Source organism: Schistocerca nitens, chromosome 7, assembly GCF_023898315.1.
Source record: "Schistocerca nitens isolate TAMUIC-IGC-003100 chromosome 7, iqSchNite1.1, whole genome shotgun sequence".
In the NCBI taxonomy this organism is placed as follows: domain Eukaryota; kingdom Metazoa; phylum Arthropoda; class Insecta; order Orthoptera; family Acrididae; genus Schistocerca; species Schistocerca nitens.
In genome coordinates, this window is record NC_064620.1 from 141,177,033 (window position 1) to 141,249,121 (window position 72,089).

General features: G+C 38.8%; 1 protein-coding gene across 1 annotated transcript; it reads right to left on the minus strand.

Annotated features, from left to right (window-relative positions):
• Positions 1-30,900: 30,900 nt before the first annotated feature.
• LOC126195093 (protein abrupt-like) lies at positions 30,901-38,419 on the minus strand. The gene is made up of 4 exons (XM_049933555.1): positions 38,409-38,419; positions 37,433-38,266; positions 35,833-35,928; positions 30,901-31,950 (listed from the first exon to the last, which is right to left on the minus strand). Exons 2-4 carry the CDS (start codon positions 38,249-38,251, stop codon positions 31,294-31,296), a joined length of 1,572 nt encoding a protein of 523 aa, XP_049789512.1. The 5' UTR covers positions 38,252-38,266; positions 38,409-38,419; the 3' UTR covers positions 30,901-31,293.
• Between the last annotated feature and the right edge of the window lie 33,670 nt (positions 38,420-72,089).

Genomic DNA, 72,089 nt, shown 5'->3' on the forward strand with positions numbered 1-72,089 from the left:
AGGTGAATATGGATTGGGGCTAAGAAACGAAAGAGGAAGCCGCCTGGTAGAATTTTGCACAGAGCACAACTTAATCATAGCTAACACTTGGTTCAATAATCGTGATAGAAGGTTGTATACATGGAAGAACCCTGGAGATACTAAAAGGTATCAGATAGATTATATAATGGTAAGACAGAGATTTAGGAACCAGGTTTTAAATTGTAAGACATTTCCAGGGGCAGATGTGGACTCTGACCACAATCTATTGGTTATGACCTGTAAATTAAAACTGAAGAAACTGCATGCAAAAAGGTGGGAATTTAAGGAGATGGGACCTGGATAAACTGAAAGAACCAGAGGTTGTACAGAGTTTCAGGGAGAGCATAAGGGAACAATTGACAGGAATGGGGGAAAGAAATACAGTAGAAGAAGAATGGGTAGCTTTGAGGGATGAAGTAGTGAAGGCAGCAGAGGATCAAGTAGGTAAAAATACGAAGGCTAGTAGAAATCCTTGGGTAACAGAAGAAATATTGAATTTAATTGATAAAAGGAGAAAATATAAAAATGCAGTAAATGAAGCAGGCAAAAAGGAATACAAACGTCTCAAAAATGAGATCGACAGGAAGTGCAAAATGGCTAAGCAGGGATGGCTAGAGGACAAATGTAAGGATGTAGAGGCTTATCTCACTAGGGGTAAGATAGATACTGCCTACAGGAAAATTAAAGAGACTTTTGGAGATAAGAGAACCACTTGTATGAACATCAAGAGCTCAGATGGAAACCCAGTTCTAAGCAAAGAAGGGAAAGCAGAAAGGTGGAAGGAGTATATAGAGGGTCTATACAAGGGCGATGTACTTGAGGACAATATTACGGAAATGGAAGAGGAGGTAGATGAAGATGAAATGGGAGATAAGATACTGCGTGAAGAGTTTGACAGAGCACTGAAAGACCTGAGTCGAAACAAGGCCCCCGGAGTAGACAACATTCCATTGGAACTACTGATGGCTTTGGGAGAGCCAGTCCTGACAAAACTCTACCATCTGGTGAGTAAGATGTATGAAACAGGCGAAATACCCTCAGACTTCAAGAAGAATATAATAATTCCAATCCCAAAGAAAGCAGGTGTTGACAGATGTGAGAATTACCGAACAATCAGTTTAATAAGCCACAGCTGCAAAATACTAACACGAATTCTTTACAGACGAATGGAAAAACTAGTAGAAGCCGACCTCGGGGAAGATCAGTTTGGATTCCGTAGAAATACTGGAACACGTGAGGCAATACTGAGCTTACGACTTATCTTAGAAGAAAGATTAAGGAAAGGCAAACCTACGTTTCTAGCATTTGTAGACTTAGAGAAAGCTTTTGACAATGTTGACTGGAATACTCTCTTTCAAATTCTAAAGGTGGCAGGGGTAAAATACAGGGACCGAAAGGATATTTACAATTTGTACAGAAACCAGATGTCAGTTATAAGAGTCGAGGGACATGAAAGGGAAGCAGTGGTTGGGAAGGGTGTAAGACAGGGTTGTAGCCTCTCCCCAATGTTATTCAATCTGTATATTGAGCAAGCAGTAAAGGAAACAAAAGAAAAATTCGGAGTAGGTATTAAAATCCATGGAGAAGAAATAAAAACGTTGAGGTTCGCCGATGACACTGTAATTCTGTCAGAGACAGCAAAGGACTTGGAAGAGCAGTTGAACGGAATGGATGATGTCTTGAAGGGAGGATATAAGATGAACATCAACAAAAGCAAAACGAGGATAATGGAATGTAGTCGAATTAAGTCGGGTGATGTTGAGGGTATTAGATTAGGAAATGAGACACTTAAAGTAGTAAAGGAGTTTTGCTATTTGGGGAGCAAAATAACTGATGATGGTCGAAGTAGAGAGGATATAAAATGTAGACTGGCAATGGCAACGAAAGCATTTCTGAAGAAGAGAAATTTGTTAACATCGAGTATAGATTTAAGTGTCAGGAAGTCATTTCTGAAAGTATTTGTATGGAGTGTAGCCATGTATGGAAGTGAAACATGGACGGTAAACAGTTTGGACAAGAAGAGAATAGAAGCTTTCGAAATGTGGTGCTACAGAAGAATGCTGAAGATTAGATGGGTAGATCACATAACTAATGAGGTGGTACTTAATAGGATTGGGGAGAAGAGGAGTTTGTGGCACAACTTGACCAGAAGAAGGGATCGTTGGTAGGACATGTTCTGAGGCATCAAGGGATCACCAATTTAGTATTGGAGGGCAGCATGGAGGGTAAAAATCGTAGGGGGAGACCAAGAGATGAATACACTCAGCAGATTCAGAAGGATGTAGGTTGCAGTAGGTACTGGGAGATGAAGAAGCTTGCACAGGATAGAGTAGCATGGAGAGCTGCATCAAACCAGTCTCAGGACTGAAGACCACAACAACAACAACACTTAATATCCCTTCAGTTTGATACACTGAGGTGTTTGTATGTATTAACTATTCTAATTGTGACTTTTATATAGTGGTCACAGGATAATAAGTTTTTTTCCATTTTTGAAGTGCATCATTGTTCATTTCTGAACATTTAAAATTGATTGTCAGTCTTTGCATGACTTTGGATTCTTATCAAGATCTGACTGATTTGTGCAGCCTTTTCAGTGAGTACTTCACTATAGGCAACTTCATCGTCTGCAAAATGTCTGAGGTAACTATTAACACTGTCTGCCAGATTATTAATAGCAAATATCTCAACAAGCTTCCCTACAGCATGACACTCCATCCAAGATAACACAGTGCATCCAACCTACCAAGAAGCCCTCAATCTCGTGACAAATTTTTTTTGATGCCCCATACAGTTGTACTTTCTTTATTAAGCAATGGGGTGGTGTTAAATCACATGCTTTTGGAGCTCAAGGCATACAGGAAGATTCACTATATCTATTGGTTTCACATGCACAATGTTTGCAGAATCCATGTTGGAAGAGGTCATTCCATTTGAGATATCACATTATGTTTGAGCTCATAATATGCTTTAAGTTTATACAATAAATGAACGTCAAAAATATTGGTCTATAGTTTTGTGGATAACCTCTGCTACCCTTCTTGTAGATGGGTGTAACTTGTGCTTTCTTCCAACCACTAGGCCCTGTTTATTGTCAGAAGGATCTAGGGGATACTGCAGTAACAGGAGGGGCTTACTCAGCCACAAATTCTGTACAAACTCTGACAAATTCCAATGGACACTAGGACCTTGTTCAGCTTTAATGATTTCAGCTGTTTCTCTGAGCCACAGACATTAATATTTACAGGATGATCAGGAGCCATATCACATAATTTGTATGTGGTTCTACATGTGAAAATAAATTGAAAAAGTCCTACGAACATGTGCCCGATTTTTTATCGTTATGAAACAGGAACGGATTGAAGATTCTGAACATCCACAAATGAATATGGAGGCAAGTATGAATATTGCTTACTGAAACGCTGGGTAGGCACTGTGGTGTACAGAATAATGGTGTGACAAATGACTGATCCAGCCTACAAGAAGTGTTCAAAAAGTCCCCCACCCCTCTCAATGCATTTGTCAATGCAGTGGAGGGTGTGTTGTGTCACCTCGGTACGTTTTAATGCAAGCAACAGCATTGGTAATGCAAGGAATGAGTTCTTCATGTGTATGCACCTTTGTAGCATACACATACTCCTTTAACCAGCCCTATAAATAGAATTCTAATTGGGTTAGGTTGGGTGATCCGGCAGGCCAGTAAATGAGTCCAACATAGTCAATCCACCATTGAGGAAACATGTTATTCAGGTACAGAGATACTTGTGTGGTACAGTAAATCGATGATCCATCATGTTGGAGGTACATTTGCCACCGTTGCTCTAATCTCGTGTCTTCCAGAAGTGCAGGGAGGACTTCTATCAGGAAATTTGTGTATGCTGTGGCCATCATGCAATTTGGCAAGAACACAGACCCTGTCACCAGGTCATCAATCATACCACACTACAAGTTCACTGAGAACCTCACTGGGAATCTTATTTCCCTAGTGTCATGTGGGTTCTTTGTCACCCGTGTATGGGGACTGTGGGTGTCCATGATACCATAGTGAGTAAAAGTAGCCTCATCTGTAAATAAAGTGTGTTTCATGTCGTCTCTGTGTACAGCCAACTATTCACAAAATTGTTGTCTGCTTAGTGAGTCACCTGAATGCACAGGTTGCACATGGAATGGATATAATACCTTGGAATGTAATGTAAGCCACACTCGTGTTTCTGGAATATGATCTGATGGGTAATGCACCATGTACTGGTGGTGGGACTGTGTTGTGCAACCGCAACAATGTCTTCCCTTTCTCCAACTGAGTAGACAGCCTCACGTTCTGATGTTACTTGTACACTGGGTAGTGTTCTGGATTCAAGTGTTGTTTGAAAAACCCTGGGAAATATCCTGACACAGGGTGTTCATCGATCATGGAAACATCTACGGTATTCAGTTACAGCCACACGTGCATTGCTATTACAGCACCCATACACAAACAACATGTCTGTGTATTCTGCATGGATGAACATATGCAACATGTTGGTATTCACAGACCGATGGACTCACTCACTTAAATAAAACTCAAGTATGACACACACATGGTCTCACGAATGATCACTGATCCAACACAATTGCACACTGGGTAGGCTTGCAGTTGCCTTGATGCAACATCACAGTGCTGCCATCTGTTGGAGAATCCCAACTCTTGTAGGACGGATCAGTCATCTGTTTCCACCATTATTCTGTCCACCACAGCGTCTGCACAGCATTTTGGTAAATAATATTCACACTTGTCTTCAAATTCATTCACGGATGCAACCCACTCCAGTTTCGTAATGATCAAAAATTGGACACATGTTCATAGGACATTTTTGATTTATGTTCACTTGTAGAATCACATCTCAAATTATGCGACACTCCTCCTGAATCATCCTGATACCACTCATCTGTGCAGTTGTGTAAGAATTGAATCATGCAAGTACTCCCTGGTCCTTCACAGTAAAGAAACTTAGAAGGAACTCCAGGTGTGTGCAAAGATTGAGAATTCTTGTTGTTCATGTTGTACATTAAAGCGCAGGCTGACAGTATTAGTAATAACTTCAGAATTTTCAAAGACATTGTAGTTATCTGTAATGGAGTACCAACTGAAAAAAAGTTGCACAAATATCCAGTGACCCTATTCAGTTGCTATGTTAACCCCAACAACCAACATGTTAGTTACATATGTTTGCCACATGTGAATTTAGTGAGTAGTTACTCCAATGTTATGTTACTGCACTCTAACAATATTGCAGTGTGTGGCTGTCTGGTTATCTTTATGGTAACTACAATAGGTTAGATTCGATCTGGCCATAAACAGTAATTCAATCGACATCTAAGAGCATTTAGAGTATCTGAAATGCAAATCCAGTGCAGACCACATTATTAGTGGTATACGGTCCCCACCACCAAATTTTCTGCCAGATTCAATGGAGGTGCAGCTACCAAGGGCATGCTTGTGCAGGTAATGGTTATGCTACACAGTCAGATATTGATAAGATTTTTAAGTGGTTCGAAATCTGACAACTGACACTAAATGTTCATAGATGCAAAACTGAGCATTTCGCCAAATTAAAAAAAAAATAAAAAAAAAAATAGTGTTCATGACTACAATATAAATGAAACACAGTTGAAATCACTCAACTCATACAAATACCTGGGTGTAATAATATGTGTGGATATTTAATGAAATGATCACATAGGCTCAGAGGTAGGTAAAGGAAGTGACAGACTTCATTTCATTGGTAGAATACAAGGAAAATGAAATCTATCTACAAACGAGATTGCTTACAAAACACTCATGCGACCCACACTAGAATATTCCTTATGTGTGTGGGACCTGTGCCAGACAGGGGTAACGGGGAATACTGAATGTGTACAAAGGATAGCATGAATAGTCGCAGGAGAGCATTGTGGAAAAGACAAAAAATCAGAACTGGCAGGTGCGCAAGGGCAGATGTTGACCATCCTGCAAATGCCTGGTCACAAAATTTCAGGAATCAGTATCAAGTGATGAAGCCAGGACTAGTCCATGGCCCCTGTGTATTACTTCCATGGGACCAGATTAGACTAATTACAGTGCCCACAGATGCCTTCAGGCAGTCATTCTTCCACACTTCATACATGAACAGAACTGGAAGAAACCTTAATACAGAATATTCTACTGTGGGAAGTATGCTCCACCATGCAATTCACTCTGGTTTGCAGAGTATGAATATAAATGTAGGAGGAGGCCTTAGAGATGGAATCTCAGCAGAGTTATAGAAGGGGGAGTCTGGGAATTGGTTATGGTCTTAGCTAAGCACCCAAATGAAATGTGGTGCTCTAGAACACAAATGAAAAAGTCTGGGGTAAAACAATACTTTAAAAGTGGACAAAAATAAGAGTTTTGTAACATATAGCTCACATTTAACCAATAAAGGCTCTGAATCTGATAAAACATAAAAGGACACTTCAGAACAAAATAGTGTAACAGTAGTAGATATGGAACAATGCCCTAAACATATACAAAAGGTAGCCAGTGAAAAGCATACATCTGAAAATGTAAAAAACAGCACTGCTGTCTTAAAAATCATGTGTAAAAGTGGACTGTCAAAAACAGACACAAAATCTGCAAAGAACAGTTCTCGAGGGATGCAAAAATGAATACAACTTGGGAGTCAAACCCAAAAATTTGGAGACAGCTACGACACAATATTTCCAACCTTGTGTCAAACTCTGCCAAAGAGCTCAATATTGTGAAGGCTGTCATTAAGCCTTGGGTGAAGCTCAGAAAGGTGCCCAGCAATAATAAATAACAATGTGCCAATTCTACTAAAAGGGACTCCAGTGTTCTTGTATCAGGATTACATGACATTTACTGCAATGAGGTCAGTGCACTTATAAACAAATTGTTTGTTAGCCTGTATTTGCTATCAACCACAACTGTGATACTGATGAATCTACTGGTGAGATTCTGAGATTTGATCCGGCAGACTGGTCTGCCATGAATAGTGAAATTTGGCAAAGAATCAAAAATTAAAACACTTCTGTTCAAAGTTCAAAAATGTAAGACTTTTTGCCGTCAACAGTTGTGACAAAGCTAACATATGAAGAACACTTAACCATTCTGGTAAGATATACTTTTATGGATATGACATGTCCGAAAGAATGGACACCACTGATGACCTGCAGCCATCTAGAACGAAATTAGAATTACATTAGTACCTTCAGCTGCTGATGGGCATTGATATATATCAATGGGGACAGGTGAAAATGTGTTCCCCGACCGGGACTCGAACCCGGGATCTCCTGCTTACATGGCAGACGCTCTGTCCATCTGAGCCACCGGGGGCACAGAGGATAGTGCGACTGCAGGGACTATCTCATGCACGCCTCCCATGAGACCCACATTCTCACCTTGTATGTCCACACACTACATTCGTAGTGTCCCACCACAACACGCTCATTACTCATGGAAGACATTCTTACCAAGTCCCGTAAGAGTTTGGGGAATATGTATGCACCTGCACAGAAGAAGGAGGTAATGGGCGGCATTGCCAGAACTATATATTTATATGGATATAGTGTCTGTTCTTTCGAACATGTCCGAACAAGAGACTTGCATAAGATATAAAAAAAGCTGTGGACAAAATAATGCAAAAAGCAGCTGAAACGTCAGACAAGCCATCACCCTAAATTCTCAGTACAGGAAAACTACAGAAAGTCATTAATTCTAAGGCAAATTCAGCCTAACATTAACAATCCAGAACAAGTATTCAATACATAGGTGGAAGTTCCTTTGCCTTATAATTAAATTAGTTTTAAAGATGTTTTGCCTGATGATATACAAAGTGGTAACTTTGTTATTCATTTAAACATTGGAGGTCCCTCTGAAGGAATGATCAGGAAGCTTTACAATATACATATTCTGTTAAGAAGTATGAAACAATCAGTAGAAGTTATATGTCTAAATGAACAGTGTCTTAAAACTAAAAACATTAATCTCATCAATAATCTTACAAGCCACAAACTGATTGCCAGTTTTTGTTACAGCTAATGGGTATGGAGGCTCTTCCATACTAGTTCCATAATCGGTAATCTATGAAACCAGAGAGAATTTTAGCCACCTAAATGACGCACTTACATTCAAAAGTCATTGTATAGAACTTGAATTGTATCAGTATATATTGCACCCTTTGGGACTGTATCATATAATCTCTCTAATCCCAGGTAAATTTGAAACTGCTACGAAAAGTTAAAAAATTAAAAACTGTATAAGAAACTAATTATATGTGCTGACTTCAATACAGATGAGAAATTTGCTTCACATTTAAAGAATCTAACATCCTTAAATAGGCTAAATCTAAATTTTGATCAATGTACAAGAGTTACAACAACAACTACTTCAATATGTATTTATAGTATTGTAAGTAGTTATAATTATAGTGTAAAAAATAATTCTAGATTTAGGAGTATCAGACCAAGCTGCACACACTGTATCATTACGAAAATTAAATGCAGCCTGCACAAGCAAAATACACGCATCAAAAAAAGGTTTTGCATCACCTAGGTTCTGAGAGTTCCAGAACCGGTACAGAAAACTGGAATAGAGATCAACATAAACATCATTTCCACCCTTTTTATTGTTCATGAAAACCACACATGGCATGTTACACCACCATTCAGCGAGACCTTCAGAGGTGGTGGTACAGACTGCTGTACACACTGGTACTTCTGATACCCAGTAGCATGTCCTCTTGCATCGATGCACGCCTGTATTCATCGTGGCATACTATCCAGAAGTTCATCAAGGCACTTTTGGTCCAGATTGTTCCACTCAATGGCGACGCGGCATAGATCCCTCAGAGTGGTTGGTGGGTCATGTCATCCATAAACAGCCCTTTTCAATCTATCCCAGGCATGTTAAGAAAGGGTTCATGCCTGAAGAACATGCTGGCCACTCTAGTCGAGCAATGTCATTATCCTGAAGGAAGTTATTTACAAGATATGCACAACGGGGGCACGAATTGTCATCCACAAAGATGAATGCCTTGCCAATACGCTTCCGATATGGTTGCACTATCAGTCTGAGGATGGCATTCACATATTGTACAGCCATTACGGCCCTTCCCATGACCACCAGTGGTGTACATCGGCCCCACATAATGCCACCCCAAAACAGCAGGGAACCTCCATCTTGATGCACTCACTGGACAGTGTGTCTAAGGCGTTCAGCCTGATCAGGTTGCCTCCAAACACGTCTCCGATGATTGGTTGAAGGCATATGCGACACTCATTGGTGCAGAGAACATGATGCCCATCCTGAGCGGTCCATTCGGCATGTTGTTGAGCCCATCTGTATCATGTTACATGGTGTCATGGTTGCAAATATGGGCCTCGCCATGCATGTCATGAGTGAATTTGTGCATCATGCAGCCTATTGCACACAGTTGGAGTCGTAACACAATGTCCTGTGGCTGCACGAAAAGCGTTATTAAACATGGTGGCGTTGCTGCCAGGGTTCTTCCAAGCCATAATCCGTAGGTAGTGGTCATCCACTGCAGTAGTAGCCCTTGGGCGGCCTGAGCAAGGCATGTCATTGACAGTTCCTGTCTCTCTGTATCTCCTCCATGTCCGAACAATATCACTTTGGCTCACTCCGAGACGCCTAGACACTTCCCTTGTTGAGAGCCCTTTCTGGCACAAAGTAATAATGCAGACGTCTAGGCATGGTTGAACTACAGACAACATGAACTGTGTACCTCCTTCCTGGTGGAATGTCTGGAACTGATCGGCTGTCGGACCCCTTCCATCTAACAGGTGCTGCTCATGCATGGTTGTTTACATCTTTGGGCAGGTTTAGTCACATCTCTGAGCAGTCAAAGGGACTGCGATATAATATCCACAGTCAATGTCTATCTTCAGGAGTTCTGGGGTGATGCAAAACTTTTTTTGATGTGTGTATGTAGGAACTTCAGTCAAGAAAATGTGAAAATATTAATAAAAACACAAGCTTCACCATGTGGCCAGTCAGGAAACATACTTCAACAAATGACAACTACAAGCACTTTTCAATTGAATTCATGAGTATATTCAATGAATGCTTCCATTTTGTACCGGTAACAGAACAAATTGAGTCCCATAAAAGTAAATAACAAGCAGGAATTAGTGTCTATTTCTATAGAGAGTAAACTACAAATGGAGGTAAAAGCTAACTCATACCCCAAAACTGCCTTTTTTTTTATTAAGCTGTTTGGTTTAAGAAGGAAAGTTGGCAATGAATTGGAGAGAAAAAACTCTCTACGCTAATGATAAATGGTAGAGATGTTACAGATCCCAGTGTCATATGTGAATACTTCAATGACTTCTTCATAAATTGTAATAAAATCACCAAGTACAAATCCTAGTATGACAGAGAGAAATTGCTCAGATTTTAAGTTTTCCCATGTTTCGAGCGCAGATATGAAAATCACAATGGCCCTAAAAGATTTAATCTCTGTGGGTTGGGATAAGGTCAGCATTAGAATAATAAAAATCCTACAATAGCACTGCATATTCATTCTTCCTCATAATAATAAAAATAGTGTACGATAGCACTGCATATTCAATCTTTCTCATATTCAGTCAGTCTTTTGATGAGGTATGTCTCCTAGATCAAGTAAAATATGCTAAAATTCAGCCAGTTCATAAAAGGGGTGAACAATATGAAATAGGGACTATAGACTCATCTCATTGTTACCAATTTTCTCAAAAATATTTGAAAGAGCTGCAGCTGATCAGATATAACTGTTCTTACACAGTCTATTTGGTTTCAGGAAAGGCTGCAGCACAACCCAAACAGTAAGTAAGTCACATAAGTTAGCAGACGTTTTGATAATAGAATGTATGTATCTGGTCTCTTTTGAGAACTGACAAAAGCTTTTAATACTGTAAATTAAGACCTGCTTCTCAAGGTATGGTTTTCAAGAAAAGCATTTAGTTGGATGTCATTGTACTTCGCAAACAGAAAATAAAGAGTACTTGTTCATAACAGCAGCAGGAAATTTCGCTCTGGCTGGAAACACAAACAATTAGGCATTCCGAAAGGTTCCGTATTGGAGCTACTACCAATTATGTATTAGATCAATGATACACCATTCCAGGCTCAGACCAGTACCATGTTCTATGTAGATGATTCAACAGTGACTGTCTACAGTAAAACAGATGAAGAGTTAATCTGCATATTGAGCAGACACTTGGGAAAGCAGAGACATGGGCCAGACATAATAATATGAAATTAAATTTTGCGGAAACAGAAATGGTTAATTTCACAACAAAACAATCTGCACAATGTATAAGCGAAATACGCTATGAGGGCAAAAATCTGAACATTGCAAACTGTGTCAAATGTCTTGATGTAATAGTAAATAAAAGTATGCTGTGGAGTAATCATGTGGACAGCATACTAAGTCAATTGAAAAGTCTCGTTTATGTCATGAATGTCATTATATAATATCACTGATGTAGCTGTTAAAAAGACTGTATACAATGCATATTTTGTTCCAGTCATAGGTGTAGTATAATTTTTGAGGTTCTAAAAAAACTAATCTACTCAAAGCTTTTATACTACAGGTTATCAGAGCTACTGCAGGAGCTAAGCAGACCATCACAAATCTTCATTTGAAAGTTAAATCTAATGTCTACTCCAAGCATTTACACCTAGATATGACTCATTTTAACAGAGAGAGAAACTCTCAATTTTTTGAGGCAATTGCTTCTTGCATCAGCAGGAGACTAGACATAGAGCAAGTTACATGTCACCTACCCACAGATTACAACTACATAAAAAAAACTATACATTCTATGGGCATGAAATAAAAAAAAAAAAATACTGAAGGAGACCTGAAAACTATCTGAAAAGTAAATGCTATCACAATGCGGAATATTTCTTGAATGATAACCATGTGAAACAGTACATGCATAAAGAAGTAACAACATGTGTATTTTACTTACAACCTTAGATTAATTTTATTTGTCCACATATAGTGTCACAATTGACATGTTACAATCTCCGAGTGTATGAGGCATCTTACATAATAATAAAAATATGATTTTATTTGATTTGATCCAAAATTCACATGAGGAATAACACCCAAATAAGGAAGTCTTATGGAGGATTAGATCAGGATTAGCCATAGACAATCTTCTTCACTGCTATTATTATGGACATTTTAGGGCTTGAAGCCTCTAGAATGAAACTTTTATTCTGAGCAGAAGGTACATTGTACCAAACTTCCTGATCAATTAAAACTGTGTATCAGGGCTCTAATCTAGATCCTTGTCTTCAGTAAAAGAGACGATGCTGACAGATTAAAGCTTTGACTTGCACCTTGAAATGCATCTGCAAAGGTCATTCAGTAAGAAATCTGTGCATGAAAGATAATGGTCTGTGTTTGAGTCTCGGTACACAGATGACATTAACTGCCTGATAGGTGTAAGGTACCCTTGCCTTACTGTCCTATCTTTGTCTTACTGTAATCTCTGAAGAGTAGGGTTGAGTGGTGGCCAGAGTACCAAGTGGTTGTTAAGGCTGCACGCATAGTAAAGTGATCCATTTAAGAGAATGATCAAAGTAGGCAGAGTGCTAAGTAGATAGAGTATTAAGCAGAATAACAGAAAGCATACGTATAGGTAAAAAGACAAGGCATAATCCTGAGATATCACAGAAGATGTCGAATTTAACTGATGAAAGGAGAGAATATAAAAAATAAAGCAGGCAAAAGGGAATAAAAATCTAAAAAATGAGATTAACAGTAAGTACAAAATGGCTATGCAGGCGTGGCTAGAGGTTACATGTGAGGATTTCGAAGCACATTTTACTAGGGGAAAGATAGATACCATCTACAGGAATTAAAGAGGTCTTTGGAGAAAGGAGAAGCAGATATTCAAATATTGAGAGCTCAGATGGAAAACAAGTTTTAAGCAAAGAAGAGAAAGCTGGAAGGAATATATAGAGGGTCCACACAATGGAGATGAACTAGAAGGAAATATAATAGAAAAGGAAGAGGATGTAGATAGGTGAGATGGGAGATATGATACTGTGATATAAATTTACCAGAGCACTGAAAGACTTAAGGCAAAACAAAGCTCCAGAAGAAGAGACATCCTGTCAGAACTACTGATAGTCTTGAGAGAACCAGTCATGACAAAACTATTCCAACTGGTGTGCAAGATGTACAAGACAGGCTGAATACCCTCAGACTTCAAGAAAAATGTATTAATTATAACTCCAATTCCAAAGAAAACTGATGATGACAGGTGTAAATATTACAGAACTATCAGTTTAAGAAGTCACGGTTGCAAAATATTAACACAAATTCTTTTCGGAAGAATTGAAAAACTGGTAGAAACTGACATCAGGGTAATCAGTTTGGACTCTGGAGAAATGTAGGAACATGCGAGGCAATACTAACCTTATGACTTTTCTTAGAATATAGGTTAAGGAAATGTAAAATTATGTTTATAGCGTTTTTGACTTAGAGAAAGGTTTTGACAATGTTGACTAAAATACTCTCTTTGAAATTCTGAAGGTAGCAGGGGTAAATAACAGGGAATCAAAGGCTATTTACAGCTTGTAAAGAAACAAGTTGAGGGGCATGAAAGGGAAGCACTGTTACCTAAGTCCTCAAGGAAGGTGTCCCATTGAGGCCAGCTGTTACCATCATTGGTTCTCCTACCTAAAGGCTGGCCAAATATTTAACTAAGTTGATGACTCCAAGAGTTGCTCGCAGTGAACATCACATCAAAAATTCTCAGACATTCATGGAGAAAACTAAACAGATCAGAGTTTGCCCAAATGATATTTTAGTCAGCCTGGATGTGATCTCACTATTCATAAAAGTTCCTTTGATGGGCACATTGAATCTGTTGGCAGACCATTTTTGTCCTGAAATGATAAAGTTGTTCCAACATGCTATGATGACCATGTACTTCTTATATAGCAGCAAACTTTACAAAATGATGGACGGAATGGCTATGGGTTCTCTGTTGTCTCCAGCAATTGGCAACTTTTTATGGAACATTTTGAGAGATGCACATTAAATTCGGTTCTCCTTCGTCCATCTTCATTTCATAATTATGATGACAACACACTTATGGTCTGGCCTCACAATGCAGAGACTCTTGAGCACTTCCAGGGAACTTATGAACAGCATGCACACAAACATCCAGTCCATTGTTGAGACACCAAAAGAGGGAAGGCTGCTAATTTTATATCTTCTGATACAATGAAAGTCAGATGGACGTCTCAGCTACTCAGTGTACCAGAAGCAACACACTGATTTATACCTTAGTGCCCAGGATTTTCACCATCCGGTCCAGATGAAAGCAGCTTTATATACACTGGTACAGAGAACAAAAACTGTTTTCTGACAAGCCCCTTGGATTCCAAAAATTAATGATCTGAAGTATGTGTTCCGAAAGAATGGCTACGAGTCACATGACATCAAGTCAGCATTCTCCAAGAATAGGAAATGTGAAAATATTGAACATTCACGTGATGAGCCACTGATTGCATTCCTTCCCTTCTGAGATGCTACATCCAGCAAAATAAGCAGAGTCCTAGGAAGATGAGGTAGCAGATCTATTTTCCAACCTCCTAAGAAGATAAAACAGATGCTACACTCTGTTAAGGGTGTCTTGGCCTCTGGATTCCTGGGATTTACAACATCCCATGAGAGTGCAGAAGAAATTACACCTGTCCATCCATTTACACCATTTCTGACTGTTGTGCAGAATATCAAAGATATATTAAAAATCAAAAACTGGAGAAATCTGCAGTTGCCGAGCACAGGCTCACAGACAAACATAAAATACTGTGTGATGAAACAGATGTTTTGTCCCAGACTCCCACTTACTGGGACTCTATAATTAAAGAGGTTGTAGAAATATGAATGTGTGAGAAAAACTTCATCTGTGATGGCAGATATAATCTTAGCAGTGCATGGAAGTGAGCTCTTGATACAGAGAACGGCCAGAGATATTCGATGCATTGTTTACAGTATGGCAGGAGTGGTGGTGCCACCGAAAAAGACACTGACATCATCTGTGACAGTATGATGTGACTACCAACCAATCAGAAACCAAATTTGGGCTATATAAGGCCACCAAAGGAGCAATTTTGACAGTCAGTTGCCCCTGATGAAGAAAATGGTGGAAATCATGGAAAGCTGAAGGTTTTACCCTGAACTGTATAGATATTCTCCAAGCACATCAAAGAACAGTGCAACAAACAAGAAGTGGTACTCATTTAACCCATTAGATTTTTAAGAGAAAGTGTCTTGAAAAGATACACTATGAGCAAAATGTTCACAGATATGCCAAGTTATAAAAATACAGGAAACTGATAAGAATTGGTAGAGATGATAAAAGTATGGTAATGGAAAAGACAAAGCTAGACCATTTCCTGTTAACAAAAAAGATGAATTTTGTAAGTTGAAGTCAAGAGTACAAATATTATGCATTGGAATATAAATTATTTAAATATTGATGCATCAGATAACAAAAGCTCTAAAATAGGAAAATCCAAAGTCATTCTGTTTTATTGAGAACACAATTAAAATTTTAAACAAAACTGGAAATTTCAACTTAGCAAGCAACTTTTTCAAAAGAAACAAGTCATATGGAGGCTCATGTATACTCCTCCACAGAGATACAAATCCTGAAATTCCTTTGATAATTTAAATGGAGAATGTGTACTTGAGAGCTTCTGTGTAAAAATAATGGCCTTACCAGTAAATATCAGTTACTTTTGACATGCAAAATCACAGAGAGATCAACAACAGAACTCTTCAATGCATGCCAGATCTTCACAGAGAGAAAAAAAAAAATGTAATTGTTGCTGATATCACAGGTGAACAGAGTTGTGTTTTAAAATTCACTGATTTAGTAAATAAACAAGGTTTCAAAGTGAATTTCTTTGAATTTACCAAAGAAAATGCACAGTCAGAAGTCCCCATCGACAATGTTTTAACTAATTTTGTATATGAAGATGTGTGTAAACTTTCATCATGTTTGTACAGCTCTGATCATTGTGCATTGTTCACCGATCTGCCACAGACATATAGGAATATTTCAGGCATGTGAAACCACATGAAAATGAACTTGGTAAAGAAAACTTGTTCATATTTAGCAATGCACGAAAAGAGAGAAAATTGTGTTTTGATAACTGTATATCAAATAATGCAAATATTGATAAATTTCTGAATAGTTTTTTTAGATGTCTTCATTGAAGCATTTCCACCGAGGTCCTGGGGTAATAAAGTAACAAAAAAATTAAAGTGTATCATCAACAGTGTAAGCATTTCTACCCCAAGAAAAAAACAACTGCACAGAGGATTAAAACATAACAGAAATACTGATTCCATTGAATATGTTAGACTTCATAAAATTATATTATAAGGTTATAAAAGCAGCTAGACAAATGTCAAATACAAGGATAATTTTAAACCACAAAAATAAGCCAAAGATCATGTGGCCAGTCATTAAAACTGAATTAGACATTAAAGCCTGTAAACAAGAAATTTCAAAAATTAACCTTCAAGGAAACTCAATAATGCTTCAATGAATTCTTTATAAATGTAACAAAATCTGAAATCAGTATAATGGACTATCGCAACAAAGGAAATACCTCTCACTTTGATAAAAAGTCTTAACATTTTACAAAATATTCCAAACTTTCCACGAAGATTTTGTGAGTATTTTGCAATTTATCTCACGTCTGTAGTATGCTTTTATCAATAAATATGGAGCTTTGAAATTAGGTCATTCTTTTTGGAATAGCCTGTATATGCAAATTCTTAGGATTACATCTGGATAAAAATTTGTGCTTGAAGACAAACATTGAGTAACTATCAAACAAACTAAGCAATTTTGTATTTGCAGTGCAAATATTATAAATTGTAACAAACATGGACACACAAAGAGTAGCATATATGAGTTATTTTGACTCTTAGTTGACTCGGCGCTGCTTTTTGGGAAAACTCAGCTAAAATAATGTGGTACTAAAGATACAGAGAAAATCATTAAGAATATGTGCAAATGAAGAGCCATGTCATCCATTATTTGGAAACCTACAAATATTTACTCTCCCTTATCTATATATTCATGAAATTATTACCTTTTTGTGTACCAATCGCAAATAATTTTAAGCAAACCATTTTTGTCACACGTGTGAACAAGAAACAAATATAAACTTTATGCTTCCCGCCCACTGTGTTCAAGTGTCTGTCAAGACTCATTAATACATGAGAATGAACATTTACCATAATTAAAAGGAGATAAGTTAGTGCAGATAAAGTTAGGTCAATTGAAAAGAAAGGTCTATGAGGCATTGATACTGAAATGCTTATACTCAGTGTATGAACTTGTTAAGGACAAACTGGTAATTTGAGCTGGATACAACTTGTTACCTATCCTACCAAATAGACATATCTATTTATAGAAATATCATTTTAGTATTCTATTTTTATTTATTAGTATGAAAATGACAGACACTGTAATGCATATTTCTGACATGTCTCATGTACACAAAACCAAATTGATTGCAAATGTACATCATGGGATGAATAAAGCACAATTCACACAGGGGGTTCTCCAAGAACTGCCCAGCTGACATGTGGAATTGGGTTAATTGAGAAAATTGATAAAATTATTTGTAATGTAAAGCATAATTAGCATGAAAAAACAGCAAGGTAAAAAATATTTAGACTGGATCCAGCAAATCAAAATATACCATACTGTTCTAATGAAAGTTATTCTGGGAGGATAACAACAAAATATTACAGTGGGCAATTTCTGCTCTCTGTACTGTTCACCAACTAAAGTTGTGTGTATTTATTACACTATGACTCTATGGTAGTTAAACCAATAATCTACTACACATGTCTGTGACACAATGGCAAAGGTCAGCAGTTAGATCATTAGCAATAAAAATAGTTTATGCTGTTTTATTTTCCAAAACTGTTACATCTATGATATGCATTTTCTGTCTCAAAACACAACAAAAATGAAAGTAAATGGATGGGCAACAAATAAATATCTGTTAAAATTACAGAAATGTAATGGTGCACAATAAAATAATTTTTAAACAAAAATAATAAAGCATGTCAATTATTTACACAGAATTACAAAAGATAGCAAAAACATCAGTGTACACACTAACTTAATAATGTGCTACAACAGATGTAAGCCAAAAGGAACATGATTGTTAACTAGTTTATCATACATCACTTGTGTGTATAATTCTATTCATTTAAAGAAAATTTAAACGAAACTTTACTTATTTTACCTAAATAATGACCAAAAACATTCATAAAGTTGACTTCCATCAACATGTTCTTCCACATAAACATGTTTATTTCACATTAAAAGGTGGAGAATATACCACATTCTGACAGTATAAAAAGTAACGTTCACAAATGGAGGCCTACCAGTTCTCTTGAAGACTCTTTTTAATAACACTCAAAAGCATTCAAAGCTTTCCAAAGCTCTCAACATAAATACTGTCAAAACAAAAGATAAAAACAATATCATCATTTGCTGGGACAGGTAAATGGAAAATTATGTAATAGGTTGTTCCAAAGTATGTTACAGAGATAACAGCTAAGGAAAAAAAAATTCTTTTCCTACATAATCATTGCAATACACACAAGATAGAAAATAAAGGAAAGTCAGTGATATAAACTTCAATAAAAACTACAATAAAATTTTTTATGAGGACCATCTGGTTTGTAAAACAATGTGGATTTCACATGACTGCTTGACATTAAAATTTATGTTCAGGAACTTTGATTCAGGTAGTTATAGTAATGAAGTAGGGTATTTTCACTGCTTTAATTACAAGTCAGTCCCGTATAAAACAATATCTCCTGCATGTACACACTTCAAACGTTCAGGTTCTTTGAACAATCTCCACAAATACAACTATTTTTGTGAATGACAAGTGCCAATTTCAAACACAATCAAACATAGCTTTCTTAATAATAAAGTCACCAACCAGTTCATAATGGGAAATATGTACTGCTCAATACCTTAGGATTATTATTGTACACCATCAACCTCATTCATACTGCCCTAAGAACATTATACCCACAGCCCTTACAAAATGAATACAATCTCTCAAACACTAAGATACAGTTCAAAACACTCATATTTGTGTGTCCCAGAATGACAGCTAAGAGTGGTTACAAACTAATTTTTACATTGACAAATGTCACATAATTTAAAATAAGGCCAACTTAATCCTGATAGCCAACAGAGTTTCTGTGACAACAGAAAAAGGAACTATACATGAATTAAAGGTCAAAGTGGCATGTTTCCTTGCAAGTTTATTCTCAACTATAGTATTTTTTGTGGAAGTCCAGTGCTATGTGTAGACCTCAAATTAAAGTATTTCATCTCAGCAAAAAATTGCCCTGGACAAAATTGTTTTTAATTATTGCACTCTCAGGGAGAGCTTATAGCACATGTCCTTAAGATGAAAGCAATGGAAATCTCTGCTAGTGATATTACATCATTTTGTGTAAGTTTCACAATTTAGATCTCTTGTCTCATCCAATGAGTTAATAAAAACATTTGTCCTAGTACATACACAAATGCCATGAAGCAGTTTTCTGAATTTATAAATTCAAAATTAAAAGAAAGCACAACAGATTTACTGGTGGCATAGAAATTCTGAACATAGCAGAAAAGCCAAAGAGATCACGTAAAACAGGTGAGCAATCAGCATTTATGTGCACATACATGGAAATGTGAGGCTTCATAATGGATGTAGTGTGATTATATAGAAAATAATGTACAAGATAAATCATATGATGTAAATGTAGTTATGACATAGATAACTGAGAAAACTGTGCCATGGAAATAGTCTACAAATGTACACAAAGGCAATGAATGCCTAAGAAATGGTGAGGCACCAAATGAAGAATAATGTGCTGAAAGATCTTTATACAAAAAAATAAAAAATAAAAATAAATAAATAAAAATAAATAAATAAAATAAAAGCAATGCTGCTAAGACACGCTGAGGAGAAATATGGATATAGATAATAACTGGATAAAGAGAAGTTAGTATAGTTAGGAACAAAAATAGAAAGAATGAATCATGATAACAACAAAAAAATAAAATAACTGTAAATGAGTAGCGACCAAAGATAAAATTACAGATAAATCTAGGATCTGTAGCTTTTAATGCCAAATATAACTTATCTGAGGAAAATGATAAGATGATTAATATGGGGACTATCTAGAGTACATAACATAAACCCTCACAAGAGAAGAAAGGATTTAAAGGGACTGTCCCTCCTCCAACTTGGTGTACTTTTGTTGTAGCTGCTTCTAAATTACAAAGATCCTTCTTGTCCCAAAAATGTTGCTTTAATTTTCAACACGAAAAATGAAGGAAAGGCAAGCACTCACCTACAGCAGATCAATGCATGGAGCACAAAAACAGAAAACAACACTATTATTTACTTTCGAGCACTAGCGCTTTTTCTAGAAATGTGTGTGAATTTGTATGCTACTACTAGAAAAAAAGCTAGTCTTCAATAGCTAGGTGTGGCTGCTGTTTTCTGGTATGTGTTTCTGTTCTCTACGCATCAGTCCACTACAGGTGATTGGTTTCCTTTCACTCATTTTATGTATTTCTCCATCCAGGAATATCCATTATTGTTATACATTACTATAATTTTCGGATGGAGATAGTTAGAATACCATATCTTTGAAAACATTTTTTTCTATTCAAAGTCATATTTGGCACTGCCATCAAATATATATTTAAGCTGTTTTCTGACTACTATGCCTATCCTTCATCAGCTTTTATAGCTTCTCAGCAGCCTCCAGATAGCAAACTACAATTGCTGCATAGTAATTCTGATGTTGTCCTTTGTGCTGCACACATTTCTTGAACTGCACAATTTTAATTTTATATTTAATTTTCATCTCAGACTCTGGGCCAAACCATTAATCTCATTTGTCAGTTTTCAAGCTAAGTGGCTCCTTGGGGCTGTTAATATCAAATCTGTCACTTTCATCTTCAGGAAAAAGGCTGAAGCAGAAAGGAAATGGGTCAAGTTTATCTGTCCAGAATTCTCCATGTTGCATCTGATCCTTAATTTACACAAAAAATATGGTGTTTCAACCATATTTAATATTTGTTTAAAATGTGCTGCCACCTTCAGTATGATTTGTAAGTCAGTTAAACGAAACTATAAATATTTATAAAGCTCTAGAAAAACATTCCAGAACAGTTATCCAGTTCGCCCAATTTAAAAATAAATCTGACCAAATTAGTTCCTCATAGAAGCAAAAGAATTTTTCATTTACAAGAACATGAGACAACAATTGTTTTTGTCTCTGTATTTCTGACAGTTCAATATTTTTATCTCTCAGAGTTTCAGAATGTCTGGTGTAGCAAAAAGAATATGTACTATGAAAATTTTTTAATGCGTTCCTTTTATCTACTTGCATAAAATTGCCACCTATCACCTAGTTTGTTACAACAGTGTTTAAAATAAACTACACCCATTATCCTTTGACTATATCTGATAAAAACACTATCACAGGTACTGTTACAGTTTCTTGCTGACATTCCATATAACACATTGGCAACAATACTTTCGAACAAACAGTTGTCCTCATTCATAGAAAAATATCACTTCAATTAAGGAAAACTCCTTGTTAAAGGCAAACCACAGCCTTCAGCACATACTAAGAAGTATCTGCAGCTAACATGTGACAATACTGTTTGAAGAATGCAGAAAGATGACAAAAAATAACTTCTTAAAGAGTCATGGGTTATTTACAGTCACTCAAAAACAGTTCAATCAAGTTTGCTGATCTTCATTATCGTACTTAAAAATGCATAGTTCTTTGAAACAACTGATTTTCACCATTATTACAATCATCATCAGTTTCACATGAAATTCACTATAAAAAAAAAACTTCCACAGTCTTTGTGAATGGTCACTTATGAGAATAAGGTTATGTGATTTAAGAAATAATTTTAAAAAATCACTTAGAAGTACCATTTGGGAAAATATTGACTATGGGAAGTTGTAAGGTACATGTTTAACTAAGGAACTGATAGAACTAATCATACAGTCGTCCATGCATTTTGTAGTAACATAAGACATTCAAAGCTAGAGCTACATAAAACTGAAAAATGCTTTATTTCTACAATTGCATCTGTGTCACAGGAGAAAGATACTGTTGCATTGCATGATTGTCCATGCGTTGTGTAACAATACATTAACTACAAGATGTCTACCATCCGAGACACAGACTGGACAAAGGACATCTATCTACTGCACATTTCAACAATTTAACAGGTCATATTTACACATTTACAGCATATTAAGGCAGCATGCTTTTTCCTGTTCCATGGTGACACTTCAAACCACGTAACATTTGTTGAAAATCAATTAGTGAGAGTGCATCAAATAGTGTGACTTATTTAAAAAATTTCAATATTTATTTCATTTAACACAACTTTCACAGAACTCTCCAGATTTACAGAATCCATAAAGCTTGGCAAGAGAAATTCAGAATCAAGAAATGAGCATTAAAGCTACCTGCTTGCAGTTTGACACACAAAAGGAATATAAAAGTGAGAGTCACCATTTCCTTGACCTTTCAAGTGCAATGTTTCTGAATATGACACGCAAATAAGTGGATGGAAAATAAATAGATGCTTAGATAGCTCAGATACATTTGAACAATGTAGCAAAAACATAGCTTGCATTTATTGTAAAGATGATACATTAAGTTGCAGACAGGCACAACTAAAAGACACTTACACTTTCCTACTATGATTGTAGCCGAAAGCTAATACGTAAGAGTATCTTAGTTACATCTGTCTGCCACTTAATGTGTCACATTTATGGTAGGTAGTAATCTCTTTTCCTTAAATTTTTGATGTTCTAACCTGGAGTTTCCACTGCTCAAATACATTTGAAGTATACAAAATCTGTGGAATTAATAAGCAGTTTGGAGTGCCAGAACACCCATTCAGACATTTCCCTTGTCATGCACACAAAGTATCTTATTTTATTTTTGGCATTTAAACTAGATTTACATCTCAGTCACGATTGGTCTTCCATTGTGCTTTATTTGAAGAGTGAAAGTTAAAAACATATATCACTTAAGAGCTTGTGTGAATTTAATAATCATTGTAATGAGGATGGAGATTACAAGTTTGTGCTCTTGTAACTCAACTACTGAAAAACTAAAAAATTTACGTATAGTCTTCAGACTAAAGTAGCAATCAATTTCCTTTCTTTGGAAAGGGAAAGCAGATGAGTAAACACGTCACCCTACTACAATTAAACAACTGAATAAAAGATTCATATTAATTATGGAGTTAATGAAGATAAAAAAGTATTTACATGTCAGGAAAACAGTTCAAATTTATGCCGATTACAACTGCTGGCTGGAAATAGCAATGTCCAAATGAAAAAAAAAGACTGTTTAAATGATGTGAATTGTGAGATAGTAGTGGGGAGCTGTATGCTGTTCCAGGTGGATAAACAATTCCACTTTGGAGCCAGAGACAGTTCTATAATGTTTGAAAAACAGATACTTGTTTTCTTTGGTATCAGAATGTCAACAACAGCTGAAAAACATAATAGTCTGATGATAAATGTGCTAATTTAGAAGTGTTCTTAAATGACTGCTTAAAATATTAATTCCTCCAACAATAGTTTCCTCCCTGGGTAATTATTGCAGAAACAGAGCTCTGAAGACAGTTGTATTATATTACGAAATTTAATAAATTTCTTAGGATTCCCGTTCACAAGAAGCATGACAAGTATAGCTGACAACTGGATAAAACGGTTAGCAGCATAATAATCATGATGCACTCTATGTATCTGATCTCATAACACATTTTTGTTGCTTTAAATTAGAACTCATATTGTCAGTGTACATTTTTTCCCTTTTTCTGTTTATTACTTATATTGGAAATTGATGGAAATTTATTCATTTGTCCATGAATCTTAAAGTGCATGTTACGTCTCAAGAAGTCAGTGGCTTTGTCAACTTTTCATAAGCAATAAATAGGAATATACAACTATGCGGAAACATACAGCCAGGAATTTATTGACTGATCACTTTGGTATATTAGCTCGGCAGTTATTTGGAGTACTTAAGATAACTGATAGGGCTTATTATTGTACACTAGCTTGTATCTGTCTGTTTCAAGCAAATAGAATTTTCTGTCTGCATTCCCATACCTGAAGTAAAGAGAGAGGTAGAGGGAGAGAGGGGGGGAGGGAGAGGGAGAGGGGGAGAGAGAGGGAGAGGGGGAGAGAGAGGGGGAGAGAGAGAGAGAGAGAGAGAGAGAGAGAGAGAGAGAGAGAGAGAGAGAGAGAGGGGGGGGGAGAGAGAGAGAGAGAGAGAGAGAGAGAGAGAGAGAGAGAGAGAGAGAGAGTGGGGGGGGGGGGGGGATGGAAAATGTACTGGTATACAATTTTATATTTTATGTTCTATGCTAATTGTTGCAAAATTGATTGACACCTCATGAAAGAAATTTACTTAACACTTTGATTCTCGCCTAATAGACTAGTGTGGAATTTTTGCTTAACCTTCCACAGCACTGTGACAGTTGTCTACCACTGAATATGGATTTAATATTTTTTTTTCAATTTGAAGAGCCTGTACAAGAACTAATAGTGAACACTGCTCATGACGTTATACAAGAATGCAATATTTCAAACTGATCACAAGGCACCAAAACTGGAAGTTTAACTTTGCTACTGCTGTTCTCATTTGTCATCCATATCCTGTTGATTCTTCACGTGCTACAGAGCTACAAATGGATGAATATAAATGGTGTGACATAAGGAATTGATATAAACAAACTGATGAACAATGCACTGCACAATATATGAATATTGATTTCCTTTTTGTGGGGGAAGGTAGGGCACGCAACATCGAAAAATTCCTGGTTAAATTAATTTTTGCTTTGAAGAGTATCACTTAATCCCATTTACTACCAAATATCATAAGAGATGTACATTTTTACTGTTTATCTTCTGTGAAACACCAAGAAACTGAATGAAAAAAATATTTCTCTGGGGTTTTTTGTTTACACACAGTCAACAGTTATTAATCCTATTTTTGGACTTCCACTGTGTGCATGACTCCTAACTTAATTTGTTTAATGGATGTTTGGAAGAGGTGAACTGATATCACTTATTAACTTTCAGATGCTTCGACAAATACTGCAATTGTATTTTATCACTGAGTCAACAGAAAATGCGATTCACAAATGTAACAAAGCTTCGACGTAACTGCAGTTGTTCTTCAGTCACATTTGTGGGAACTCAAGTGAATTATTTTGCTGGATATATTTGGGAAATATCAGGAAACTTGACAGTGTACTAAATGTTAATTGTCTAAGAAATATGTATGTTATGCTTCCAGTGTGGCAAAAGTGAACCAACTATATTAATGGCTATGATTTTCTTGCCTACATCCACAACTGCAAGCAAGTACATTCGGAACAAAATAGTACATACAGCTTCACTCACTTCCAACAGATTTGTGCAGATAACTGCCAGTTTAAACAATATATATGTAAGGCCATTGTGGTGACAGTACAAATGCCAACTCTGAAAGCTATCTCATTATTTAGTTATTGGGGACAGAGCCAGACTAATAACTATGGCTTTAGCAGTAGAAAAATATAAGGAGCATCATAGCCATTTAGAAATGAGGGTAAAGTTACGTCTGTCAAAACTGATTCTTACCCTGACATATGAATTGGATTAGTATTCTTTCAGTTGTAGTCAACATGAAACCAGAGGTCAATGTGGCCATCAAAACATGGGCCCACAGCCTTCATATGCAATAACTTTTGCTATAAAGGTGAGACTAAGTATGTTAGCCGCATTAAATATACAGTGCTGCTGTTAATAATAGGTACCACCATAGTTCAAATAAATGAAAAACAAGGAAAAAGAGACATCCATGCACTAATTCTCAGTTATCACAACCATTTATTATTCATATTTTAACTCCAGGTCACCAAACAGTGAAATGATACATATAAAACTGAAACCATCTCTTTCTTTGTCAAACTGTTAGCAGGTGCAGATATACAACCAATAATTGGAGCATATTAACAAACACAATAGTTCAACAAAATGTGCAATTGTGAAAGTTAACATAGGAATGCAACTGTGTTCAAATATGAAACAAATTTTAGACAAAAACTGAAAAGCATGAAAGCATGCAAACTTAAACTTCCCATGTAAAGAAGATTTACATTAGATTAAAAAAGAAAGTAAGCTTATCACCTTATAAATACTAAAGCACAGTGCTGAAGCAAAAGAAATATGAAGAATAAAACTAATACATTTACTTCTCGAAAACAGTTATCAATTTGTACTTCACAGAACTCTTCCACTATGGGAAAAATAGGAACACTATACATAACAGTATAAGTACTATCACAAAATGTTGAAGCACAAGAACCCAATGTGGACCCTCAAGCAAAAGCATAATTTAGTTTACAACTGTCTTTAACTGAACAGAATTGTCATTAGTTATTTATACATTTAAAACATACCAACAATACAAACATATCACAAAATTTCATCATCAAAATGCAACACACAAATATATACTAGTCTGCCAGTCCTTACAACAACTACTCCAGGAGATTGCAATTTTGTGTGACAAACATTAATTATATGTATATAAGAAAACCATAAATCAGTTTGATACTTCTTTACATCTCTTAAAAATGCTCATAAAGCCACTCAAATTGAAATAAAGCAATGGCATATAAGAATTTCACTCCTGGCTTGGATTTACTTTCAACACTGTACATTAACAACTGCCATGTATAAATGTGTAGTTCATAGCAACTAAAAATATATAGCCTTGCAATAATCAAAAAGAATATGGATGGGACGAAATTGGAAGCAAGAATACAATAGGTCTGTAAAGACCACATGATAAGAGTAAAAGAGTATAAGCTCATGTCCAGGTATACTTGAATGTGATGTTATCTGATATGTGACTTTCCAAAGCATCAAATCTTAAAAATTATTCTGCCTAGACTTTCACAGTCAAATCACAGTTTACTGTAATCAGTGTCAATCTCACCACCTAAAAAAGAAGCAGCAGCTTCATCACCATTTTTGTAATATAAATAAATTCATCACTGATCACATTATTTAATGGGTTATATTCTTAATATAGTGTGATGTGTAATCTTCACATGTGGCACAATTACGACCCCTAAACATACACTTTCACTGTAAATTTGCAACAGAGCTTTCACTTGTGCATAACTGAGAGAGAAAAGATGAATTAATGGGACTTGCAACTAAACACCTAAGAATCACATGAAAGTGTTCCAATACTTTCATTCACTTATTCCCATACATGGGAGAAACATGGTGCTCACAATGGAACCTTAGCATCTACAGAATACAGTGGGTCCTGCATAAGAAAAATTATTTTCTAGCAGAAATCAAATGTTTTGAATAATTCCACAATTTAATTTACAATTTGCTTTCAAGTAGGCTTTCAGTTATTTATTAATTTAAAAAAGTGTGTACAACATCCTAAAATGAGATACAGATTACTGACTGCAATGTGCACATTTTCTTTGTGTAGTACCTGGGTGAAGCTTTGATAATTGTGTTTCACACTGGGATAACGCCCAGTCATACACAGCTTTATACGTTCAGGGAAAATTTAACCAACAATCTCAATAAGCAATAGCCACATTTCTTAAAAATATGAATGAGATGCACCGTCTACAGCAGTTTTCATAGAACTGTTGCCCATATAAATTATCGAAATCCATATGTGCAAAAGTTGAGGACAAGCTTCGGATGCTTGTAGGATAGTGAGAGGAATGGAAACAGCACAGTTGGTACCACTTTGATCATTGCTGTTATTACATGTAGACAGGAAATGAACGGTAGAAGGGTCTTCTTGAGAATGTAGCTCAAAATTAAATTTTGAATTAAAATTTCAAGAACAAATAGAAAATGCCATAGATAAGTGTGTGTGATCCTGTACACAGAGTGAAGCATGTTGCAAATGCTTGTCCAACAACAATCTTTTTTGTTTATACATGCACAAACACATAAGACATGTAACCTTGACGTACACAAATCTTGAGTGTTGTTTTAGATATGAACTGGTGAATTAAGTCACAACAACCAACCATGAGAACATGCTAAAAAGAGACAGCAGGAGGGAGATGAAGTAGGTAATGAAAGCCTATCTTACATAAGTAAATCAAACCTACAATACTCATCACTTTCACAGTGCAATCTAAGACAAGCACCACAATATCTGCTACAACAAATCTCAGGAACTTTTTCTGTAAGTTGACTAGTCACAAACAGTTATGAAACTAGCTGTCTGTGACACTGATGGCCATCACCAGTAAACCATCACACACATCCCCACTTTAAAATCAAATAAAGCACAGGCTAGCTAAATCTACATTCTGCAATAGTGAACTAACAGTACCTTAATTAATATAGTAGTATCACATTCAACTGCAGTGACAGTAATGTAAACTTTCCAATTGCAGTTGTTTCACTTTTTCACTCCACTAACAACAATAGTTAATAATACTGTGAAATAATCTCTACAATGCAAAATATACATAACAGGATGACAGCTTTAGATGACTATCACAATGGAATTACTTCTCACTTCTATAAATTTTTGTTCATTTCACTTTATAAAAATGTCTTTAGCAGAAGTGGAATGCTTCTGTTTGTCTGAATAGTTCTCAGATTCCTCAGTGGTTTATGAAAATGCAATATTTATTATTATATGTATATGGAAGATCAGTTCTGTTTGATATTTATATTTTATCTACATGAGTGTTTGTGTGTGTAAATGTGTGTCTGTGTGTGTGTGTGTATATATATATACATACACACACATATATATGGTGCACTGTATTTACTCATTTACAAGACTGTTATATAATTATGCCTGATATTGCAACATGGTTGCTCAGAAAGTTGGAGGCATAAGATAAAAACAGCTATCAGATATTTTAATACCATCCAGTGATACCAGAAATATCTCTCTTTTTCATTTGTCAGATTTTAAAAATATAGCTTTTGTATAATTTCATCTTTCATTTAAACTTTTGTAGTGCTATAAATTTTTAAACGAAATAGGAATCATGCCTCCCAGGTATTAATATAAATTGAGACACATATGCAATAATAATATCCTGAGCACATGTTTCCTGACAATATGTAGGTACATAAGAAAATAAAAAAAAATAAAAATAAAAAATCAAGTTGTCTTGAACACAAATTGCCTATTATATCATCTAGAATTTAGAAAATTCTTTTTCCCATTAAGTTGAATATAGAAACAATGCAGACAAAACCCATACAATTTATCTGCTTAACAATAATCTACCAGAAAAACACCATTCAAATGAAGAGGGGTTTCCTTATACAGCTCTTCCCTACCACTAGAGGTTCATTAATTACACTGCATTATACAATATGCACAGGAGGGAGAGAAACTACCACACACACACACAAAAATGAATCCACTGAGCCCATTGTTGCATCACAAATCATTGATTTCAGAGTGTTAAACAAAGCTTATGAGAAATGTAGAAAGACCAATTGAACTAAGTCTTTACATACTCAATTTCTACAACCTGATATCTTTACAGCCAATCTTGGTTGAAACAAGCATACCCCCTGTACACCATAGACTAATTTCTTTACAAACAGCTACCAGGAGAAACACATTGATAGAGGAACTAATAAACAAAAAGAAAAAACTCCCCATATCATAACAAAATGCGTAAAGGCACTTCTACCACCGATACAGGAATGGCATGCGCTAAAGGGTAGAATGAGATCTAGATTCTGATCACTAAACTTTAATAATGCATATTAAAGCTTCGAACTCATTATTAATACCAAAGACAGGCTACTTTTTGCAGACTATCACTCTTCATTGAAATTATAACATCTATTAACTTTAACAATAACATTCTATCACAGCTCTTTGTAGTTGCCTTTAATCAAGAGAAAATATCCCTTGTAGGAAAAATAGTATTGTATTTCTTAGCTCATTTTATCAAACAATAAAAAGAAACCTGACAATTGTCAGCATTAAATATCTGCTCTTACATTAAAACATGAGATTGCTATTTAAGAGTATAAAAATTAGCATTTTCCTACTGTTGAAAAAACAGTATACATATATATAGTCATTAGTTATTTAGTTAAAAAAAATACCCTCCTCTCTGAAAATGAGTAAATACAGCTGCCTACTTTCTAAAAGTGATCACTATGCAACATTTAATGTTTGGTTGCTCAAGACCATCAATTTTTTACAGTTTATAACAAATGAGGTCTTAACAATTATAAAGCACAATGCTTTGGAAATTATTTTTTCATATATATATAACATTTGTATATACATATATCATCACATAAAGCACTTTATTTTCTTAATTCACATTGTGAATACTAAATATGCAGTTACTGTCACATAAGGTGGTGGTGATCAAGCAACCTATAGTGAAATTTTGCATGACAACTATCTGGGCCACAATACTGAAATTCCTATCATTACACCTGCCTACATCATTTTTAATAATCTGCATATTTTGACCAAGTTACACATGTAATTTCTAAAACACTCATCTATTACAATTTTCTGGCAAGTGTTCTTATGTAACATGTAAGCAATAAAATAAACAATTTTCTTAGTTACAATAAATTTTCATTTTGCTATGCAATGTAACTAACAATATTAATCAGTAATTACAACGAAATGCCTTAATTTCATTTTTATAACTCATAGTTCAGCTGAGGAAACAGACTGCTTTTCTAGAAAAATGATCTGTTAACCACAAGCACCAACTGGGCAGCAAAACATGTTTACTTACAACAGCTATTTTGTTTTAAAGCACTCTTGATGAACAAGTTTTAGAGTGTTTTCATCAAACACTATTTATGGCTTTTATCCTTCAAGAGCTTGCCTCAGGAGGAGCCTGTACAATTCCGTGGATATTTAACCATATGTATTTACACATGTGTGTATATATAGATATATATATATATATATATCATCTTCATTATATGCCTTTTAAAATTCTATCAAAATAACCAATTATCTAATGCTATGTTGTGTAAATAACACATTTCCCTGTATCAAGGTTAAACTACACGGAACAGCACAAGGGGCACTTTGGAATTATTAAATAGCCTATTCATTATTGCTGCGGAGATTCCTCTTCTGTATCAACTGGGCTGGGCGAAAGGAACTTCCTCACATATTTTGGATAGTGAGTCTTTTCATGAGCTTTCAGAATAGTAGATCTTGAAAACGTCTTGCCACATAGAGAACAACGGAATGGACGTTCACCAGTATGGACACGGCAGTGATCCTTCATGTGGTGACGTAGCTTGAAAGCTTTACCACAAAACTCACACTTAAATGGACGATCACCAGTATGCACAGGCAAATGAGTTATAAGAGAACTGACGTCTGGGAATGACTTGCCACAAAATTTACAAAGAACAACATTTGAAGAAGTTCCAACTTCACCTAAACCAGTTGCAGAAAAATCCAGCTCCATGGCTGAATTCTCTTGGGAATAAGTTGGTTCCAATTTCTCGTGAGGTGGAGGACGGCCTCCGAAGTGGCTTTCCATAAGGTTTAGAGGTTCCACCATACCTGCCGCTGCCATGGTTACAAGTGAATGCTGCTGATGCAAATGTATCTGTTCACGATATTTGAGTGTTTCCAAACTATGTGACAATATATGACGTGTGAGCTTACTCTGGTATGGAAATGATGCCCCACAGTACATACATGAGAACAATCTTGGGGAGTGACTCTCAGGGGGGTCAGACGCCCCCATAGACTCCTGCAACAAAACAAAAGAACATCAACTTCTTTTTGCTTGGATTGTTTTACTGCTAAATTTTCATTGACTGCTAATTCTCAAATATTAATATTCAAAATTAACAGAGCACAAGAAGTTGACGCTCATTTTGTTTGGCAGCGAAGTTTCTGGGGTAGTCAAATGATGTTGGAAATTCAGTACATTTCATTAAAAATGTCCATATAAAATTTATATCAACAAAACACTATGGAAAAAAAAACAATGACAGCCAAAACTGAAGGTCAACTTCTTGACAACTAGATAACTTTATCAAAACAAATACAAAAAACTACAGCCAAATAAACACATACTAGGAAGCAAATAGCAACAGAAAAATCATAAACTACAGGAAGATGAAGTATGAAGTACTAAGAATACATCTTCAGTTCTCTCTTAACATCCACAAATATAACTTAACATTGTTATCCTATCCCAGTAGTTATGAAATTCTTGAGCCAGCAATCATAACTTTTATGACTCAGGTTATCTAATACAACCTTTTAAACAAAAGATGTTTTAAATACAGAACCAGTATTATTTATTTATTTTTTACTTTACAAGTTACAGCAGCATTATAACACAATACTCTTTCATATGATGCTATAGAATCAGAAAGCAAGATCCACCCAGAATAACTTTGTTCATTTGAAACCATTCGCTCATTTCCTTTTCTCCGGTTATTACAAAATATGTTGTCACTTATTTATGATAATATGGAATTTCTCTTTAAGGGCGTAAGGAAATGCACCTGATCTTTAGATAACTGTCCCAATGTTTTTCAAAGTTCGGATAGGTTTCAATTAAAATGTTGCTTGCAGTTTTCTGACACAAAGTAACTGGCTAATTCTGTTCTCTGGTGGAATATTTCAGATTACACAAATTATTTGAGAAATAACCTCTATCCAAATTACAAAGCAATGAATGAAAAATATTACATGGTATGCCCTTCTCCCTTAATTCATTTGATGGACATTTCATTTCCATCAACATTAACTGGAAAATTGTCCTTGAGAATATTCTGATAATAAAACCTGGTAACTACAACATATTTCGTTCACTTTCAGCCATAGCAACAGTCTCATTGAAATGATCACACAAGTCCAGATTACTATTTTTAACATAGACATTGTCTGCTAATACAGTAAAATAATTAATTTTAATGTACACCAGAATGATATCTACAACTCATCACTCTCATCCCCTTGTAAAAATAAGCTTTTGTCAAATTTGCAGTGACAGAGGTTGTGCAAACTGGCACAAACTGCTGCAGAAAAAGGTGTCCTCTGAAATCTGTGTGCAAAAATGGCTGATGGAAAAATTAAAATTTCATCATAGTCCATTACTAAATGGATATCTGATGACCACACAGAGAGGGAAACCCCAAATTCTTCCTAAATGGTAAAAGTAGGTCCATAAACCCTAGATTCGAGTAATATATGTTACTCTTCCCTGTACACTGAAATGTTCCATATTACCAGTTAACCGGATATCCTTCATAGAACATATGTCTGACCAGATAATAGAAATAACATGATTTAACAAAAATAAAGGATGGTAAAAAATGCTGGCTTTCAGAATCAAGGGTGTTTAATTACTTATACTATCAAAATAACTAGGTACTTCAGCATCCTATGTCCATTATCAGTTACTACTTATACACCAATCTGCCATGTTGTTACAGAAAGGAAAGTGATGTGTAATTAAAATTGCCCCTGTATCAAAGCAAATTTTAGTAAGTTCATAATTTACTATGAAGGCATGTAATTTGTTTTAAATGAAGAAAAGTGTCATTTTGATAAATGAAAAATGCAATTACATTTGAATATATGAATAATGAGGTATACATTACTGTACTACAAATATCTTGAGAACCTGTGACCAATAAGCAACAATGTTCTGGCTGAAATAGTCGCATAAAAACAACAATATTAAATATATAGATTGTGTGTGTGTGTGTGTGTGTGTGTGTGTGTGTGTGTGTGTGTGAATTATTGTTGTGTGAACATGTGGGTCTTCTACTTCTGAAGGACTGTACCCAAATAAGAAATATTTCTAGCTTCTCTTTTCATTGCACCTGTCGGCGACTCGAACCTTCCTTTATCTTATGAGTAGCAGTCTATCCTATCCACATTGTCGTTACTCTACCCTGGACTCTCCAGTGCTTGATGCCACACATATAAAAAGCATGGCAGAAGGTTAACATTTAGAATTGTTCGGCACAAAACAGAAATACGTCAACATTCCAACATCCTGACCTTGTGGATGGCATGAGAAGAGTCACTTTAAAAAAAATAAAAGTGACTAACAATTTCCTTCTCAATGATATAAAACTGGAGTAAGTGTAGGGAACACAACAAACAAAATTATTATCAAAAGAAATGTGACCACTATCAATTATTCATAACTATTAGTGTAGTGTTAAAATACTGTCTTTCATTTTAGATGACTCAGTTACGAGAATTTGGTAACGTATATTAGTACGTACACCAATTCATTCTTTTCTGTAGTGTGTATTTCATTTTTTTCAGCATAAGTTTTGGATTATTAGTGTATCCCTTTTTACAACAACTTTACAAGCAAGGATGTTAATACATCACTTTTACACCCATGAACTTAAAGACATCAGCAATAAAAGCAGAGTTGATTCCCTGATGGCACTGGACATAAATAAAGAAATAAATATATTCGTGCTTAGTTATCTGTTCTTTGTTTTTATACAGAACACAGCATCATATTACCAGCTCTGATTGTAAAGTTACCTCATTAGAAAATTAGTTAATAATGTAAAACCTCATTCATTAAAAGAAAATGTGGAACAAATGTCAGGGTAACAATATGTTTATGCCATCTCTGGAACTCAAAATCAAAAGTTAAAGATGACAGTGATGGTGTGATAAGACAACCGTATTACATGGCTATATGGTGTGAATTTAACCTTCCAGTTAGTCTACAAATTTTGTATGTAGCTAAATGTGAAATATAGTCAGGCAAAAAGAAGTCCAAACCAAAGACGTGATGGGACAGAAACAACATCTGAGAAATTAAAAAGCTCATTTTGATCATATTTCATAACACCTACCAACATTTTTGTTTGATCAGGTAGTCTTGTCTTTCTGCACATGCAGAAATTAAGTCCATAACATGAACTTTATTCTATATTATAACAGAAACACACTTTTCCTTGCTTCCTGATGAAGTTAATATGGTAATTTTACAGAGTGTTGTGAGAAACCTAAGCTAATTACCTCATTAAATAATCATCCAGTCTTGGAAGAAAAAAAGACTTAATAGCAGATCTAAACCAAGATGGTCTGAACAGAGATGAATTACAACAAGATCCACAAATGAAAGAGAATTTGGAAAACAATGGATGAAAAGACAGATGTCACCATCCCACTCATGAAATTATGTGGGTCTCTGAGGTGCATTTTAAGAAGTTATTTTGTTTTTGTGGAGAAATGTTTTGCAACAAAAAGTCAGAACTAATTCAAGTACATTGATCCCAAGATTCACGATGTAGATATTCCAAAATATTGTAGTGACCAAACAAATTTGTCTTGAAAATACATCAAAATTAGGAAGATAAATACTGAATTAAAATGAAAACAGGAAAAGGAACAATTATTTATTGGCAGTATCAATTAAGTCAATAACAAAGCCCCAAATACAATTTCAGTGTAAGACTTAACATTTACATCATTTATTACATGTAGATTTTAAGCCTTATTTTCCAACCTCAGTTTCATTGTAACAAAACCTTCAGTACTGCCATGTATATATTTTACATTACTAAGGGCAAGATATAAAGAAGCATACATACTTAAGTTTGAAAAATTAGGAAACAAATTTTAGTTTTGTACTCACCAAATCTTGCGGATGTCTATAGTCAGAGGAACTTTCTCCTGTGGTACTCTTATCATCAGCAACACTTCGATCCCAATCTACTTCCTTCTTTAAAGACTGTGATATATATAGAGAGAGAGAAAAACATCATATCATAAAAGTTACTGAACAGCAGATTACAACTGTATGGTAACAGTTGATATTTAATAGAAGCAACAGTAGAATAAATTATTTGGTGGAAGAGAAGTAACTAAAGAAGAGAGATGAGAGGAAAAAAGGGAAGAATTTAAAGTTTGCTGGGTACACTATCATTAAAAGTTAGGTCAACATTACTTTATGCTGAGGAGCAAACAGGAACTATTTATTCTATTATTGCAGTGACCATTCTTGAAACATTATAAAACACAGTATCATCATACAAAAGCCACTATAAATTTCAATTGTGAACTGGACAGTGACTAATGACTGAACACGTTTCATATAATTTCTTCCACTTAGTTATTTTCTATTATATTTTTTCTTATATAGTATGTTAGATCATCAATCCATTTTTAGTATTTACTATAAGTACAGCCCATAAATATAATGGTTTTCACTGAGACTTTATTCTCCCACTCAACATAAAAAGCCTCAGAGTCCTAGTTACAACAGGAAATACTCCTTTAAAAAGACTGCAAGTGTTTAACTATACAATTTGTCAGCAACACTACAATACAGCACCCTGGAAACATTTCCTACTAAAATGTCATTCATACAGGAATGCCAGTTTTCATATACACCATTTCATCTTGAAGAATATGAACTCGTGTATGCACAAACCTATTTCTTTTCCTTCTGGCAAAAACCTATGTGACAAAACAGAATGCATATAAGCTGGTAAGTCACACAAGCATGACAAACAGCTTTCAGTACTGTAATATGCCTGTTCTTCAATAATTATGCACAGGTAATTAAATCATTATCAGCATTGTTAAAAACTTGCAGTCATATACAGCCCTCAAAATTAGCTTCAATTCTCTTGTAAATACCTAATGTCATTTGTGATTTTAAATGCAAATATATGTTTTCTCAGTGTACAGACCACACTACTTTTGGGCTTCCCTTGCGTGAGCTGCTCTACGAGAGAAATGTCTTCTCAAAGCCAACTGCATTTACAGTTTGCTAGGTAATTTGAATTTACAGATTATCTTTGACCATTTTACATTTCTTCTGTGTGAACAGATAAATAAACATGCATGTTTTAATTATGTATAGTCTTAGTCAGAGAAATTACATGCAAATTACTATGTGAAAACTTTACCCATGCAGCCACTGAGCAGTGAAGAGTAAAATTTTTTAATGGAAACAAAGTAATGCTACCGTGGGTGTGACACATACAATACCTTCTCTAGCAGCTTAAAGTTTCATAACAATGAGTTTCACCTAGCGCCTGAAACCTTTGCCAGGAAAATAATCCATTCTTAAGTAAAGTAACAGCAATAAACACTCTACTGCCAGATTGCAACACCACTGTGACACCACAGTTACCCCTGTACATGAGACACGGACTGAAATGAACTAGGAACTGTGTATTTTTGTCCTGCTGACAAAAGAGTAAGGCATTTGGTTTACTCTTACTTACCAAGGGTACTTGTTGAACTGGTAGCATACATGAAGGCCCAGGGATTGGTTCACTACTGTGGGGAGATGGTAGCCTGCAAACAGCTGTCGAAGACGTCGCAGTAACTGCGGCTGCTGTAGGTGGATGAGATGACACTGCACTGCTACCCACTGTCATATCACTCGGCCCAGCACAACTGCCACGAATGGATAGGTCATCAACTTCAGGTGTATCTGCTCGCCTCGCTCCTTCGTCACAACTTTCGTTTTCATCACAACCGGAATTATCTTTATCACCAAACTGCTGTCTCTCAACACGAACAGGCGGGGAAACACTTTCGGCTGGAAGCGGCGTTCTTGCACCTCCATCACTGAGCCTCTTGGCAGCAGAATCCGAAGAGGGAGGGACGTCAGCTCCACTGGCGTTGCTCGAATGCTTTGCGTTAGGCACTTCACTATGTTCATCTCTTCCCGAATTTAAGTTTGTCATCTCTGCGAGACCTTTCACTTTGAGACTTTCCGCTGTTTTCAGTAGAGCTGACAGCTGACAGTACTCTACGTTCACTTCACCCTTGTACATGAATTCCACTAGAGTTCTTAATTCTGCAAACCGTACGTCCTTAAGGATAACAATTGGGTGCCGGCTTGGATGGTCAACAAAAAGTGTCTGAAAATAAGATGAACAAGCTGAGAGGACCACTTTGTGAGCACGTATTGAATGTCCTTCAGCACAGGCAAGGGTAACGTCTACAAGGCTCTCGTCTTGAAGAAGCTGACTGAATACACCGAGTAAGTTGCTCTGATGATTATTCCATCTGAGGCAGTAATGCTCACTTCCCATGTCTGTTATCTCGCCCTGTAAATAGACACAGTCTTTCATTAGTTCATACGTTCCTTACACATACACAAAGAACAAATCTTTTTAATAATATGTTATCCAATAATTAAACTAAAAATCAAGTGAACAGCAAGTAACATCATCTACTATCAAGGCATACCCTTTGAAGTAGTCTGCACTTCTAGGCTAGTAGGCAGTTATGAGTCCGTCGCACAGCAAATACAGCTGACTGAGTAGACCGAGTTACACATCATACAAATCTCAGCATCTCTTGAATTAAAAGGATAACTACTTAGGAACATTGCTTCCATCTGTGTGCAACAAATGCCACCGCGTTCCTATAGATGCGCACGGTACAGAGACCGACGAAGCAGTTCTTTAACGCGTAAGTCACGGGCACCTCTCTCGAGACAGCATATGCCACCAAGCTGAAGAAAACTATTTTTTCCAAGGAAAATAATCTTTTGCACTATTTGTATGATAAACTCTTCAAAATGGCGGAAATTTTATGCAATGATTTTTACGAACCCTTCATCATGTTTGGCAGATTGACCATTCACCTTAGGAATAAGAACACCGCTAACAGAAGAGTCTTCCTCTCACGTCACTGATATAAAACTGCTTGTTGGTTCACTATAACTGTAAATCACTAACGTAAAACCACTGCCAATTCGGAAAAACACAAATATTTACCTTGCTACATGAAACGGAATAAGGCCTGCCACTTCAGCAACGGCGGCTCACCCGGCCTACAGTGACGTCGCCGGCCTACTGTCAACCGCGCAGTTGGAGGGTCAAGTCAGTGCCTGCATACATCAACAATAATTTTGTAAGATGAAAGCGGCAGTAGATTAAAAAATACGATACGTTGTGAGACATTAAAAATCAAACCTAAATTTTATAGTGTATTAAACTTTTAAAACAAATGCGGAGTAAATATTTGTATTCGTGTTTCAGTCTCTCGCTTGACTAGTGCGCAGTCTCGGCGCGAGGAGTGGGGGTGGGAACAGCCGGCAGATCACGCACTCTAGCGCTGCTGCCCAGCTGCCGGCGTGAATTGAAGCACATTTAGCCATCGTTAGTGTGTCTTTTGATTGCATACAACAAGAAATATAAATACGTGCAGTACGTATTTTTGTAATGTATTGAATAAGACGCTTTCCGGCACGCGGAACGCTTGGAACCTTGAAAATAGCCAATTTTTATACCACTGTTGGCTTAAAATGGGTACCTACGCAGTTGACGTAACTGCGTGTGACGACTGCAACTGCAGTAAACGTATGTTAAAAACATGTATGCAGTATTTTAATTCTACTCTCAGCAAAATTGTGTTATTGAGATTCAAGCCAATGTTGTAAGTTAGTTCGCTAAGTAGCTTCCACGCGCGTAGCATTATTTAATTACAGTTTGACAGAAAGTACTTATATGTGGCCGAAATTACACACATACGGGAACAGCTATGAAACCATTCGCTGAATATGGATAACAGTGCTTGCAACATATCAGTATGGAGTCACAAACATTGAGGTAATCGTAGGATCTGAGATGATAGTGCAACAATACTATTTTCATTTCTGCTTAACGTGTTTTCTTTTAATGCTGATGACTTCAATATGATAACCTTTTCGCTCAGTGTAAGACTGCTCGTGCAATCGTACTTTGTGATCGTATTTAACATAGAAATGACGCACTGTACAGGTGAAACTGCTGTTAATTATTTGTACAATTAAAAATAAATTATACAGCAGTTCCACATATTACACTATGTCATTTGTTACGTTTGTCAAAGCTGTGGAACACAATCAACAAAAACTGGTTTGGTTATTCACATAATTTAACTGCGGTAACAGTTATTATTATTATTGAGTGATGGTGACAATGGAAGTCAACATGCCTCGAGACGACAGGATCATGGAATGCGTCCAAACATACGTACACTTCATCAGCATAATGATCAGTTCATGCGTTATAAAAACTGTTTTCTTATTAAGCCGTTTATTCGTCGGCAATAGACTTTCATCCTACGTTATATACAAACATCAACCGTTGAAGAAATTCATGGACGCATAATTGTTCAGTGTTTGCTAGCGGATGTGACCTAGTCCGATTTCCAAGTGGATCATTGTGCATTATAGGCATAAGTATGCTGGAATACTACCTTTACATGTAATTAAATCCGGCTTTACTGGGACGATGAAACCGTTACCTACTTCCCTTTCGGAATTACATGGAAAGCATTTACCGTAACCTACTGATTGGTATATTGTTTGGGGAAATAAAAAATTCGCGTACACTCTTCTTAATTTTTAAAGGCTTGTTTTGGGAGCTTTTTTCTATCATTTAAGACAGACTTTTTGTAAAAAAACTTGATTTTATATCAAATGGTCAAGTGACGTTTCTTCTTTCATTTGCTACATGTTTTGCTGTGGATGTATCAAATTTACCACTACAAAAACTTTCCCACTCGTTAAAACTGGACAAAGATGCTCACTAAGTGGAAAGTCAACACATTTTGTACATTTTTATGATACGAACACAACTAGCCCTCTCTGAAACAAAGAGGTATTAAGGTTTCATAAGATATTTCTATTTATAGAATTACTCCTTTTACCAAACATCTGTGACTAATTCACCTTGCTGTCATGAAACGTTGAATTTTAAACATCAATATAACTACACCTAGCTATAACTTGTGTAATACTTTGCAAGTGAAGTGCTATTTATTCAAAACACTTTGTTTAATGATAAAAATTATTGAGAACGTAATACATCTCGCTAACTTTAGTGTGCCCCAAACCGAAAGGAAACCAAACTAAAAGCCAGTAAATTTTTTTTTTTTGATATGGTAACTAAAAAGAAGTGGTATTTTTAACACTTCGTATGATTTACATTGCAAATAGCGGAAACGTTTTACAGGTCGTGATTTCCAAATGTTTTCTTCGCTGTTGATTCATTTTAGGACTAATAATTTATAATCAGTCGCAGGCGAGATAAGCTTGATTTCAAGAAAATTGCCTGACACTAGTGTAATTAACAACTCAGTTATGCCACGGCCAAAGTAGCATAGAAGGAAACTTCTTCAGTGTTCGATCTTACGATTTGGCTATCCACTTCCTCTTTTGAGTATTGTTTCCCAAGAAATATCTTTTGGGGAGGAGAATAATTAAATATATTATACATTATCGGTGTCGTATAAAATTCTTCGAGAATTCAAAATTTCATGCTTTACGGTACTGTTGTAGTCTCGCAACAAACACCCACACAATATTTTACTTACATCCATAACAGCAGACGGAGAAATCTGTCTAGCAGAATTCCTTATTGATTGAACCTTCGCAGAATTTGGGATCCACGATTGTTTGACTACATCTCTACTGCATTCGTAACTATCTGACCAATTTTTTCATGTGATATTGTCAAGGATACGTAAAACGTTATACTGAGGATCTAAACGACCGAATAATGCGGAGTAAAGTCATATGACTGTGCGCCGAATAAGGAAAGTACTTGGTACAACGCATTCAGCAATTTCTTTAGTGCCAGCTTGCAACGAGAACCTGAATTGTCAAATAAAGGAAAAAAGGGATATTCCTCAGAAACTAAGAACAGGTCCTCTCTACCAACAATCATAACAGTATTTTGTGAAATTAGAATGTTATTTGTTTTGTCAGTCATTGATCAAATTTGCATTAGGATTGAGTTTACGAAAGAAAATGATGAGAGCTTTTGCAGTCTGTTGCAGCTCCAAAGAAAAAGTAAGTTATCTGCAGCTGCCTGTTCAAATTAACTCACGAAATTATTACTTAACGATTATGGAAGACGTAACTGTCAGGCGCAGTAAAGAAGAGAGACATGGAAAGGGCCACTAAGATCAAAAATGGGGTATATAAAAGACCTTAATATCAAATAAAATATTAACTGTGACCAAAGTGGCTGTTTCCTCTACAATATTTAATTATTAATTTTATTGCATTTTCTCCAATAAAACCTGGTCTGAAGAGAATGTCATTCCATCTGTAACTTTACCCAATATGCAATAAGGATTTCATAATCGGAAGTTTCCGTCTCACAATTTCATGAATGTTTAGAGCTACCTCAGCTACGAAAAACGATGTTGTAGAGGCAGAAATTATCCGGCATATGTGTAGTATCCTGTAGTAAAAACTTTTCCTGTCTAATAAAAATAATGATACTTCAAGCCATAGGGGAAAAGTGGGAGATTTTTTTATGTAATTTAACAGGAAATAAACCGAAAAATAAAGCCCAAAAACTTTAGTAGGCCCGTATATGTAATATAAAACAAAAGCTTATTCTCTCTGCATAGAAACATAACGCGCTTAACAGCTCACACATACACACTGACATCTTTCGTAGTTTCGTTTAGCTTAATGTTTCATTTAGATTAATCGCGCGACACTTATATTACGATGACACACTTATATTACGATGAAACGCTTACGTCATAGTCTCTACACCCTCAGCTTTAGAAATAAAAAAAGAAAAAAAATCAACCAACATGGCTGGTTATGTTGTTTCACTGACGTCGCGTGATGTATGGAACACGTAGTTACTAGAAGTGACGGTTGCGATTGTTTCAGTTCTGTCACAAAATGAGCAGACTTATTGCGGAAAGTAATAAATACTGACACGGATAATAGGCTTCGTGACTCTAACTAAAAATCCGACTCTAACTGAAAATCCGTATCGAGTTGATAACTCGTTTCTAGGAAAGAAACGTTTGAACGGCGCACTGCGAGCTTCGGTTGGCGTCTGCTCGCCACGTGTATTATTGTGGCCCGCTATCTGCTTTAACGGGCGACTTGCCCCTTTAAACGGCAGCTTTAAAAGCCAGCTGATTCCAGCGCTCGCTCGCATGCACATGTGTGGCGCAGGTCGGCAACAGCGTCGCGCGCAAGAGAAACCATTCGACTGTTTTCAGTTACAACTGCCCCAAGTAACAGACTATTTTAATCTGGCCCTTCTTTAATACCTGTAATTTATTGTGGATGATGTCTAACAACTGTACACGCCGCAGACAGCAACATGGAAAGGAAGTGATGTTATTAATGATGTTTCGTTTGAGAGCACTGCGGTAGAATACAGCCCTTGGCTTAAAAAAAATTACGCAAATAAATACAGCGCACTTACAACGAACTCGCTTGTTCTTTCGAAGTACATACAGTAGCTGTGGACATACGTGGAGATTTTAATAAGAACATGTCAGTTTGCATTTTTACATTATACTTTGCTGTTGGCCGGAACAGCCTGCAGTAGGGGCTGTAGCTAGAGATATCAATAGTCCCTTGAACTTTTTTTTTTTTAAACCCTAAAACACTAAAGGGGGGGGGGGGAGTTACATTGTCACCAAGCGATCGTAAATTTTACTACTCCATACTTTATGCAAAGGATGTCATGCACTAGTTAATTACAATTATAAGGTCTCCAGTGTCTTGAAAATAGTTGTAATTATTTTTTATACATATATTTCATTTCGTGTTACTTTCAGCATGCATACTTTCATTCACTTAGGCAATTGCTACATTTTTTACTTTCTTATATAAAAGTCAACGCTGACATACGAGGTCTGTTCAAAAAATTCCGGAACATTCGTAATTTCGCGCCAATGGTGTGTTGGAGCGAAATGCGGTTGGCATACGGGCAGACACACCTGTGTTTTGTGTAACTGCCGCAGGTTTCATTGTTATATGTCTGTTAGTTATTGTTCAGTGCTGTATTGAGTGGAACGTTGTGTCGCAGTTTGCGAATTTCGAGATGGCAGAGTTAGAGGAGCAACGCGTCTGCATTAAAATTTGCGTGTAACTCGAGAAAATCTTTACAGAGACACATTGAATGATGTGGGAAGCCTATGGCGATGAGTGCTTAAGCTCTACTCGAGGTTACGAACCGTTCACACGGTTTAAAAATGGCCTGGCGGAACTTAAAAGATGACCCTAGTTCAGGACGCCCTTTGACGTCTACCAACGACGCTCGTGTCACACACGTCAGCGAAACTGTGCGTGCCAATCGAAGACTGACTGTCCGAGAGATTGCAGATTAACGTTTCAGGAGAAGGAAACTGTCTGAAATATGGCGAGATAATTCGTGGACCCTGCATCACGATAACACAACCGCACATTCATCCCCGTTGGTGTGTGACTACCGCACAGAAAACAAAATCACCGTGTTGCCTCATCCTCCGTACTCTCCGGATGTGGCCCCTGCGGACTTTTTTTTATTTTCAGAGATGAAAACCCCGTTGAAAAGATGAAATTTGCAACGATAGACGAGATAAAAGAAAATCAGCAGACGACGCTTCGCCCGATCCAGAGAGAGGCGTACCGAAACTGCTTCCAGAAATGAAAACGGCTTTGGGAGCGGTGTATCACTTGTGGAGGAGAGTATTTCGATGGAGACCATGCACGATAAGTAAAAGGTAACGCAGAAACATGTTGGGGACAACGTTCCGGAATTTTTGGACTGACCTTCGTAAACTCGACGGTTGGTTTACTATGTTTCCTCCGACTTTCGAACTAATTTGTAGGGGGTCTTCAATTTAACGTGAACTTCGAACCACGCTGCAAATCGGCATTTTGACATCGACAAAGGTCGCCAGTGGTGAAACAAATGATAAGCGACAGATAAAGATCGCAGATGACTGGCTGCAGATATGTGGTCTGGACTTAACCCCGCAGCCACCGAGCCACAATTTTTTTTTGTGGTTGTAAAAATGTATTATTTCGGAGAAAACTACGAAACTATTGCTTAATAGTTATAAAGATTATTTTTGTGTATTTGTAGCTGGAGTCATATTAACCGATGTGTGCCTATCTAACTAATTAATGAGAAGATACGGTGCAACGGCTAAGATCAATGAAGACTAAATTTTGCTATAAGAGTAATTTGTTGCTGCTGCTGTGGCCTTCAGTCCGAAGACTGGTTTGATGCAGCTCTCCACGCTACTCTATCCTGTGCGAGCCTCTTGACCTCCGAATAACTATTGCAACCCACGTCCTTCTGAATCTGCTTGCTGTATTAATCTTTTGCTTTCCCTCTACGATTTTTACCTCCCACCCTTCCCTACAATACGAAACTGGTGATCCCATGATGTCTCAGAATGTGTCCCATCAACCGATCCCATCTTTTAGTCAAATTGTGTCACAAATTTCTTGTCTCCCCAGTTCTATTCAGTATCTCGTCATTAGTTACGTGATCTGCCCGTCTAATCTTCAAATTTCTTCTGTAGCACCACATTTCGAGCCGGCCGGTGTGGCCGTGCTGTTCTAGGTGCTGCAGTCTGGAACCGAGCGACCGCTCCGGTCGCAGGTTCGAATCCTGCCTCGGGCATGGATGTGTGTGATGTCCTTAAGTTAGTTAGGTTTAATTAGTTCTAAGTTCTAGGCGACTGATGACCTCAGAAGTTAAGTCGCGTAGTGCTCAGAGCCATTTGAACCACATTTCGAAAACTTCTTTTCTTGTCTAAACTGTCTATCAATTCACGACTGATTGGCAGTTTTTGAGTCGGTCTAGTGTCAACAAAATTGCTATTGCCTTTAATTTATTCGAGAAAATTTTTACAACTGTTTTATCCTCTTGTGTCAAGCATAAACTAACCTAATCTTGTCTGCAGCTCGTGGTCTAGTAGCTAGCCTTGCTGCCTCTGGATCAGGGGGTCTCGGGTTCAATTCCTGGCCGGGTTGGGGATGATTTTCTCTGCCCGAGAACTAGGTGTTTGTGTTGTCCTCCTCATTTCGTCCCAATCATCATTCGTGACAGTGGCTAGATTGGACTGTGTAAAAATTGGGCTTTGTACAGGCGTTGATGACTGCGCAGTTGAACGCCCCACGAACCAAACATCACCATCATAACCTAATCTTAGTTAGCTCCAGCAATAGCTAAAGTAAGTAATGATCATCTTTTGTCGAATAATTTTCATTGACCAAAATAACTAGGTAAAATAAAGCACATTTACAAATCACAAACAAAGTATTTTAGGAATAAGCGATTTTCACCAAACAATCCAGGCTCTAAAAGCAGCATTGTCGATTTTATATACAGCCAAATAACATTTACTGGAAAAATAAACATTATTTAGAAAACATGTACACTGCATCTTTAATTAAGTAATTAACTTTAACTGAACAAATTGAACCAACATCTATATTAGCAGAATAGATAAATGTGAAGTAATTGTTAATTAGACAGACATGTCAAGGTGTTTGTAATTCTAAGATGTGGCACCGTTAATGTGGTAGGGCGAGTATGCAAGCCATTTTTGCTAATACTAAGATTGAGACTATTGGAGCAGCTAATCTTAGAGCGCCGATTTGGCAGCTGTCCATTGAAAATAATTAGAACTGCTTGTTTGCAACAATAATATTAGGATCTGGTGATATGTAGGTTAAAATCAAAATTTCAGATCAAAAAGAATTTTTAGGAGATTCTGCAAATCATATAGTTATTCTCTAGACGTATCCAGCAGATTCATATTATGGACGCAGTGATTGGAAGCTCACAGACGACCCAATGACATCAGGAACGCTTATACACTTTGTAACTAAGAGTGCACATTAAATGCAACTCGATGAGTATGAAGGAAATTACTTGGTACTGTTTGCATTAGGGCAGTCGTCGGAACCATTGTAGATGTTCTCGGTGAGTGAACATCGAATAACCACTACTTCTCCAACCGAATGCAGCAGTCAGCTATTGCACTTATTACGTAGGTTCTCTTCTCCACGAAATTCATTGGTAAAGGAGATCAGTTATTGTCACTGCGGATGTTGACGATAGTTTAGACCACAACCTCAATTATACAAATGAGAACAACATGAGAAATGTTCCTCAGAGCAATATGCCGATCATTTGACGAGACTTGACTGAAACGTAGAAACTAGGAAGTCATTCAGGACAAAGGGGAGATATGTGCATAGTTGGTCTCTGACTTCTTATTGCGAGAGGTTAATTGTCAGTACACATCCGATTAAAGAAGTATCCATCAACTGTGAGAGATTTCCAACGTCTCCAATCAGTATCATCTTAGGGAACATCCCTGTAGTTTACAGTTCTACAAAAACATTACGACTTCAGCAGAACTGCAAGTCTGAACTTATGTAATTTAATAATCCAATAAAAAAGTAAGAATACGATAGGATTCTTAAACAAAAAGTATTCACAACTAATGTCATAATAACCATAGATCAAAATGAGTAAACAAACGGAATGCTAATACCAGTGACTTGCTTAAACTGTGAAGTTACGTATCCTGTTCGTCGTGATAAAACAAGTAATTTATTACATTAATTTAAAACTTAAAAGTTTCAAATGAAAACTGATAAAACAGAAATAGTGCCCTTCGATTATGAGTCCCGCATCATAATCAAGTCCAACGGAGCTGTAACGACAGAAGGAGCAATAAATGAAATATTAAAACGTGTTATTGATCGGTTCTTGCTAAATTGTACGTCACCTACAAGAAGCACTGTTCATTCAGTTGTGTACAGCGTATGATCATCAAAGGAAATGTATAAAACTGAATGTTCAAAGTTCCTTTGTGTGCAGACTGATTAGTACTTGAATTTGATATCATATGAAAACAGTTATCCCCAAATGCCTCAGTTCCGCAACATGAAATTGCTGATTTTGATGAAGGAAGCATTAGAAAATTAGCTTACTTTTCATACTTCCCTTCATCGGTGTCATATTCGTTGCATAGAGACGTTCTGGTGTCCGTCCTTCGGCGTGATACAGGGGGTTATTGTTTAAAAAACTATCAACAACAGACTCAAAGTATATCTTCTCTCTTACGAAGTTCATTATGAAGAATCGGCGCAATTTGAAAACGACAGTAGCAAACATAAACATAACACTAGGAACAAAAATAGCCTCCACTACCCACAACTTAACTTACTCTTGTACAAAAGGAAGAAAGTATGCACCCACAAAAATATTTGACGACCTCCCTTGTGAATTAAAAGTGTTGGCAGGTAAGTTTTAAATACAAATTAAAATAATTTCTCCTTCGAAACTCATTCTACTGCCAATATGTTCTGAGTACACATTATATGTTTGGTTGTGTTACATTATCAAATTTTATTGAAGATTAAGATTTTAAAAAATCCATGTATAACTATGTTTCCACAGAGAAACTGTGCCTTATTTGTAAACCTACTGACAGGAATGACATCACTCGAACTGTCGCAAATGTGATCCACTGAACATGCGAAAAACTAAACTAATGCAATTAAGATAGAAAAATTCAAACAAACAAAAATATGTCCTTCATGGTAAGTGTAACACGTCACAACTTACGTGTCTCACAGATTTCTGTGTTTAACACTAAATACCTGCACCACTCTTTAAATTTACGTCCGTCAGCGTACTTATGAGTAAAATCTGTTGCAACGTTACTGTTGAGTGAATTAGGTGACGATATTTACAAGAAACGATGCGCTACACATTAATTGAATATAGATAGCATTTTTCATGGATAGAAGTGCCAAGCTGTAGCACTTTCGTGAGCCAGCGTTTTTACGCTTTCTAAGGCCTTTCTATAGAAGTTCTTGTACATTTTACAGTTGAAATTAGCATTACGACCTCATAGAGTCCAGGCAGAGTTCTGTCTAAATTTCTGTTCAACATTTCCTTACCAAAGAAGAGGAAAGCGAGAAGATGTGAAGACCACAGACTCGTTAGTCTTATGAACCATTCTCTGAAAGAAAATAGTTCTGAGAGTCGTCCATCAAAGGCTATATGAAAAACGCGAGAAATTCATTAGTGAGACACAGTTTGGATTTAGGAAAGGTTTAGGTACAAGAGAAGCAATAGTCGCACTACAAGTTCTAGCACAAAACTGCTTTGATCAGGGTAAAAATGTACACCTCTGTTTTATTGACTACAAAAAAGCTTTCGATGAGTACAACATCATAAACTCGTGGAAATTCTCAAAAGAATTGATACAGATGAGAAAGACATCCGCTGTATAGAGAATTTATATTGGAATCAAACAGCGCAGGTTAAATTTGATGATGAGGTCACAGATTTGGTCAGTATATGTACAGGAGTCCGACAAGGATGCATACTGTCATCCCAGTTATTTAACTTATACTCTGAGAGTATTTTTAAGGGGGCACTTGATAATGTAGAAAAAGGCATAAAGGTTAACGGAGTTTATATCAACAACATTCGCTACGCTGATGACACGGTATTGATAGCTGATAATTTAGATGACCTTCAACAACACATCAACGTAGTAGGAGATTACAGCAGTACTCTAGACCTGATCATTAACATAAAAAAAGACTAATTTTATGATTGTCACACAAGAATCCGACTCTTCTAAAGATACAAATCTACGATTTCAAGGGTCTGTAATACAAAGAGTTAACAAGTTTAAATACCTTGGAACCTTGCTTTGTGAAGACTGGTGAACAGACTTGGAAATAAAATGTCGCATAGAGAACGCCCGAAACTCATTAACAAAATTTAAGAATATTCTTACAAGCACAGACCTAGGCCTAAACCTTATAGTCCTTTTCGTAAAATGCTATATCTGGTCCGTGCTTCTGTATGGCTCTGAAGGATGGACACTAAATATAACAACAATGAAAAAGTTAGAGGCCTTTGAAATGTGTATTTATCGCAGAATGCTTAAAATACGGTGGACTGCAAGACTAACCAACACTGAAGTACTAGAACGAATGAACAAGCAGCGAGAAATGTTGACAGTGCTTAAAAGAAGAAAAACTGCGTACCTATGACATATACGAGGGTGAGTCAAATGAAAACCTTAAATATTTTTTAAAATATTATTTATTGTGCAGAAGTGGTACAAAGCTGTATCACTTTTCAACATAATCTCCCCCACGCTCAATGCAAGTCCGCCAGCGCTTACAAAGTGCATAAATTCCTTTAGAAAAAAATTCTTTTGGTGGTCCGCGCAACCACTCATGCACCGCGTGGCGTACCTCTAAATGAGAACGAAACTTCTTTCCTTCCATTGCGTCTTTGAGTGGTCCAAACATATGGAAATCACTTGGGGCAAGGTCTGGTGAGTATAGTGGATGAGGAAGACACTCAAAATGCAGGTCTGTGATTGTTGCAACTGTTGTACGAGCAGTGTGGGGCCTTGCATTGTCATGTTTCAAAAGGACACCTGCTGACAGCAATCTACGTCGCTTTGATTTGATTGCAGGCCGCAGATGATTTTTTGGGAGATCTGTGTATGATGCACTGGTGGCAGTGGTCCCTCTAGGCACGTAATGCTCCAAAATGACGCCTTTTTCGTCCCAAAAGAGAGTCAGCATAACCTTCCCTGCTGATTTCGAAACTTTTGGTGATGAGGAATGGCGCCATTCCTTGCTCGCTCTCTTCGTTTCCGGTTGGTGGAAGTGAACCCAGGTTTCGTCCCCAGTAACGATTCTTGCAAGGAAGCCATCACCTTCTCGTTCAAAGCGCCGAAGAAGTTCTTCACAAGCATCAACACGTCGTTCTCTCATTTCAGGATTCAGCTGCCGTGGCACCCATCTTGCAGACACTTTGTGAAACTGGAGCACGTCATGCACAATGTGGTGTGCTGACCCATGACTAAGCTGTAAACATGCTGCAATGTCATTCAGTGTCAGTCGGCGGTTTTCCTTCACTATGGCTTCAACTGCTGAAATGTTCTGTGGAGTCACAACTCGTTGTGTCTGACCTGCACGAGAGCATCTTCCACTGAAGTCACACCATTTGCGAACTTCCTACTCCATTCGTAGACTTGCTGCTGTGACAAACATCCATCACCGTACTGAACCTTCATTCGTCGATGAATTTCAATAAGTTTCACACCTTCACTATGCAAAAACCGAATAACGGAACGCTGTTCTTCCCTGGTGCAAGCCGCAAGTGGCGCGGCCATCTTTATACTGACACTGCGATGGTATGTGTGCATCTGCACTATGCTGCCACCTATAGGCCATTCTGCACGCTGTTTGTAGCACTCTTACCAACTTACAGGATAACGGCGCAAAATTTCGATTTGTTATTACAAATTTAAGGTTTTCATTTGACTCACCCTCGTAGTACGGAACAGCAAATACATGCTTCTGCAGTTAATAATAGAAGGGAAGACTGAAGGAAAAAGAAGACGAGGGCGAAGAAGAACTTCCTGGTTGGACAATATAAAGCAGTGGACAGGACAGCGAAGTGTAGAACAGCTATTACATACTGCGGTTCACATAAGAAAGATGCAAAATGTGGTTGCCAACATCCATTAGTGGAAAAGCAGCAGCAGAAGAAGAAGAATAAATATACCGCCTGATGGCGTTGCGGTCACGTGTCGCGGTAAGCGAAGTTTTAAGCCAAACGGAGACGAATGGAGAGCCATTCTAGTTGCTATACGGGCCACAAATGAGGAAATCCACAGACAGAAGCGACATTGACAAAAGGCAGATTGTTGTGGCCCGATACCTGGGAAAGAGCCTCTCGGAAGCGGCGACGTTGGTCGACTATTCGCGTGCTGCGATCTTATGACTGTATGGAAAGCGGTTGAAGCGCGGCGAAACCATGAGTAGGTGACCAGGTGCTGGACGTCCAGCATCATCACGGAACGTGATCGGAGGCTTTGTAAGACAGGATGGGCGGCCACCTGTGGTCGGTTTGACGACGGACTACAACGCTGGTGCAGGCTCATGTGTTTCGCAGCACATCGTTCGACGGGACACTGTTGAAATGGGTCTCCGCAGCAAATGAACCGAACGTGTTCCCATGTTGGCCACGGCGTCGCCATTACTCAATTAAATCCAACATTCTCCAGGAGATGAATCGGTCGAAATGGTCGCGTGTTTTTGGTTACCAAGGTTTCCAGACCTTGTGCGTTTAGGTTGTTGATGGTTGAAAGACGAAGTCTACAAAGAAAAAGTAAACACAAGAAGCGAATTGTTCGCTGGAGCTATGAGTAGTACTGCCCTCATAAAGCAACGACAAAATAACCGAAGAAGAGCTACACGTCCTGCTGTCGAGAAACGTTAAAATTGCGTTGAAGTAGGAGGTGGTTTTATGGAAATCATCTTTGAACTTGAACTATAACTTAACACATAAGTGGTGGTCTAACAAAACATATAGCCACCAGCAAAGGAGTCTGATAAGACTGCAGCATACCACCCACATTTTTTTTTTATTTAGATGATGCAGTGCGGAAATGGAAGGCAATTTTTAACTCCAGAATTAAGATTAACAGAAATTCCCGCTTGACTTGTCTTTTACATGTAGACGACACTGCTGGCGGAGAATGATCATAACGTACAAAGGGGAAACATTTATTACGCAAGATCTGTGAACAATACCATTTGACTATTTCAGAAAAGAAGACAAAGTCAATGGCTTTTAAAGGAAAACATCCTGTACGGACAAAAATTTTGATTAACAACATAACAATAGAACAGGGCGAACATTTTAACTGTCTCTTGTCCGACGTCACCTATGAATAGGACTAAGACGCAGAGAAGAAATTAGTAAAGTTCGCGAATATATGTGGAACGTATTGACTAATAACAGCTTAGCTGCTCATTAATAATTTATTTAACGGTCGGTTTAGTGGCTTGGAAGCCGCATTATCAGGTTACGTATGTTAAGTTTAATGTCAGATTTATTTAATCTGTGAGAGAGAGTCACAGAGATACTGAAGGAACTGAACTGGTAGAATTTTGGTAAACATTTTTGGAAAGCAGTGATCAATTAATTGTTATATTTTGACTAAATTTCAGTCTTGATCACATCATGTCTGTTTTAATGATATAGGTAACCGGTTTCGGTTCTTTCTACAAAACCATCATCAGACCAATGGCTCCTTAGGATGGTAGGCGGAGCTCTCCTCGCTGCTACGCAGTCAACTGATCAAAATATATGAACTGGTAGACTCTTAAAGACAGGCTGAAACTATCCCGAGAAAGTCTATTAACGAAGTTTCAAGAACGGGCTTTATGTGATTATTCTAGGGATATACTACAATCCCCTACGTATCGACCTCATAGGGATTGTGAGTATAAGATTAGAATAATTGTTGCACGCAAAGAGGGATTCAAACAACCTTTCTCCCCGTGAATGGAACAAGAGGAAACCCTAGTAACTGGCACAATGGGCGTACCCTCTGCTATGCACCTAACAGTGGTTCGCAGAGTATAGATGTAGATGTAGACTTAACATATTTAAGCTCATTAATGTGACTTCTAAGCCAGGAAACCGGCCGTTATATGTGTTATATGTTAATATGTTAAATCATATTTAATTTAATGATTTAACGTATCCAACACGATAATGTGGCTTCTAAGCTACGAAACAGGCCGTTAAATAAATTATTTACAGGAGCAGCTAAACAGTTATTATTCAACATATGTAGTTGTGGGTGCGGTTGTCCCTCATGCGAGATTTATGTGGAACAATAAGCAGATGTCTAAACATGAATCGAGGAAAGAAACGAGATTGGAATTTTAGAAGTCAATGGCAGTTCCAGTGCTAGTTTACTGACGTAAATTGTCGGTCATAAGTAAATGACAAGAAAGTCGCATACAAGCAACAGAGATGGCATTTCTGAGAGCAGTGAAGGATTGCGCAAGAGCCGAGAGATTTCGAAATTCGGAAATCGGCGAAGAATTGAATATATTTAACGCCTTCATTAAAATGCAAGAAAGTAGGAGAAACTGAAATGAACATCTCGCAAGAATGAAATGAGGAAGATTATCTCTCCAGATAAGAGGATTTAAGCTAGTTGGGAGAAGAAATGATAGGAGACCGAGGAAGCGATAGGTACGGTAACAGACAAAACGAAATAGGTCTAACAATTGAAGTGAATGATGATGATGAACCTTGAACTTAATCATTTGCCTTAGTTTCATATCTTCTGCATTTGTTCGGGTTACTTTCTAACAGCTGTATTTCTGTAACCACTAAAAAGTGGACACACATCATGTGGAATGGTTTATTCGAATTACTCTGTATACGATACCACTTCTTAAAATATTAAATGATTATATTATTCATTATTAATACTAAAATATTAAATATTTACTATTGTTAGTGAAATATACTGTACGTCTACCTGGACAAACGAGCTGGAGGCGTTGGTTCTGGTCTATTCATGAATTAACCGCCGATTTGCTATTAAAAATAAACAAATGCTTGTCTTCGAATGCTTGTCTTCGGGTAGTTTGCATGGTTCGAAAAGGAGGCCTTGACTGTTGAATCATGTTGCGTCAGTCAGCTGTCTGTTTCGTTCGTCAGCGATTAAGCAGCAGGCGATTGAAATAGACGTTGCTATTGTGTCTCCCATCAGCTGGTAGATACGTTCTGTCATTCGCTTCCTGCAAGCTACCGAAATTCGTGGTCAGTTGTGTCCTCTGTACAAGAGTAGGGTTACGAGTGATGGTACGGTGGGGTTGTGATCAGAAAATTCAAGGCTGGTCGCAGAGACGTGCATGATGAAAGTGGTCGAGGGAGACACTCAGACGTGACTGACGAACTCTTGCAAAACGTTGACGAAACTGTGCGTGCCAGACGTCGGTTCGCAATTTCCGAACTTTTCGAAGATGTGCCTCAGGTTTCCGTAAGCTCTGCGCTCGGTGCATGCAAAAATATCCAACCGATGCTCGGAAAAGTGAAAGAATGCTTTCGGTTTTGACTTTCCTTCTGCGCCGGCATGAAAAGGGGAAGGAATTTTTGAACTGAATCGTGACTGGGGACGAGAGACGCGCGCAGTACGCGTACTCTGAAACTAAGAAACAGTCCAAACAGTAGAGTGCGCACTCATTCTTCCAATGAGCTCAAAATCCGAGCAGACGCTGTTAAATCGCGCAAACTGACGGTTACAATTTTTTGAGATCTCAAAGGAATTTAGAGAACAGATTTCAGGAGAGTTACGTGTGAGAGAACCGTCGCATGACAGGTGTATTCAAATGGTTCAAATGGCTCTGAGCACTATGGGACTTAACTTCTGTGGTCATCAGTCTCCCATAGAACTTAGAACTACTTAAACCTAACTATCCTAAGGACATCACACACATCCATGCCCGAGGCAGGATTCGAACCTGCGACCGTAGCAGTTGCGCGGTTCCGGACTGTAGCACCTAGAACCGCTCGGCCACTCCGACCGGCCACAGGTGTATTGTGAGACTTCTACGTCCGAAGGTCCGTCCAGTACAGACAACACGGGATGATTACCGGAGAATCATCCTCCTTCACGACGATGCGCCATCCCGTAATGCGAACCTAACGAAAGAAAAAAAAGTCAGACTCTTGGCTGGGAGATTTTTCAACGTCCTCCCCGCAGTCACGGCTTGGCCCAAAGGATTTACATCGATTCCCTGAGATGAGGGCCTGGCTGACTACTCACAACCGAGTCTGAGCTCAAAGATGTTGTTGACGACTGCTTGCAGCACGGGGTAGCATCATTCTTTCGTGAAGGAATAAAGAAGCTGGTGTTACGGTGCGAAAAGTATTTCTGGCTGTGATGACTATCTGGAGAAGTAATCTAAACATCTAAGTACAGATTGTATATAAAGGAAAATTTATGTATTTTTTCTTTAAATTTTAACTGCTAATCGGAGGTTAATTTACGAGTAGCCCTGGTATGGTTGGAGTTCCGCGCCTTGGCTAGATGGGACCGCATAGGCAGTTGTCTGACCTGTCGCTTGTGCAGCGAGCGTATTCTGCGAATGAGTAACAGCCTGCTAAGGGCTGGCCTCTAATTGTTTCCGATTTAGCACCCACCCGAGATCTAACCGGAGTTCTCAGGACGTCGCCTCGGGACGCAACTTTCTTCTTAATGCGACTGCAGTGTCATTTACGTTCGGGCTCGTAGTTCACCGTGAAGCCCATATTCAGAACAACAATGCAAAAGTCCTTGGAAGCTTAGTTTGTGATTTCACATTATTTTTATACTCCGTCCTCTCTGAAACATTATAATTAATTATTGATGGTGTAAAAAAAGCAATTTTTGTTAAGGTGTAAAACTACTCTTTTTGGTCTGGACTGAGACTATTCAGTTCTTAATTTGGATGTCTTTTACAGTTCTGTTGGGTGTCTTTTACAGTTCTGTGGGTTTAAAGGTGATTTAAATTGTTACTTATTTGAGCATCCGATTCATCTTGCCGGATGACTGGGTGTTGTGTGATGTCCTTAGGTTAGTTAGGTTTAAGTAGTTCTAAGTTCTAGGGGACTGATGGCCATAGATGTTAAGTCCCATAGTGCTCAGAGCCATCTTGCCGGAAGACTCTCGCGATATGTAAGCATTATCGAGATGCCTTAATTATCGATTCTCTTGGACATTCGCAAAGTTTACTTTTGGGCATGAGACTAGTGATAATGAGAAACAGAGAAGTCTAAGAGTGGCCAGCAATGAAATTCAACATTACCTAAAATGGCTTCAATAGTCCTACAGGCAGGAAAGCAGTTTAATTTGTATGTTTAGTGCAACTAATGGAACAACTTACTAAAGAAAAGTAGAAACTAGGCCACTAAATAAAATATAATAAGAAAAATGTGACATGAACACACAGAATGAAAATAATACAAATATTCTGAAATTAATACCTTTTGTCCGCATCAACACCAAACGTACTCTTTACTCATACAGCGTTTAAATTAACATACATACATAATTTTTTCGTTAACTACTCATAAACAAAAAAATCACAGATTTACATTAATCCGTTGGAATTATTTTCTGTTACCGTCGATTTAGAAATTACTTGATATCTTTGGACTAGTGAACTTTGTTTTCTCTCAGCATCCCACTAACAAATGAAAGTTTCTCCAAAACATCAAGGTTCTTTCCGTTGTTTCGTGCGTGTAAAAGTTTTGATTCTCATTTGTGTCATTTACTGTATGTTCTGAAGTGGACGTACTGTCAGCTATTGGTAACTAATCAAAACAGTCCAGACGAAATACATCTCTACATCTATATATACATGATGACTGTGCAATTCACAGATAAGCGCCTGGCAGAGGGTTCATCGAACCGCCTTCTAGCTACTTCTCTACCGTTCCACTCTAGTGCAGAGTGCAGGAAATACGAACACTTAAATCTTTGCGTGAGAGCTCTGATTTCTCTTATTTTATTATGCTGACCATTTCTCCCTATGTAAATGGCCACCAACAAAATATTTTCACTCTCTGAGGAGAAAGCTGGTGTCGGAAATTTAATGAAAAAGTCCTGCCGCAACGAAAAACGCCTTTGTTTTAATGACTGTCACCCCAGTTCGTGTATCACATTTCTGGCACTCTCTCCCTTACTTCGCGTTAATACAAAACGAGCTTCCCTTCCTTGAACTTTGTCGATGTCATCCGTCAATGCTATCTGATGCGGATCCCAGACCACACAGCAGTACTACAGAAGAAGGCGGACAAGCGTAGTGTATGCAGTCTCTTCGGTAGACCTGTTCCATTTTCTAAGTGTTCTGCCAATAAATCGCAGTCTTTGGATTGCTTTTCCCACAGCATTATCTATAGTATTATTCGTAATTGTAATCTCTAAGTATTTAGTTGAGTGTACAACCTTTAGATTTATGTGATTTATTGTATTACTAAAATTTAGCGGATTCTGCTTAGTACTCATGTGGGTGACCCTCACATTTTTCTTTATTTAAAGTCAATTGCCACTTTTTGCACGATACAGGTATCTTGTCTAAATCACGTTGCAATTCTTTTTGAATATGTGATGACTTTACGTGACGGTAAATAACAGCATCATCTGCAAACAATCTAAGAAGGCCGCTTAGATTGTCTCCTAAATGATTTATGTAGATCATGAATAGCAGAGGGGAACGCCAGATATTACTTCCGGTTTAGTCGATGGCTTTGCGTCATCTATTACGGAATGTGACCTTTCTGACAGGAAATCACGAATCCACTGGCATAACTGACACGATATTCCATAGACACGCAATTCCATTAAACTCGCTTCTGAGGAACGGTGTCAAAAACCTTCTGGAAATCTAAAAATATGGTATCAATTTGACGTCCCTGTTGATGGTGCTCATTACTTCGTGAGAATAAAGAGCTAGTTGTATTTCACAAGAAAGATTTTTTGTATCTGTGTTGGCTGTTTGACAATAAATATTTTCTTGGAGGTAATTCATAACGTTAGAGCGCAGTATATGCTCCAAAATCCTACTGCAAATCGACGTTAGTGATATGAGTCTGTAAATCAGCGGATACTCCTACCTCCTTTCTTGGGCGTTGATGTGACTCGAGCAACTTTCCAATCTCTGGGTACGGATCTTTTTACGAGCGACAGCTTGTATATGACTGCTAAGTATGGAACTATTGTATCAGTATTCTCTGAGAGGAACCTGACTGGTATACAATCTGGACCGGAGGACTTGCCTTAATTCAGTGTTTTAAGCTGCTTCCCTACATCGAGGGTGTCTACTTTTCTGTTACTCAAGTTAACTGTTGTTCTTGATTCGAATTCTGAAATATTTACTCCGTCTTTTTTGTGAAGGAATTTCGGAGAGCCATGATTAGTAGCACTGCTTTAGTGGCACTGTCATCAATAACATCACCAATGTCATCGCGCAGTCGAGGTATTGATTGCGTCTGGCCAATGGTGTCCTTTGCATACGACCAGCATCTCATTGGGTTTTCTGCGAGATTTCGAGACAGAGTTCTTTGGAACGTTCATGAAAGCTCTAGATGTTTGGCCAGTATAGCATGCAGAATAACTTTTGTAATTTACATTCCATATCCTACAAATGTATTCTTTTCTGTTCTCTAATTTTATGTTGTGAGCCTTCGTTGTCCTAAGTTCACGTGAATAGTAAATTTTGGCAGAAGCCTTTTTGTATGAATTGAGTACTTTGTGGAAAATACTTCTTAGATATACTTACGTGTACAGTTTTTTTCTTTGCTTATGCTTTTGTTGAACTTGCTCTTAATTTAGTACTTAAATTATCAGTCATTTTCTCTGTGTAACAGTTTTTTTTATTATACTGATATACAGTGATGTTTGGCTTTCTGTGCTAGTTTTGAACTTGTTTCTAAAATCTTCAGTTATCAGTCAGTCTCTCTGGCTAACCAGGTGCTGTTATGGTTTTTTTTTATCGGTTTCTTTTCGGGACTGATCTCTGAAAGATCGAGTAAACATTCTGTCTGCTACGTTACTGTAAAATCGGCATGGCTGAGCTAGAGGAAGTTTAGAATTAATGTATTCAAACAATGAAATACATCAGATAGTACGTTTTTGAGCTTACGAATAACTCACACCTTCCTTGGAAAACCGACACCTTAGAATTAAAGTGCCTAAATTCAGCTACATTTCCAGTACGCATGATTATGGCTGTCGGTGATTTAAAAATGCAAGAACTAGTCTGTTCTGCATATTTACATTCACTAATGAGTTACAGAATATTTTTTTCTGGGGGGGAGGTAAACTCAGCTTACAGGGACGATGTTTTCATAACACAGAAGAGTCTTATAAAGTGTGGTGCTAATTCTAAAACATCCTACAGTGATTTCTTCCAAGAAACATGTTATTTTTGCAACAGTTTCGCAATACATATGTGCAATAACGCCTTTTTTCGTTTTTCATAGCTCTCTTTTCTTAAAAAAGCAATGCCAAGCATGAGTATAATATATAGACCAAAAATAAACTCTACAAAACTTTAAGGGCATAACATAAGTACAAAAAGGAGTCAGATATACAAATACACATGTATCCAACAGCGTACCAGAGAATATCAATTGTCTTGTGGGTGATGTAGTGAAACTCAGGATTAAAACAAAAGAGTTTTCTGTTGGGAAATTGCTTCTGTTGCACTGAAGAATATTTTCACAAATACTGTTAAGAATTAATGTTTTACATGATACTGGTTTTGTAAAGAATCAACCTCCCTTTTATAATACAGCTTCAGTCTTCTGATTACTATGGAAATCAGTTAATGTGGTAACTGTTTGACGTTAATCGACGTTAATCGAGCAAAAGTTATTAGATAAGATCTGAAATTATGTTTAAAGTGTTTTGGAAGTCGCTAAGTGCTTTCATTACGAAACACTGGATGAATGTAGTCCAGTAACTTTGCTCTCCGTTGTAAGAAAAAGCTAATTTTTCGTGCATCTCAATGTGTATGACGTCATATCTTCTGAACTCCGTGTCGTACAATGATATAATTTAGCAAGTACATTCAGTGGTACACGTGGATATGCCTCCAAGATGTGTTGCGAATGGATTTAGTAGCAAAGAGATAATCATGCCGGACGCTGAATTTTACTGGATGAACAGGGAAAATGTAATAAATGTAATAAGTGATAAACTTTAAATCGTTTCATCATTTTGTGTGTGGGGACGGGAGGGGGGGAGGGGGGGGGCGGGACAGCGAGAAAAAGCTTCAGAAGCGTTTGAAATTATATGTAAAGTTCATTGGAAGTAGCTAATAAGTATTGTAATTCTGAAATACTGGAAGAACATCATCTGGGTAATTTGCGTGTCCTGAGCTACTATGCTGCCTGAAGACGTATACACAGATTCTAGCTGTAATAATAGTCTTCCTGTGTTAAACATGCAACATAAGGTTATCCTTCTTAATGAACATATTAAGACAGCATATTAAACTCTTATATTCGGTCAGTAATCATATGAAATACTGAAAATCAAGTTCTAATTTCCCCCTGGAAGCCGTTATATTGGTAACCTAGAACTGCGATTCTGTGCCAAGAACTGGATTAGGGGTTTCGTGATATAAGTAAATCATAATAAATGTTATGCGACCTGAATTGCTGGTCAAGTGGCTAAATATTTAAATGGTTCAAATGGCTCTGAGCACTATGGGACTTAACTGCTGAGGTCATCAATTCCCTAGAACTTAGAACTACTTAAACCTAACTAACCTAAGGACATCACACACATCAATGCCCAAGGCAGGATTCGAACCTGCGACCGCAGCGGTCGCGCGGTTCCATACTGTAGCGCCTAGAACCGCTCGGCCACTCAGGCCGGCGCTAAATATTTAGAAGACACGTATATAAGTACACGACACTACACTAGCTTTTAAAACAGCTGGTTGTTTCCGCCGGTAGGAGAGAGGGATGGGTTGGAAAAGATTAAGAAGGAAGATTAGGTTACACAGGCCCCAGGAACAGGCGGGTGCCTTTCGTCCTTCGGCCTGAGTGACCTATCCGTCATTTTTAACTTTCTCCAACCGATCTCTCTCTTCTACCGGAGGAAAGCACCAACTGTTCCTAGAGTTAGGATAGTGTCGTGGACTTACATATATCTGTGTCTAAAAGTTTCGCCTCCTGCCAGAAAGTCAGGCGCCGTAATTTGATAGTTCTCTCGCGTACATTTTCCTTTTCATAAATTAATATTAGCACTTATGCAATTACATTTCACAATGTTAAGTCATTTCATTGTACTGCACTTAAATCACATCCCGGAGAGCCTTCTCCGCGAGATCCATGGAATATGACTAATGTTATTTACCGTTCTGGCGCAAACAAGTCTTGAAATCTACCTACACATCTTGACACGCTCCTCTAACAGAGTCCGCGGGACTGCTACGGTCGCAGGTTCGAATCCTGCCTCGGGCATGGGTGTGTGTGATGTCCTTAGGTTAGTTAGGTTTAAGTAGTTCTAAGTTCTAGGGGACTTATGACCTAAGATGTTGAGTCCCATAGTGCTCAGAGCCATTTGAACCATTTGAACCTCTAACAAAGTATTTCCGAGCACTCACCTATTTTACGTAGTTGTACACTCTTGGAAATGGAAAAAAGAACACATTGACACCGGTGTGTCAGACCCACCATACTTGCTCCGGACACTGCGAGAGGGCTGTACAAGCAATGATCACACGCACGGCACAGCGGACACACCAGGAACCGCGGTGTTGGCCGTCGAATGGCGCTAGCTGCGCAGCATTTGTGCACCGCCGCCGTCAGTGTCAGCCAGTTTGCCGTGGCATACGGAGCTCCATCGCAGTCTTTAACACTGGTAGCATGCCGCGACAGCGTGGACGTGAACCGTATGTGCAGTTGACGGACTTTGAGCGAGGGCGTATAGTGGGCATGCGGGAGGCCGGGTGGACGTACCGCCGAATTGCTCAACACGTGGGGCGTGAGGTCTCCACAGTACATCGATGTTGTCGCCAGTTGTCGGCGGAAGGTGCACGTGCCCGTCGACCTGGGACCGGACCGCAGCGACGCACGGATGCACGCCAAGACCGTAGGATCCTGCGCAGTGCCGTAGGGGACCGCACCGCCACTTCCCAGCAAATTAGGGACACTGTTGCTCCTGGGGTATCGGCGAGGACCATTCGCAACCGTCTCCATGAAGCTGGGCTACGGTCCCGCACACCGTTAGGCCGTCTTCCGCTCACGCCCCAACATCGTGCAGCCCGCCTCCAGTGGTGTCGCGACAGGCGTGAATGGAGGGACGAATGGAGACGTGTCGTCTTCAGCGATGAGAGTCGCTTCTGCCTTGGTGCCAATGATGGTCGTATGCGTGTTTGTCGCCGTGCAGGTGAGCGCCACAATCAGGACTGCATACGACCGAGGCACACAGGGCCAACACCCGGCATCATGGTGTGGGGAGCGATCTCCTACACTGGCCGTACACCACTGGTGATCGTCGAGGGGACACTGAATAGTGCACGGTACATCCAAACCGTCATCGAACCCATCGTTCTACCATTCCTAGACCGGCAAGGGAACTTGCTGTTCCAACAGGACAATGCACGTCCGCATGTATCCCGTGCCACCCAACGTGCTCTAGAAGGTGTAAGTCAACTACCCTGGCCAGCAAGATCTCCGGATCTGTCCCCCATTGAGCATGTTTGGGACTGGATGAAGCGTCGTCTCACGCGGTCTGCACGTCCAGCACGAACGCTGGTCCAACTGAGGCGCCAGGTGGAAATGGCATGGCAAGCCGTTCCACAGGACTACATCCAGCATCTCTACGATCGTCTCCATGGGAGAATAGCAGCCTGCATTGCTGCGAAAGGTGGATATACACCATACTAGTGCCGACATTGTGCATGCTCTGTTGCCTGTGTCTATGTGCCTGTGGTTCTGTCAGTGTGATCATGTGATGTATCTGACCCCAGGAATGTGTCAATAAAGTTTCCCCTTCCTGGGACAATGAATTCACGGTGTTCTTATTTCAATTTCCAGGAGTGTATACAGCGCAAGTCAATTTTTGCGTGTGGCTGAAAACATCACAGTGCGTAATTCCGGGTAATATCTTTGGTAACCGCTGATATTTCGAGAGGGGTGAACATACCGTCATACTCAAGTCGCAAATGCCGCACTTGTGCCTCACCCGAGGGCGGCTGACGAAGACGTCACCCGGTTGCATTCCCGTAAGATATTTGGACGATTTATACACCGGGAGAAACTACAGTTTTACAGTGTATTAACTTTAGAAAACAGACATATTTCCCATCTGTCGGTCGCTGTTTTTGTTACTTCAAACTCACCTGTTTGGGGCAGTGTCGCCCATCTTCAGATCATTTTTGTAGTCAGAGAACAACCACACTTAACAGTACTATCAGGTTCACTGTCGTTTACTCGCCAGTGCGTAGTGACTTCGGAACTTAAGTTACCCATGTGGTCCCACGCTAAGAGTACTGGCGCATTCTCAGGAGAGAGAGTACATGTTTCGGTTTCCCACAGACACAGTTGTCCTGCCGCACGGATAACAACGCGCAACAGTGTGCGAATGAAGTGGCGTGGCAATTCGAACCGTTGTCCAAAACTGAAGAACGCAGGACGGCATGATTCTAGCGGGCAACATTTTAACTGCGCATACATTCGCTGTGAAATTCTGGCGGTGTATAGACCAAAGGCAGCGTTGCGCCCAGCTGTAATGAAATGGTGCCGACAATTTGACTGAGGCTGCGCAGACGTGGGTGATATACTGTTCAGGAAAGAAGGCCATCGACAAGGACCACAGAGGACACTCGAGGAACTGACTGGCAACAAAGGTATTATGAAAGCACTCACCATATAGCGGAGATGCTGAGTCGCGGATAGGCACAACAAAAAGACGACAGACGCGCGCGCACACACACACACACACACACACACACACACAACTCACGCACACATGACTGCAGTCTATGGCAACCGAAGCCGTCCTGGATTTTCCATTGTTTGGCAACAAAGGTGTTGTTCTCCTGAACGACAATGCAACACCCAACACGACGCGCACAACGCTAGACAGCTTTATACTTATATGGATTTGGTGTATGTTCTTTCGGACATGTCCGAAAGAACAGACACCATTAATGACCTGCAGCAGTCTAGAACGAAATTAGAATTATATTAATACCTTCAGCTGCTGACGAGCGTTGATATATATCAACGGGGACAGGTGAAAATGTGTGCCCCTACCGGGACTCGAACCTGGGATCTCCTGCTTACGTGGCAGACGTTCTATCCAGCTGAGCCACCGAGGGCACAGAGGATAGTACGTCTGCACGGACTATCTCGCGCACGCCTCCTGCGAGCCCCACATTCTCACCTTGTATGTCCACACACTACATTCGTAGTGTCCCACGCCAATACATTCATTACTCGTGGAAGACATTCTTACCAAGTCCCGTAAGAGTTCGGGGAATATGTGTGCATCCGTACAGAAGAAGGTCATCGCCGGCATTGCCAGAACTATATATTTATATGAATGTGGTGTCTGTTCTTTTGGACATGTCCGAAAGAACAGACGCTATATCCATATAAGCCATGACCTTGAATATGTGTGCATCCGCACAGAAGAAGAAGGTAATGGCCGGTATTGCCAGAACGTATATGGATATGGTGTCTGTTCTTTCGGACATATTCGTATAAGTATATAGTTCTGGCAATGCCGGCCATGACCTTCTTCTTCTGTGCGGATGCACACATATTCAAGGTCATGGCCGGCATTCAAATGGTTCAAATGGCTCTGAGCACTATGGGACTCAACTGCTGAGGTCATAAGTCCCCTAGAACTTAGAACTACTTAAACCTAACTAACCTAAGGACATCACACACATCCATGCCCGAGGCAGGATTCGAACATGTCCAAAAGAACAGACACCATATTCATATAAATATATCGTTTTGGCAATGCCGGCGATGACCTTCTTCTGTGCGGATGCATACATATTCCCCAAACCCTTACGGGACTTGGTAAGAATGTCTTCCACGAGTAATAAATGTGTTGGGGTGGGACACTACGAATGCAGTGTGTGGACGTACAAGGTGAAAATGTGAGTCTCGCGGGAGGCGTGCGCGAGATAGTCCATGCAGACGTACTATCCTCTGTGCCCTCGGTTGCTCAGATGGATAGCGCGTCTGCCATGTAAGCAGGAGATCCCGGGTTCGAGCCCAGCCGGCACGGTAGCTCAGCGTGTTCGGTCAGAGGGTTAGCTGCCCTCTGTAATAAAAAGACTGAGTTAATGGACCAACGACGAACTTAAACGGATGTCTTACGACGTCCACTCTGACCAGATGCAACGAATGAAAACGAACAAAATGAGATTTAAAAAAAGTCCCGGTCTGGGCACACATTTTCACCTGTCCCCGTTGATAAATATCAACGCCCATCAGCAGCTGAAGGTAGTAATATAATTCTAATTTCGGTCTAGATAGCTTTGGTCAAATGTCGGTGGTCGGTTTGAGAGCATCCGCCATACAATCTACATCTTGCACCGTGCGATTTCAATCTTTTCGGCAAGCCGAAAGGACAACTGGATAGAAAGAAATTTTTCAGCGATGAGGATGTTCACACTGCCGAGCTCGAATGGCTCGGTGACCAAGGAGCGTATGTCTGTCGTCGGTGAGTTGGGTGATTGTTAGAACGCCCCGACCGTTGTTTACAGAGACTCCATGACTGCGTAAAAAATAGTTTCATGTATTTGTGTCACGATGGAGAGTAGGCATAATTATGTGTATCTTGCTGTGTGAAGTCGCTTGTTATATGGCAGTCAAGCTGATAGTTCCATCAAGACGGGTTACTGTGAAGTTAGAAGAAATGATATGAAGATGGGTGACACTGTCCGACACCTATCAGTTTGAGATAACAAACTCAGCGATCAGCAGAGGGAAAATAAGTCTCGTTTTTACAAACAAGGATCGTGGGTAACTCCCTGTAAAGGGTACGTCCAGTTCGGTTGGTACATTAACTGTTTTGGAATCATCTTGGCGACTATCAAACGCCGTTAGGCCTGTCAGTGACCTGTATGTGAAGGACGATCAGAACTTTGGGGAAGGCTATAGACGCTTCTCCGAGAGGATCATTAGCGACGGTGCAGTAACTGAGGAGAAGTAAACAAGTCGTGATGTTGTCAAAGAAGCCGCGCCGTCATTCATCTGAAATGGCTTAGAGGACTGTTATTCTCCTTGAGACCAACGCCTTGAGATGAGTATCCACTACATTGGTGAGCGGTTCCAAGCAGGAAATCCCCCCCCCCTTTCCCCCCGCGCCGCCATCTGCTGGAAGCACGCTGCTCTACCGTGTTCTTCCGAACGATGAGTGAGTCAATCGCTCAGACCGATGACTGTGCAACTACCGGTACTGAAAAGGCTGCTACCCCCCCCCCCCCCCCCCTTCAGGAAGCACATGTGTGCCTGGCAGCGCCACAGAAACCCGTCCGATGCGTTTGTACTACGGCAAAGCTGTTTTTATGGTAGAGGTGGGAGGGGGGGGGGGGGGTAGTGTGATACTTTACCGAGAAGATCACGCAAGCATAGGCATATATGTACGATAATAGACGTAGAATTACTTTACAGTCAGATCTCTAATCTCGACGAATAAATGGGAATTACAAAATTTTATGCCAATCTCTACTTAAAAATGTTTTGTGGTGCCATTAATTAAAAAAAAAAACCGACACTGAGTTTCGGAACGTCGTATTACGTAGACACAATCTTGGATCACCGTTAAGATTATTAACCATAGAGAATAACTTTACAAGTCTTTACCTAAATAGGGATGGTCAGACTGGGATGCGAACTTCTCTCCTTCCAAATGCGAATCTCGTGTGTTACAGTTGCGCCATCTCCTGTGAAAGTAACAGATATTAATCGTAACGCACTTATAATCAGGAAATTATTTAACTTTATTCAATACTAACAACGAGGATCAAATCAAAATGCGGCAAAAACACTTATTTTTGGATAAAAGAATGTAAATTAAGACCTCAAAGACAAATCAAACTGTGCAGTGTAGTGATTTACACTGCCGGCTATTAAATATGAAACTCTATGTAAGCGGCATGCAACAAACGTAAAAGTGGCTTGAAGTGTAGCACACTCTCGAATTCAAAAGTGATTAGCATTGTAGCGCAGCCGAACAAAGTAGATAGGAGGAACGCCAGTTGCATTCTCTATACAAGCTGTCCCAGGAGGAAACGTCATTATTCAGGGATATGACAGCAACGATCACTCGGAACAAAAAAAAAAGTCGAAATGCGTACCTCTAGCGTTATGAACACTTCTTTATCTTCGATATCGTGAAACAAATCTCTTCTTCTGCAAGTCTTTGCTTAACATATTTTGAGAGGCGTAATATGCACAAAAAAAGGTCCAGTGAGCATGAGCTCTAAAATGCACACGTTTGGAGATATATGCACTTCTTCGTCTTCGCTACCGTCAAAAAGACCTCTTCTACTGAAGAAATGCTCACACTCGTTCGTCCTCTGTTAGAATATTGCTGCGCGGTGTGGGATCATTACCAGGTGGGATTGACGGAGGACATCGAGAGGGTGCAAAAAAGGGCAGCTCGTTTTGTATTATCACGTAATAGGGGAGAGAGTGTGGCAGATATGATACGCGAGTTGGGATGGAAGTCATTAAAGCAAAGACGTTTTTCGTCGCGGCGAGATCTATTTACGAAATTTCAGTCACCATCTTTCTCTTCCGAATGCGAAAATATTTTGTTGAGCCCAACCTACATAGGTAGGAATGATCATCAAAATAAAATAAGAGAAATCAGAATGGTAGAGAGATAGTATGATTGTGGTTCGATGAACCCTCTGCCAAGCACTTAAATGTGAATTGCAGAGTAATCATGTAGATGTAGATGTAGATGTGGATGTAGATAGCTCTTAACGTGCGCACTTTAGAGTACATATTCACTGGACATTTTTTCTTATTTTGGTCCTCAAAATTTGCATTTTGGAATGAATGTTTATTGGGAATTTTTTCCTTGTGTCCATACTACCTCCTCCCAAAACATGGAAAGGAAAGAGCTTGCGGTAGAGGAGATATGGTGAACAGTACCTAAATGAAGAGCTCGTAGCTCTTAGGTACAATTTTAAAGCCCACGATTACTAGACTTGTTTAATTCGAATGATCGTTCCTGTCACAGCCCTGAACAGTGACCATTCCTCCTGGGACGCACTGAATAAGGAAACAGAACGCAGCTGGTTTCCCAGTAAAAAACTACACTGAAGAGCCAAAGAAACTGGTACACTTGCCTAATATCGTGTACGGCCCCCGTGAGCATGCAGAAGTACCGCAAGACGACCTGGCACGGACTCGACTAATGTCTGAAGTAGTGCTGGAGGGCATTGACACCCTGAATCCTGCAGGGCTGTCCTCAAATCCGTAGGAGCACGAGTCGGTGGAGATCTCTTCTGAACAACACCGTTGCAAAGCATCGCAAATATGCTCAATAATGTTCGTCTCTGGGGAGTTTGGTAACCAGCGGAAGTGTTTAAACTTAGAAGAATGTCCCTGACGCGACTCTGTAACAATTCTGGACGTGTGGTGTGTCGCATTGTCCTGCTGGAATTGCCCAAGTCCGTCGGTATGCACAATGTGCACGAATGGATGCAGGTGATCTGACAGGATGCTAACGTACGTGTCACCTGTCAGAGTCGTATCTAGACGTATCAGACGTCCTATATCACTCCAACTGCACACGCCCCACACCGTTATAGAGCCTCCACCAGCTTGAACAGTCCCCTGCTGACATGCATGGTCCACGGATTCATGAGATTGTCTCCATACCCAATTTGAAACTTGACTCGTCCGACCAGGCGACATGTTTCCAGTCATCAACAGTCCAATGTCGGTGTTGACGGGCCCAGGCGAGGTGTTAAGCTTTGTGTTGTGCAGCCACAAGGATACACGAGTGGGCTTTCGGTTCCGACACTTACAGATGGCCCAGCATTGAAAGCTGCATCAATTTACGGAAGGGTTACAGTTCTGCAACGTTGGTATCGTATCTTGCAGGACGTTTTTCCGGCCACACCGATGTCGGAGATTGATGTTTTATCGGATTGCTGATATTCACGGTACACTCATGAAATGGTCGTACGGGAAAATCCCCACTTCATCGCTAACTCGGATATGCTGTTTCCCATCGCTCGCGCACCGACTGCAACACCACATTCAAACTCGCTTAAAACTTGATAACCTGCCATTGTAGCAGCAGTAACCGATCTAACACCTGCTCCAGACACTTGTTATCCTATATGGCCGTTGCCGAACGCAGTGCCGTATTCTGCCTGTTTACATATCACTGTATTTGAATACGCATGCCTATGCCAGTTTCTTTGGCGCTTCAGTGTATTTCGCTGTTGTTTGTTTGTTAGCAGACCGTGTTAAAGACGAAACGTCTATCAGCACTTGTCAGAATTCGACAAGAGCAGGACCCTGGCTTGTCGAGGCTACTGTTTATTGCTCTGTGATGCTGCTGCACGACTGTCGTGCGAATATGGAATCGGTATGCTGATAAGGGCCAAGAACGCCATGTAAGATCTCGTCGGTCCCGCTGGCTAGCGCCCGAGAGGACACAAATGTTCTTCGATGACGAGCATTGTTAGGGGCAGTAGGGAGAGGCGCGGCGACTCAGGTCCACTCACAACAACAATAACACTGGACGCGGGAGCAGCACCACTTCGTCCCTTCAGTCAGTTCCCAGTTCCCCGTACGGTATCACGAATGACGTATAGCACAAGGGGTGATAATATGCGCTGCCATTTGTCACACGACACCGTCACATTTGGTTCGCACAGCTGGCAATTTGTGAACGTTATCTTTCTACAAGATAACACAATACAACATGAATTTCGAACCCTGTATATCTCCAAATGTCCTACAAATTTGATAGTATATTCTTCCTATTATGTGCGTAATACTTAAAATTTCATTATTTGCTCCCGCAGCTCGGGGTCTTGCTTCTCGCTTCCCGCGCACGGGGTCCCGGGTTCGATTCCCGGAGGGGTCAGGGATTTTTCCTGCCTCGAGGTGCCTGGGTGTTGTTGTGTCATGATCATCATCATCATCCATCCTCATTACGGTCGGAGGAAGGCAATGGCAAACCACCTCCACTAAGCCCTTGCCTAGTACAGCGGTGCGGGTCTTCCGCATCGTCCCCTACGCTCTGTCGAGGAGTATGGGACTTCATCATCATCATCATCCTAATGAAGTTTTAATGGTCAGAAGTGTACGTGGACTTTTCTTACCGCTTCCATGACCCCGCCGTGAGAGGCAACTGCTTGCCACTCTCTCCTCCACTGCGAAATGGCTCTAAGCACTACGGGACTTAACATCTGAGGTCACCAGTCCCCTAGACTGAGAACTACTTAGACCTAACTAACCTAAGGATATCACACACATCCATGCCCGAGGCAGGAATCGAACCTGCGACCGTGGCGGTTGCGCGGATCCAGACTGTAGCGCCTAGAACCGCTCGGCCACTCCGGCCGGCTATGCACAGCAAACTGTGGCATCGGCATGAAAATTTGTAGATGAGACATACAAACTTATCCTATCGTTCAGTAAGGAATATGTTTTCAACTCAGAAGAATTCGGATCTGAAGAGGAAATGCTTATGAAAGGAACTCTGGAAGTTAGAGGCACCAAGAGAGTTGTATCAATATCAGCTAAAATCAATGCCTTAACGCATTCGTATACAATTATATCAACTCTTAATCTAGTAACTAAATTGGTTGGAAAGTTATTTATTATGCTGCGAAAAGTTGGAGGTATTCTGCCCCCAACGATCTTTATGTCGTGTGCGTGATTTTTTAAGGGCAGTAGGGAATATTTACGTCACAGCAAACAAGAGTGGGAAAATGGGCGTAAGAGAACTATAATTATAGAATGAGCACTGCTTTTGGCCAACAGTTGGAAAAAATCTCTTGCTTTTGTTTGATTTCTGGCCAGCTTATCAAACTCATACTCGGCCGGCCGAAGTGACCGTGCGGTTAAAGGCGCTGCAGTCTGGAACCGCAAGACCGCTACGGTCGCAGGTTCGAATCCTGCCTCGGGCATGGATGTTTGTGATGTCCTTAGGTTAGTTAGGTTTAACTAGTTCTAAGTTCTAGGGGACTAATGACCTCAGCAGTTGAGTCCCATAGTGCTCAGAGCCATTTGAACCATTTTTTGAAACTCATACTCCATTAGAGTGAGCTGCTCCTCCTGAAAAGTGTGTGTCATTTCCTACCACGTGGAACCACTGGACAATATCAGACTCTGGGTGTTTGTTTTTTCCGTGCCTATAATACGTATTATCCCACTACCTACAGGTACGCCTTAAAGGATGTCCCCTTTCAGGATAAGCTGTACGACAGACTGTTTCCCATTCGGTTGCATGCCATCACATTCCATCAGTACTCATCACCTAATTACACCAGTATGATTTTATATGGATTCTTTAGGAGTGGATAGCTAGCTGAACGTCGTAACTACCGAGGAGCTCGCCTTCGATATTGATAGTGCCAACTTTTTTGGTCACTGTGGCGTGCCGTTTTTCATTCGGTGTTCATGGTGCAAGTTCATGATTTGTGTTGAACATTTCTTGAATGTCGACAATGTGCATTTTGTGAAGTGTAACACATACATCTCATAGAACGTTGATCTCTGCACCTCCCGGGCACTCATTTTCTGT

Excerpts from the sequence above, each read along its gene's own strand:
- LOC126195093 (XM_049933555.1), bottom strand. The coding sequence starts at position 38,251 with ATGGGAAGTGAGCATTACTGCCTCAGATGGAATAATCATCAGAGCAAC. Across the intron at positions 35,929-37,432 it reads CAGTTCAACAAGTACCCTTG|TCTTTAAAGAAGGAAGTAGA; the intron begins GTAAGTAAGAGT and ends TATATATCACAG. Across the intron at positions 31,951-35,832 it reads ATAGACATCCGCAAGATTTG|GAGTCTATGGGGGCGTCTGA; the intron begins GTGAGTACAAAA and ends GTTTTGTTGCAG.